General features: G+C 46.2%; 1 protein-coding gene across 2 annotated transcripts; it reads right to left on the reverse strand.

Annotated features, from left to right (window-relative positions):
- Positions 1 to 4,267: 4,267 nt before the first annotated feature.
- Positions 4,268 to 27,676, reverse strand: Sparc (secreted protein acidic and cysteine rich). 2 transcript variants are annotated; one of them, XM_047555510.1, is made up of 10 exons: positions 27,536 to 27,676; positions 16,975 to 17,044; positions 15,512 to 15,571; positions 14,092 to 14,179; positions 12,517 to 12,638; positions 10,689 to 10,809; positions 8,850 to 8,983; positions 8,068 to 8,216; positions 5,870 to 6,018; positions 4,268 to 5,430 (listed from the first exon to the last, which is right to left on the reverse strand). In XM_047555510.1, the coding sequence occupies exons 2-10, from the start codon at positions 17,029 to 17,031 to the stop codon at positions 5,402 to 5,404; spliced, it is 909 nt and encodes a 302-aa protein (XP_047411466.1). In that variant the 5' UTR covers positions 17,032 to 17,044; positions 27,536 to 27,676; the 3' UTR covers positions 4,268 to 5,401. The 2 variants fall into 2 exon arrangements, with proteins under 2 accessions (XP_047411466.1, XP_047411465.1); XM_047555509.1 differs by having other exon boundaries at positions 15,512 to 15,574; positions 27,536 to 27,674.
- Between the last annotated feature and the right edge of the window lie 43,860 nt (positions 27,677 to 71,536).

The raw sequence follows: 71,536 nt of genomic DNA on the forward strand, positions 1-71,536 counted from the left end.
TGCCAGTCAAAATCCATTCCATGCAAGAAGTTTCCCATTCTTTCCTATAGCTAATCCAGGTGTCCCCATTGTCACAATCCCCTGCGGAACTTTTTTTAGAAAGGCAGATGCCCAGGTCCCTCCCTAATATCATAAATTAGACTGGATCAAGGATGTTAGGCAACTCTATTGTTAAAAGCTTGCAGGTGAAGACAATTGCAGAGGCACATGCCTGTAAATCTAGTGACTGGGGAAGCTGAGGCAGGAGAATTGCAAGTTCGAAGCCCTAAGCAACTCAGCAAGACTCTGTCTGAAAATAAAAAAAAATAGAGATGGGGGAAAAGAAAATAGAGCTGGAATGTAGCTCAGTGGTGAAGTGTCCCTGGATTAAAAAAAAAAATCTTGCAGTGAATTTCCCATGGATGAAGAAGTTGGGGCAGAAGAGGAACTCACTTCACTCCTGTCTGAAACAATCTTGATGATTATCAAAGTCAGAATTCAGATGTTCTTCTACCCCTCTCTCCTAGAATGATATCAACAAATAGTTCCTTTGCCCCCACTAGGTGCCAGGCAGAGGTGCTAGCAAAATACTAGGGAGGAGGGATGGAGAAGCCCTGACCCATGTCTGAGTTACAGTCTGAGCTCTTACACTGCCATATCTAGCAAGGAAAAAGACAGGACTCCCAGTTAAATTTGCATTTCAGATATCCAACCAATAATTTTTTAGAAGAAATATGTCTTAAGTATTGCATGGGGCATATTTATACTTTAAAAATGATTATTTGTTTCTTACCTGAAATTCAGATTTAACTGGGAATCTTGTCTTTTCTCTGGCAACCCTACCTTCCGCTTCTCTGAACCCGTTTCCCCACGTAGAAAGTGAGGGAACTGGACTAGGTAGGCCCCTATGGCTTGGTGGTGGAGATGCAGGAGTTCTATATCCCTGGGAGCCTTTCTCTCCATTCCCACCAGGGGGCGCCAAACCCTCCTCAGTCCCTCATGGGCTGGTGACTCCCCTTGGTCCTGCTGGCTCTCCTGGATCATCTGGAAACCAGGTTGGAAGGCCTGGGAGGTTCGGCTGTGCTCATTCCCTAGGACAACCATTCAGAAGGGGAGGAGTGGAGATCTGACAGTTTCTGAAGACTGCACCATCTCATCCAGATTTGTCTACCATTATTTTAAAAAGGAGACTGAATGACCCCTTAGAGGGTGAGACACTTGTCCAGGCTCCCACAGCTATCCTGGAAACTAGATTCCTAATTCCCCATCTGGTACCCTATTGCTACTCTTATTTTTCCATTTCCAGCTGGACACGTTTAACCCTTGCAGTCCTGGAGCCGAAACCAAGACATCAACAAGCTCAGTACAGCCTGGCAGAACTGAGATACTCCTGAGGAGTGGGACCTTGAAGGAGGAAACATGACTGATGGAGGACCAGGGATCAAGGACCCATCTAGGTAGTGGGGAAGGAACAGGCCTCTCACACTTGCTGGGAATGGTCGGTGGTGGTGATGATTGACTGGCTTAATAGGCGCAGCCACCTGTGAGGCAGGGACTATTGTAATCAGAATTTTCACAGATGAAGAAATAAGGGCAGAGTGCTGAGTTACCAGACTAAATGAGGTTCAGTCCAGTTCTGCAGCTGGGGAAAGGCAGAGCAGCTTCAATTCTCTGACTCTGTTGACCCAGGTGCCTCCTCTTGCTTTAAGGCCCAGCCTTGTCCTCCTTAACCAACGGTGTCAGGGTCCTGCATGGTCTCCAAAGGAGACCTTCACCTTCCCTTGAAAAGGAAAGGAGGGTTTGGGGAAGTGAGGAGTGGCCACCATATAGGTGCAAATGACTTTAAGACTTATAATTAAATTCTCCTTTGGACTGTTGGATTATCAAGGGAAAAGGCTCTTAAGTTTTCTTCCTTTTGCAAGAATCAGAATGGGGTACCCGCATACCTGCACATTATTTTTTCATTGCATTTGCTACTTTTGTTGTTTTTATCTTTAAGCGTATTTCTATTTATAGCAAATGAAATGAAACTGATCTTCCATTTAAGGTAACAGTGCAATTTCTTTTGAATGTTAAGGGGTTTCTTATATTTGTCCTTTAAGTGCTTTGCTTTAAAGGGAGGGAAGGACTGACAGATGGAGGATAGGTCGTTAAGGATCCTGGATCCGAGAGTCTCACCCTCCCACTGGCAGCAGGGTGTGTAGCCCTGCCCTGTCCTCCCAGGTCCCTGGCCTAAGTCATGCTTCAGGTCTCTGCCCTGGCTTTCCATGAAATTGCTGAGGAGCTCCCACAGGGAGACATCCAGACACAGGGGAGAACGCTCTGAGTTCCCCTTCCCCCATCACCACTCTCCTTTTTATTCCCTTTCTCATGGTCAAGTCACCCAACCTCCCTGAACCTCAGTAAGTTGTTGGCAGAGCTGTTGGGTCGTTGCTGTGCCTCCCATGAATGATCAGCCTTGGGCCAACCTAGCAAAGCACAAGACAGCCTCCATCATCCACAGGACCAGTGTCACGCCTCCACCCTGCCTGCAGGAGCACCCATCCACGCCGTTTTCCAAGAGAGCTCCTGCTTGGTTTCCTTTCCAGTAGGCACGTGCTGTGATGTTAACTCAAGTATTATCTGCCGAGCAAGGAGGAAAACTCCGGGGAAGCAGGGCTGGTGCCCGCCTTCCCCCTGAGACCATAGGATGATAGCGCCTCACACGATGCACAGGCCTGGTCTGGAAAATGCGAGCGGATGCACGAGCCAGCACTGAAATTTACTCTCATCATCTCTCCGCCCAGACCTTAGAGATTATGAGACTCTCCGCGCTCGCATTCCTCACGAGAACAGAGCCAAACCAGACAATATCTCCCTTCTCTCCCTCCCGTGATGCAGACGAGAACGCCAAAATAGGGTGGCTCTATGTTTTTAGGAGCTTTAATTACTTTAATAAACTTTAAATAATTTGAAATAAGGTAGGGGGAACAACTTCTAAGTTTGACACCTGAAGACCCAACTACATGGTCCATCGCAGTTGAGCATGTCTTTGGTGCCTGTGTCTCCGTCTCTATGGAGAAACTTGGAACTGAAATATCACACTAGTAAGCAGTGTGATGAACACGCAAGCTGTGGAAAGTGTTCTGTGGACTTCTGATGAGCTAGAACAGCGCTGTCCAATGGAACCTTCCACGATGATGCAAGTGTTCTAGATCTTCCTTTTTGTATTGGGTAGCCACCAGTCAGGCATGGCTGTCAAGCACTGAAAATGTGGCTAGTGGACTAAGAAACTGAATTTTTATGTTTATTTTCAGTACTGGGGATGGATCCTAGAGTCTCGTACATGCCAGACAGGCACTCTACCTCTGAGCCACGTCCCAGGCCCCAGAGAAACTGAATTTTAAATTTAAATCTACTCATACATGACTAGTGCAACACTTGAATAATTGTAGAAAAGTAACAGTAGATACATCTACTATAACTAAGGTAATAACTAGTTCTAATGAATGACATTACAGATAATAGAATCATACCAGAGTAATGCTAGACTACTGCTAGGATGCTGTTCTCCTGTGAGACACGCTCATGCTCAGACTCTTCCTTCACTGTACCCATGACGTCTTGAAATTTGTATTTAGTTGGCACAATTATTTTGTGTATCCTTCCAGGGACCATAAACTCCAAAAGAACAAAGGTTTTGTCTGCGACAACACAACTGTGTTCCTGCTGTCTGGCATGGAACCTAGTAAAGAATGGACACATGGTAAATATTTGCTGAATGAATGAACAAATATATGATTAATGTAAGGAGATAATTGCTCAGCCTGGTGTTGACAATGAATTGCAATAATAAAAAAGAGTCAAACTAGATGTCATTCAACTGAAGAGTTAGTTAAATTAGTGCTCACACAGGTGCAGTGGCACACACCTGTAATCCCAGCAGCTCAGGAGGCTGAGGCAGGAGGATCTCAAGTTCAAAGCCAGTCTCAGCAACTTAGTGAGACTCTAAGCAACTTAGCAAGACCCTGTCTCAAAGATAAAAAATAAAACAGACTGGAGATGTGGCTTAGTTGTTAAGCATCCTTGGGTTCAATCCCCAGTACCCCAAAAATACATAAATAAATAAGTGCTTACAAGAACCATACATTTCCTGTGTATAAATAAGAGTGTGTGCAAGTGTGCATCCAAAAACATGGTGGTATGTTTGCTTTCGTGTGGTTTTGTGTAAATACGTGTGCCCACGTGTTGGTGTGTCAGGGTAATAAAGTGCATAAGAGGAAGACACATTGCAAAATCACCCAGGAAGGCAGTTTCTAAGTCATTACTTTTTATTTCGAAAGATTTGTCAAACTCTTCACATCACAGTGAGAGCTTGCCCAATTAATAAGAAGCAGCTTTCTCATGAAATGCTTGGAGGTGAACGAGTTCTCAGCCTGTGAGATCTTACCATCCCATTGACTTTGAAGTTTCTCTTGATTAATAGAAAATGCAAAGGGGAAAGAAAAAGGAAGAACGTGCTAGCAACTTATGATAGTCATCTAACTGTGGAAAAAAAAATACAACCAATTCACCCACTCCTCTACTTCTGCTTTACAACTTTCTATGTCTCACTCTTGATTTTGTCTTTCCTGCCTGAAATGGCCTCCCATTCCCTGGAGCCCCCTGAAAAAAAAAAAAAAAACCCAGAATCTCCGAAAGAAGTTAGGAGGGAAGAAGTCCTTTGAGGATGTGCTGATCCACTCCCTCAAAGCAACGATGGCCCAGGGCTCCCAAAAGTTCAAACAAGTAGCCTGATGTGCAAAGAAACTAGACCACGGGGCGAAGGAGAAAATGGGCTTCTCTGAGAGTTCGCGTATTTTTAGAACGTGGCCCCAGAATCTTTCAGTCACAGCCCCAGGCAAAAAAAGACTTGCTATCTATGGTTCTGGCTTATGGGTCCACAGGGACCGCTCCCTCCACCCTTCCCAGAAATGGCCTTGCCAACATCATGTGTCTGTTACTTCCCTTCCCCCACTTCCAGGCCACCTGGGGAAGACCCCCTGCAGCCAACTCAATACCCTGAAATAAAATTAACATAAAGTCTGACTCGGTGAGTATTAGTTTCAAGCAGAAAAAAATAGAAAATTGGAAAATGCAATGTGTGTCTAAGGTAGACTTGAGCAGGTCAGTTTCCACCACGGCCGGCAAGACCACGGCCATGTTGCAAATGGCAAGAGAAGATGGGGCCGCGAATGGGCGAGCCCGTTGAGTGACAAGCAAGAATGTCATGACTTGGGTTACCACTTCCGTTTTTAGCACCGTTAATGTATTCATTTAGATCTATGTTAGCACCTTATCCCCAGGCAGAACAACAAACCATCCAAACATTTTAAACATTGGGGGAAACAGGACCGGGAAGATCAAAGAGAGAGAATCCGGTTCTGCAGAAGGAGGCATGGATTTAGATGACAAGATCCTTGTCGATATCCTCTGCAAAGCAAGAAAAGAGAGTTTACAATGAGGCCCTGTGTGGATGAGATGCGCTCCCTGGGGGACGTTGGATTCCCACCCATCCCAGAAACATGGAGGCCGGGCCAAGGCCAAAGTTCCCAGGATGTTGGTAACGGAAGAAACTTGCCCCCTGTCTCTGCCTGTCCCAGTCTCTTACACACTCTGCCAAGTTACACTTCCTGTTTCCTCTCCATAGCCTGCCAGTTCCCAGAATAATGCTTGGCTCACGCTTGAGGTAGGGAAAAGGAAAGAGAAAGAGACCTTCAGATGGACAGAGAAGGATCCAGAAGATGCCTGAGAGAGCAAGGCCCACCCAGGTGGGGAGAGCACAGAGGTGAAATAGGCACAGAGAGTAGAGGCAGCAGAGAATGGGCACACAGGCAGAGAGGTGGGGGACGACAGGTGGGGGGACACTCACGCTCCTTGATGCCGAAGCAGCCGGCCCATTCGTCCAGGGCGATGTACTTGTCATTGTCCAGGTCACAGGTCTCGAAAAAGCGGGTGGTGCAGTGCTCCATGGGGATGAGGGGCGCACGCAGGGGGGCCAGCTCCGTGTGGGACAGGTACCTGCAGGAGAGGGGCGGGGGAGGACTGAGCGCTGGCAAGCCCCAGCACAGGAGGTATCTGCCCTACAGCACGGGGAGAGAGACCCGTTCGGGCTGGATCCCAGGTCTGACCCCTGCTCTGCCATGGTTCTGTGGTGGTCCTCAGAGCCCAGCACTCCCCACTCCTTGATGGACAGGGAGAAGCCGACCATAATTTCTAAGGGCCCTTCCATTTCTGAGGTTTCCTGGGCTCCGTAATAGAGGTGTCTTGGTGCACTTAACTAATTGGCCAAGAGTTGGGGCACAGAAACAAACAAAAAAAATCAAAATATCCAGCACTTCTACTACTGACAGATCAGAAACTGGTATGAAACAGCACGGTAGCTTTTCTGTGAACACACATTTATACAGCTGCAAATGCCTAGGAAAGGGTCTAAAGAGAGCCACATCAAACCAGTGACGGTGCTGACTTCTAGGGCTGGGATGGGCAGTGAGGGTCCATGGAAACTCTGACTTGGTAAAGTTTATTTTGCATAGCATGCAAAGCCTTCTGGGAAGGCTCTTCTGATTTGTCTCCCACCATCTTCCATCCCTATTCTTCCTGCTAGCTGTGGACTCCAGAACACGTGTGATTTTTTTTCTTTTTGTAACAGAGCCCTTAATAGTTTGTCCCAAGTCACTCTTCCCCTCAAGGGACTCCAGGCAACTTTGTGACTCCAAATATATTTTTCCTTCTAACCAGACCTCGCAGCCCATGCAGCTCATGGAAGGACTCACAGGATGTTTGAACTGGAAGAAACACTTTCCGATCCCACCCTGCTTCACTGCACTGGTGGGGAATCTGAAGTTAAGGGAGGGGTAGGGACATAGGCAAATCCACCCACAGCTCGAGGACAAGAGGAGGAGAAGGTGGCTCCCCCAGCCCAGGCTACAGCGCAACCCCAGATGCATGCTTCCTGCAGCCCCATCTGGAAACCTCTCTCCAGTTCTAGTTGCTGTCCTGGGATCCAATGGCTCAGCCTGAGTTCCAGATGGTCCCCTATGACTTTCCCCCTCTCCACCACAGTGAGTGACTCAGTTGGATCCCTGCCATGTCAAGAGCCTGGGAGAGAAGTAGCTGGGAGCTTCCCAGAGCCAGGAGAACCCAGCCACCCAGGATGGACCACAGGGTGAGCATGATCCCCACACACGGGCCAGACAAAGGGCTAGCAATGAGCCTCCCAGAGATGAGTGTCCCAGGGTGCAGCGTTGCTGTCCCAGGGTGCAGCGTTGCTCCCCCAGGCATCCAAACAGAGCCCACCTGTTCCCAGTGTATGACACCTGCTTCTCACAATCAAAGAAAAGGGTGAAAGGACTCCAGGAAGGAGGGGGAGGGTTGTTTCTTTGGGCTGAGCCGGTTGCTTGCTCTCATTGCCACAGGAGAAGACTGGAGGATGGTATCAGGAGTGAGAACAGAGACTGATCTCAGCACCTAAATTCCCTGCCTGGGACAGTACTGGGTGCAGAACAGACAATGTGTACCTGGTAACCGTCCAGCTGCCCGCCTATTCTGCTGCATAAGTCATTTGGACAAGGGGCAGGTGACCTCAAGCCACAGACGAGCAATGTAGTTGGAACAGACTGAATTTTATAGGAACTTCCAGGCTCTGTTGAGACTAGGTCTCAGGATGGGGTTGCATCTCTGCTCCCAGGTGTTCTGTCAAAGGGTGGGGAACGTGCACCCCTTGGAGTCTGGTACTCCTTCCTAAAGCACTCTCCCTCAGTCGGTGGGTACCCAAGTCCCAACACTCTCAGAGTTAAGGAGGTATTTTCAGTTCCTGCCCACTTGCACCTCTGGCCAAGAGTGTCTTGTAGCTTTCTTCTTCCCAAATCTGAATCCTTTCTCCAAATGGCTCTTTCTTCTGCTCCAACCCCCCAGACAAATGGTGAGGCCTAAGGCTGGGAACTGTGGAGTTCGCTGAGAGGCTTTCTGGCCACGTCTGGTGAACCCACCAGCCTTGACCCATGACTCCATCTTCTCCAGGGCCAAGCCAGAGCCAGCCCCTGTGGTCCTGAGGGCCTGGGGTCTTACCCATCAATGGGGTGCTGGTCCAGCTGGCCGAACTGCCAGTGCACAGGGAAGATGTACATGTTGTAGTTCTTCTCGAAGTCCCGGGCCAGCAGCTCCACGGGGTGGTCACCAGCCTCCAGACGCTTCTCGTTCTCATGGATCTTCTTCACCTGCCGGGGCAGAGATACAGGGTGACAAAGGGTCCACCCACCAGGGCTGTTCCTACCTCTGACAGGAGGCCAGAGCAGACAGGCACCAGCCAAGACCAAAGGTCGAAGTAACAAGAAGGAAGTGGCATCGGCAGGAACCAGCACCTCACTCACAGAAGGTCAGGCCTGGGACGCTCTGAAAGTGTCTTCATAGAGCCATCCACAGAAGAAGGTGTAAGCACAGAAGGTGTAAGCACACCTGGAGAATGTGCTTACGTGCAGCTTCCCGTGCCTTGCTTCATAGAGAAACCGATTCGCTAGGCTAAGGGGGAGCTAAGCAGTTTGCATTTCATCAACATCTTGGGGTGCTCGGTAGGCACATTAAAGATCCACAAACTCAGAAGGAAGGACTAGCCTAGTCGTCTCTTTTGTTTAATGCTGGGCTAAACAAAATGAGTGGATATCTTACTACAGGGCTTCTCTGACGTCTGTGAGCCTCCAAAGGCAGCACGGAGAACAACATACCCTGGTGCCCAGGGACCATGTGCTCTCCAGAGCAGGATGCAGGCTTGAGAGAGCGCCTAGTTCTAGGGACAGGACTGGATCTCAGCCAACTCAGAGCCCGCAGGGCCAGGCAGGAAAGAGTCTACTTACTCGCAGCTTCTGCTTCTCGGTCAGAAGGTTGTTGTCTTCGTCCCTCTCATACAGGGTGACCAGGACATTCTTGAGCCAGTCACGCATGCGCAGGGGGAATTCAGTCAGCTCAGAGTCCAGGCAGGGGGGGATGTCTAGGGTCCAGAACACATGGTGGTCAGCCCAGACCTGGACTCTCCCTGTCTGAAGCCAACATGCTGCCCAGGCCACCCCACAGCCCGTGCCTGATTCCAACAGCCACTTCACTCTGTGACTTGACCCTATGCTCAACTCTGAGCAGCTTCTTCCCAGAAGACCGTGTGGGGAGAATGCTCTGAAAATGGGGACGTGCAAAGTCATGTCTGCTGCCTCCTTGACCTTGAACTTCTGGGGTCAGGGTCACCCCGGTGGCTGCTGTACCTTCCTGGGTGAGACCTTGGGTGTGAGACTTGCAGAGGCTGAGTCTGCACTATGTCAAATGCCAGGAGATGATTGAAGACAGGAGGCTGGGGAATAAGCTTGGCGGGAATTGGGGGAAGAGGAATCAGGGAATGCGTAGCTACCAGAACTTTCTCAGAGATAATGACTCCATCCTGGCCTTTGGAACTTAGAATCTCAGAGGTCAGACCTGGAGATTTCATCCAAGTCTACCCTCTTGTTGGACTTTTTGGAGGTCAGTGTGGAGAAGGGACTTAAGGCCACATTTATCAGAGTCTCCCACAGCATCTAGGACAGTGTGGCTGTGTCTCTTTCTCCCTCCCTTTTGGACTAATGGAGAGCTCTTGATGGGTTGGATGGCTATCAGCTGGACAGTGGAGGACATGTGTGCCAGAATCACTAAGGGTAGGAGTGAGAACAGCAAGAGCCACAGGGTAAAGGCTCCACACCTCACTGCCCAAGAATTTCCCAACATTTCCTCCCATTTTATACCTTCCCATTTCACACCCTGGGCCTGTAATTAGCAGCACAGAGCTGACCACAAGGAGAACCTTCTTCCCTGCCTGTCCTCTGCCTTTCTGGGTCTGGCACTTCTCCTAGTGCCACCTGTACCAGAAGGCACTGGAGATGCGATGGGGATGTCATCTTGCAGGGAACAAGTACCAAGGTGTCTCAAATGATGGGCCAGATGGACTTGCAGCTGGGAACACTAACAAAGGGCCGAGGATTCCCTGGCATCCTGTCCCCCAAATGTCTCACTCCCTGGTTTCCAGAAGTGGGTGGTCATTATGTATCTTCCTATTTTTTTTTTTTTTTTTTTTTGCAGTACTGGGGATCGAACTTGGGGCCTTGTGCTTACAAGGCAAGCACTCTACCAGCTGAGCTATCTCCCCAGCCCTCATTATGTATCTTAAGAAGGCAGATAGGAATACAATGGAGAAAAGGGCCAACGATATGACAATATTGAGGACCAGAATTTAAAAGGAACTGACAGGTATGCTCCTAGGTTAAAACACTCGGATTCAAATATTTAAAAAATACTTTGTAGGCCCAGGTCAAACGTTATTTTTACTTTACGGTGTTGAAGCAGGATAGGTTCGATTTAGCCTTCTACAAGAGCTTCCTCGGCATTAGAGAAAAGAATCGCAGTTGTCCTGGGTGCTTGCGGGAGGCTCCAGATATCCTCCCTGATCTTGTGCTTTCACAATGTCTTCTTTCCTTCCTGGGATATGTCCTGAATTCAGAGCTGAGAGGACCCAACCCACAGACCATTATCTCATTTTATAAATGGGAACCCTGGGGCTCAGAGTGGGAAGAGATTTGCTCAAGACCACACAGCATGGGGGTGGTACAGCCAGCATCTGCCAGTGCCAGAGTTCTCTCCCTAAGATGGGAGGCCGAAGGCCCCAAGGAAAGACTCACATTTGCAAGGCCCAATGTAGTCCAGGTGGAGCTTGTGGCCCTTCTTGGTGCCCTCCAGGGTGCACTTTGTGGCAAAGAAGTGGCAGGAAGAGTCGAAGGTCTTGTTGTCATTGCTGCACACCTGTTGGTCAAGCACAGAGCCCCTTCCTCATTCCCAAGGCCCTTTGCTAGCCCACAGTGGCTGGTTTCAGAGATGGGGACACTGAGGACCAAGCAGGGAATGTGATTAGCCCAAGATCACACAGGGAGTTGGTGGTGGGGCTGGGACAAGAGCCTACTCTTTAGGCTCCCAGGCCAAAGTTCAGCCCATGCTGAGAGCCACTGATGGCTTCAGAGCAAAGGCACAGCTGAGCAGGACTAAGACCCGGGAGGACACTTGAATGACCATATAAAGATGGGGACAGGAAAAAGACAAGAGCGAACATGAGAGAACTGAGATTACCGTCCTTAGGAAGAACTGCTTGTGAGGTTGGCCTTTGGCTAGTGTCAGAGAACCTAGCTGGTGAACAGGTCCCTGCACAGTTACAAGTCTTTCCCTAACTGATAGGGCGGCTCATTCTACCTAGTCTGCTTGGACACACACTTCGCTTTATGTTGAACATCTGCTCTCCTCTGGGAGTCTGGAATTTTGGTACATGCTAGGCAGAGGATGCCTAGATGATCATCCCCCATTCAAACTTTGGGTGCTGAGTCTCTGGTGGGTTTCTTTGGGCAGAAACATCCCAAATGTGTCTGCATTTTTGTAACTGGGATAAGAATGAGCTCTGTGTGACCCCTCCAGGGAGGAAGGGAATACACAAGCCTCCGCGTGGATCATTTAATCTGTCTGGGTCTTTTCCCCTTAGGTTCCAGCTGTATCCTTAACACGTCACTATCATAGATCATAGCTGTGGGTACAACTGCGTGTGAGTTACTCGAGTCTCCATGGTGAACCTCTGATCATAAGGGTGACCAAGCAGAGATGCTGAGGGCTCAGCCAGATGAGAGTCAGAAAGTCAATGTGTCAGAAGGAGGGGCACCTTATGGTACAAAGGGGGGATTGCTGGGCTTTGGTGATCCGTGGGATGTGGAGATGGAAATTGGGAGGAGAGAAGAATTACCAATGATGCTCAAACATGGAGCCCAAGGCTATGAGTCTTGAAGAAGAAGCTAGGGAATAATGCTGGTACCACATTTGCTGCCCTGAGCTAGGTTACCACTAGTACAATGGTTGACAAGAGTGGTTTTCAAAATATATTGATTTGGATGAATGGATGGATAGATACTGGAGACTGAATGGTTGGTTTGAGAGATCATAAGTACAAAAATAATAAATAGCACTTATGGGGTATTTATTCTGGGCATTGTCTTACAAAGCCACACAATAGCCCTAAGAGTCAAGGACTATTCCTATCCCCTCTTTAGACATGAGAAAACTGAGATTTGTGAAAGACTCAGCAACTTGGCTGAAATCTTATAGCTAACAAGTGATGGAGATGAGGCTTGAAGTCAGCCTTTAATCTGGCTCCAGAAGCAACATTTTTAGACATGATGCTCCGCTAAGCTACACAGGACTTATTCTCATATATTGAGTCAGGCATAGGGCTTGGAATTCTGGAGTCCTAAGAGTGTGTGTGCCAGCCCAGCACAGAGCTAGGAACACGATGGTGCTAATGAAATTGTCACTGGTAGTTGGAGAGTCTCTCCTCTGACTCAGCTCCACTTTTCTGCTGTGAGTGGAACTAACGAAGGGACTCCTGAGACTGGAGTTGCCCCGTAGAACCACCAAGCCCATGGTTTTCCAGGCAGACCCTCCGAGTGCTGAGGGACCTAGTCCCTTGGCCCTTACCTTCTCAAACTCGCCGATGGGGGCGGGGCAGCTGGTGGGGTCCTGGCACACGCACATGGGGGTGTTGTTCTCATCCAGCTCGCACACCTTGCCATGTTTGCAGTGGTGGTTCTGGCAGGGGTCTGGTAGGCAAAAGGGCATAGAGTTAGCACCACTGGTTATCATGTTCTCCCAAGGTTGTTCCGGGCGAAGCTCTGGGCAGACAGTCCTTGCTGTGGTTCCCATTCTGGGTTTTGAGTGTCCCCAAGTTCTCCCTACTCTTCGACTGAGTCTGGCAATCAGCATTTAGGGGAGCAGATGGCTCAGTTTGAGAATGAGAGGCTCAATCCAAGGTCAGGACCAGGTACTTTTAGGGGCCTGGAGGCTCAATTTGGGTCTCAGAAACACTGGATGCCAGATGCCTCCCCTGACACTGAAGCAACCAAGAACTGTGGTCTCAATTTTCAGCTGAACCATCACAGAGAGGCATTTCTGGAATGTAGAACAGATTTTCCCGAATGGCTTAGCAAGTCAGCTATAGTCATGGCGCCAGGGAGCTGCGAGTCCCACAAAACAGACTTAAGGGTCTATTAAGGAAAAGGGAGAAGGGGCTGAGACAATAGAGCCAGCTGTGTCTGTAAACACCGGATGAGGTAGGCGTGGAGAGGGAAGGAACATGACTCAGGAGACACCCTTCTGCTCCAACAAAAACTCTGTGCCCAGCTCCGTTCAAACACCCGTTATTTATCCCCTCAGGATAAGAGCTTCATCTAGCCATTTGCTCACGACACTTAATTGTGGATATTATAATCATCCCTTATTGGATATCCACTCTGTAGGCACAGGCTCTAACACTCTGGTTCATTCCGCTCCCAATGGGTCTAGTGACTTTATCATTCCCATAACAGAGATGAGCAAAGTGAGGTTCAGAGGAGCTGGCAACTGTCCTACAGAAGTCTAGATTCAAACCTTGGATGGATCATTTCCAGAGTCCATGTTCTTGACCCCTGGGGTACAGATACCCCAGCCTGAGCACTGGAGCCTGAGGGCCATTGGTCCTTTCTCTCCCTAGGGCACTAACTCCAATGACTAACTTCAATGTATGACTTACGTCTGTTTTCATTTCCTCAGGGCCTTATTTTCTTGGGCCGAGTGACAATCAGTTAAGGTAATAAAGTATGACAGCTCTCAATCTCTATCTTCAGATATGGTCCTATGCTGGGGTGTAGGCTGAGACAGAGGCCACAGGCCATCTGGGGAACCAGACGTGACTCGTGACCCCAGTGGGAATGTGAAATCCAACTTTGGAATCAGGGCAAAGAGCTGTAAGGGGAGAAGTCCATTCCCAGCTGGGAACTTCCCTTCCTGCCATTCAGAGCACAGATGGTCTGGCTATAAATAGATCTTTCCCAGATTGAAGGGGACTTTGCTCCAGAGAGTATCCCCAACCTCTAAGACCAAGTTGTCTCCACTCAGCCTTCTCCCTGGTCCACTGAGGGCCCCACCCTGCATTTTCTTGAGTAGGCTGTCCTCAGGCCCCAGGCCCAAGCAGCCAAGGGAGGACTGGACGTGCAGAGTCACAGGAGAGGGACCTACTTTCAGCCACCACCTCCTCTGCAGTTTCCTCAGCACCATCCTCGAATTCGCCTACTTCCACCTGGACAGGGTTGGATCCCACGGTTACCTGGGATGGAAGAAAGAGAATCAGTCAAAAGGTCCCCACCCTCACCCCAGACCTGGAAGCGAGGGGTGAAGATGGAGGGGGCCTGCCTGAAGCTTCAGATACCCACAAGGGGATAGTGATAGATGAACTGGAAGGGTGGGCCGGGCCCAGGCCACCACATATATGCCAGGGTTGGGAATTTAGATTCAATCTTTTTTTTTTTTTTTTTTAATGTTTTTATTAGTTGTTGATGGACCTTTATTTTATTTACTTACTTATATGTGGTGCTGAGAATGGAACTCAGTGCCTTAGACATGCTAGGCAAGCACTGTTCCACTGAGCCACAACCCCAGTCCTAGATTTAATCTTATGTTTATTATTAGCTTATTAATTTATTAAACATTTCTTATTAATCTTATATTAAATGTTCTGTAGTGCTCTGGAATTCTGTTGCCATGCCCAAGGGTATTAGGGATGCCAAGCCCTCTTGCCCTGCCAGCCACACCTGTGCAGATCCCCATTCCTCTGTTTTGTGCAAGGGGAGATGGCGGGTGATCATGGCGGAAAAACTAAAAGTTAAAAATTTCCAAATCATGCCTCCCAACTGTAGGATTCTATTGAAAATTGGGGAAGCATTCAGGAGGGTGTCAGGATTTGGGAAAAGCTAGGGTGTGTGATGGGCTGACAGACCTGACTCCGTACAAATGTTATAGGCCAGACTCTAAGGGAAATGACTAAACAGACTCCATTTTGCTCTGAGACTCCATGTTATGTAGGAAATAAGTTTATCCCATGGGAACACCCCACCTATCTGCCCATCATCAGTTACTTGGTGTGACATGTTTAATAATATACAATGGCAACTCCTATGTAGGAAGAATTGCTCTCTTTTGATTCCTATTGCTCCTAAACAATGTACCATGTGAACAGTGATTGTGTGGATGTTAGTAACCATTCTTTAGTTTGTACCTAGGTAAGGGTCATTTTGACCCACTTCCCCCTCTGTCAATGATCTCATGATGTTAATGTATAATTTCGAATCATAGCAACACTTATGATTAATATGATTTTTGGTATAAGAACCCCTACAGCCCTGTTCTCCCAATAGCCATTTTTTGGGGCATTGTGTGAGACAATCAGCCTGCTGGCTTTTAATAAAGACTCTCAAATTTGGACTTCTCAGTGGTGATCAGTCTGTTCTTAAGTTGCGGCCCATAACAGGTGTACCTCTATGCTGTCTGTGTCCCCAGGAAGGGAACAGGTAGATGCTCTGTTCCAGCAAGGAGACCCACAGTACATGTCTGGGTGGCCCAGGGAAGGCATGGGCAGAGAGGGGCAATGGGTACCACATACCTCGGTCATCTCAGCCACAGTTTCCTCCACCACCTCTGCCTCATCGGGCAGGGCTTCCTGCTGCTGATAGAAAGAGAAAGTGGGGTTCAGAGGGGTCAGGACCCAGGCCAGCCACATAAGCTGGCAGATCTTGAAGAGTAGCGTGTGGAACTTTCCAAGGCTGCCTCAGGACTGTCATGGTAGTGAAAAGCACAGGAGAAACCATGGAACACCAGGGCGGCTCCCCTTTTATGTATTTTATATCCAGGTACCTAAGCCAGTCTACTATTTAGTTTGCAAAAGTATTTCTGCTGCTTGGAACTCCTATAAACTTTGAAAACCGCTGATTCTGGTCAACTCCCTTCATTTAACAGACAGGAAAAGTGACACCCAAAGGCGGTGAACACTTTGAGTTTTAACAGATATTTAATCTTCTCTAGAGTATGAAACTATTATTATTGGTATTATTAAGCAATTCCTTCTTGCTGTTTCAATTTAGTGTTGGAAGAGGTTTAAGATGAAATAACATTTCAAAGTGGCCACCCTCACTGGTTGGGCCACTTCTAAAATTAATGCCAAATCTTTTGTCAAAATCTACCAGCCTGATCAAGATGACCAGGGTCCTCTATCACTCCCACCATCTAGAGAAGGGGGGGGGCGGAAATCACAAGTTGAAAAGGCTTCTTTTGACCTGCCCCCACATCCCTTCTCCCTCTCCTGGTGACAGCTTCCAGGTTAGCTTTCATTAACTTCCCCTGTCCTTCTACAAAGGGTTCTTGGAGTAACTGTCAATCATGATGTCACATGTTGTCTCACTCTCCCCTGGCCAAGCAGGACCAGGACCCACCTGAGCCAAACTGGGTGTCCTTGATTTTTTTTTTTTTTTTTTTTTTTTAACTTTCTTGGCACATTCTCCTGAGGTATGAAAATTAATGGCAGCGATTCATCCAGAGCCTATCTGTTAGTTCTTACCTCCCATATCCTGGACCTGTTCTTTTCTGCTCCTTCCTAAGGTCTTTGATGCTTTAAACTACATTGTATCTCCCCTCGGCCCCATTTAATTGGATGGGAGTCTGTGGTTTGCAACCAATCTCGCTGATTCAGAAACACAACCATCCCTTTCAGAATGGATTCTCTCCTAACACCATCCGGGTCACCCCTCACACTTGGCTGCTAGATTTCCTCACATGACTAAGAGGCCACTTCCGTGGCAACCCTAATCCTCAGTCAGAAGCTCTAACTGCTAAAGAGTTCCATCTTCAAGTTCCATAGAACTCTCTCTTCTCTGGATCCTCCCCCTGCTGGTCCTCATTTCAATTTTTCTTCTGACCTTGTAAAAGTGAAATTAATTTTTACAAATGAGACAACTAACTGGAGATGGGGGAGTCCCTGTCCCCTCTGAATATCCAGGGCGGGCAGGTTCCGACACCCTCGCGCTGGCCATAGAAGCGAAGAGCAAAGAGATAGGATCCTCAGGTACTCACAGGAGCTGCCAAGGCCCTCCCGGCCAGGCAAAGGAGAAAGAAGATCCAGGCCCTCATGGTGCTGGGAACCCTGCAGGGAAGAGAGGGTGAGACCTCCGTGAGGCGAGGGTCCCGATGGAGTCCCTTCGAAGGTCCCGGAAGATGTGGGTTGATTTTAGATTTACGTGTTAAATGGTGGTGAAAGATGGGGGAGGAAGGTGGCTCCCTGCCATATTTTTTCAATTCTGATTTTATGAGGAGAAAGTCTAGGTTTAGGGCTAAGAGGCCCTTGACGTGTCTGACGCTCATCTCCTTCACGACAGAGAGCAGCCCTCTGGCTCAGAGCCTCCACAGGAAGCTAGAGACAGCTGGGATTGAATGTAGTCGTCTTGTTTTCCTTTTGTTCCTTTTTAACAGTTTCCTTCTATTTATGACAAAGGCACACAGTTTTCCTTTTATGGTAACGATAAATACAAATGCATTTATTGAAGTTTTTTTAAAAGCGCTTCAACCAAGGTGATGGACTAATTAATTCGTCAAGTTCGGTAATGCTAAAGCAAGGGCCCTTCAATCCCCCACGTTCTAAGATTATTTTCTTTGCAATGCTCCAGTTTCTCCTTGTCCCCCCTCTTCTCTTCCTCCTCCCCCTCCTCCTCCTCCTCTTCTGTCTCCTTCCTACCCCCTAGGCAGTGGGAGAAGTTAATAGACAGCCACCTCTTGCCAATTTGAGACAATGAGATCAACGACAAACAATAGTCCTTGAGTGTAACCCAAGGAAACTTGAGGATGACCACGTATTCCTCTTTCTACCCAAAAAGGACAGCACTTCTTTGGAGTCTCCAAGGAAACCATCCAAATGCTTCTCGTGTGCTGCAGAGTGGGTGTTAGTTAAGATCTAGGGAGTTCCCCTGCCTGGGTCTCTAGATGCCAAGCTCTGGACTCTAATACGACTGTGAGGAGATTTGGAGTAGAATCCTCTGATGATTCGATACCAAAATACTATCCCTAACAGAGGGTCTGTGATGGGGACATCTTACTTCTTGTGATAACTAAATGGGCTTTCATTTCCAATGTGCTTTAGAAAGTTCTTCCTTATTCTGATTCAAATATGCATCCCTCAAACATCTCCTGGTCTACCATTTCTCTCTTTCTGCAGTCATCCAGAACAAGCCTGCTCCCTTCGCCCCCAAATATCTTTTCAGTCAAGGGTAGCAATAGCCCGCTTTTCCCTCTCTTGTCCCCACAACTCCCACGGCGCACACCATCCCCAGTTCCTTCCTCCAAGACGGCTCAACAGACCAAGCTAGGCAGTGGGAGTTGCCTAGCATTGTGGAATTTCTTAGCTGGGAATTAAATACCAGGGGTTCTTGTTCTACCTCAATAGTGTCTTACTGGGTTGGTTAAGTCCTTTGTCCTCTCTAGACCTTGGTTTCTCTATCTGTCAACTAAGAGGATTAGATTAGGTGTACTTTGAGGTAGAGGACTGGGCTTAAAATGCTTGTGCAATATCAAAGGCAAGTCTGGGGGTGTAGCTCAGTGGTAGAGCACTTACCTTAGCATGAGCAAGACCTGGTTCAATCCCCAACACACACACACACACACACACACACACACACACACAAAATCACAGGTACAAACTGATCTTAACACATGTTCCCTCCTCTGGCATCACCCATCCTTCCTTGGATGACAGTATTTGGGTACCAGCAATGGACAGAGGAAAAACAGGCTTCATGAGGGTCCTTGACTTGGCTCAAAGAGACAGAAATTCTTGGCCCCTATTTTATAGGGTGTGCATGAAATAAAGTTAACAGAAATTCAAAGGAATTGATGTTCAAGCTTGGCATTGATTCACAATGGCCCCAACTCTCTGAGGAGTCCAGTCTTCCTTCTCTAGGAAGTTTCTGGAATGTTCCTTCCCTTCACACAGTTGCTCACTTGTCTCCCCAGGCTCAAGTGGAAAAAGTCTCCTGTATTGCTTTCCCATTTGGAAGACATAGGCTAAACAACTCCTGCATGTGGCTTTGGGCAAATGGAATAGGAGAGGAAACATCAATGAAGGACTTGTCTGAGATGGAAGTTTTAGGATCAAAGTGAGACTGGCAGTTCAAACAACAAAAATTCACTCTGTCTAGACTACAATGACGGAAAAGTCATGTTATTGGAGTCATAGTCCAGATAGGACTGGAAATGTAACAAGTTTCAAGTTAGAGAGCCAGAAAGATGTACAGTCTGTATCCCTCATCTGAGCAGGGACACAGACACAGTTGTGGCCCTCATCCATGACCAGGGAGAAGATTTGTTGATCAGTTCTCTGGCCACACATGCACCATCTGCCTTCCCGATCTCTGGCCTAAGTCTCACTGTGCTTTATGGCTTCTCAGCACTCTCACATGCACACTGGTCCCTTGGAGCCTGGTGGCGACACTGGACAGACAGGTGTGGAAGAGTCCTGAGTCCTGCTTTCCCAGGGAACCCGAGGTGAGAGGGAGGGAGCCCCTGCCCAGAGTCGCACAGCATCCAGGTGCTTGACAAACCTCACACCTCGTGGAGTGGGTGAGCCTACTAGGTGTGATGCTCCTCAACTGCAGTGAGGGTGGGGGAGAAATGCAGGTAGAGGTTGTTGAAAACCAAACACAGTATCTTAGAGGAGGAGTTATTTTCCACATTTCTTCCCAGTGCCCAGTGCTACATTCCCGGTCCTAGAATGCTTTTTCTCCAGATGAGGGGATGAGAGGAAAGGGAAGCAGCTGGACTGTTTTGGAAGCACGGCCATTCTTTCTGCTTACCCATGAGATACCTGTCTCACTGGCCAAAGAGGCTGGGGTATACCCTGCAAAGCTAGGGGGGCATAATAGTCACCCCAGGCAGGTCAGAAGCCGGTGTCAAGACCCAGCGTTCAGGACTTACAGCTGCCACCCTGTGCCAATCAAACCTAGGTCTAGTATGCCCAGTGACAACATAAACACCCTCCGTATAAACCAGGGTTAAATGAAAGCTCCCTTCTTGTCTCTAGGGTATGACGATCCAGCATCCCCTGGAGGGGACTCAGAGCACATCTTCCTGTCTAATAGTTCAGATGAGAAGACTGAGACCCAGAGAAAGGACAAGATACCCACTGAGCTGATGGCTCTGGGGCATGAGCAGCAGGGCTTGGGGAGGATCCAGGCAGCCTTCCACCATCAGCATGTTCTCCACCTCAGGGAGCTATTTCCCTCGGCGTCCACTGCCTCCTGAGTGGTCACCTAAATGGGCCCCTCTGGGACCTGGCCTACAGTGCCAGGAGGAGAAGTGCCCTGGTCAGAGGAGGCACAGGAGGTGTATTTCCCTTGGCTTGGTGGCCATCGAGCGCAGAGCCCCCGCCCCCACCCTGCCAGGGCTGCCTCCTGTTCCGTACATCAAGTCCCTTCTTTTGCCTTTATTTGCTCTGGAGTCAGCTGAAAACCCTCCTGGGCTGCCAGTAGGACCCGAAGCTCAGGGTCACTTCTGTCTTTAGAAAGACTCTGGGCATGGAAAAGTACAGCCAGCCCCCCAGCTCGCCTCCCCAGAAACGTGAATGGCCTTCTCTGGGGCTCTCCCTGGACTCTGAAAAGTCACCAAGTGTCAGATCTGGAGGAATCTCAGAATCGGAATTTTGGATTGTGTGACTCAGAATCATAGGTTCCTAGAAGAGAATCAGAGAACCTGAGTTGTAATCATCAAATCTACCTTTCTTTCCTTCCTTCCTCCCTTCCTTCCTTCCTTCCTTCCTTCTCTCTCTCTCCTCTCTCTCTCTCTCTCTCTCTCTCTCTCTCTCTCTCTCTCTTTTCTTCCTTTCTTTCTTTCTTTTTGTGGTACTGGGGATTAAACACAGCACACTCCACCACTGAATTACATCCCCAGTCCTTTTAATTTTTCATTTTGAGACAGGGTCTCGCTAACTTGCCTTGAACTTGGTATCCTCCTGTGTTGGTCTCCCAAGCATCTGGGATTATAGGTGTGCACCACTGCACCAACCTGTGACCCCTTCAATCTTAATTTGAGTGAAAAGAGTTTACAGAGGATTGTGATCCTGAAGAACTTTCTAAGATGATGAAAATATCCTATATCTGCCTTGCCTAGTGCGGCAGCTCCTGGCCATGTATGGTCATGGAGCATTTAAATGTTGCCAGAGCAAATGAAGAGCAGAACGTTCATTATAATTAATTTAAATCTAAATAGTCAACTGTGGCTAGTGACTACCATACTGGAACAGTGGCTTAATGGCAGTCTGGCATAAAGGTAAGTTCGTGGGCACTGGAGCCAGAATGTACAGGTTCAAGTCCTGGCTCTGCCACCTAGCAACTGTGTGATCTTCAGAAACCAGCGTTGCCTCTCTGAGTCTCAACAAGTTCCTCTGTCTGTGGAATGGACAGAACAACATACCTACCTTGAAAGGCTCATGGATGATCTACACTAGAGGACACAAGGAAAGCAGTAAGCAATGTGGTGTGGAAGAGCATCTCAGAACCCAAGCATCCAAACTCTCCATCCCCCTCAACAGTTCTGTGCAAGAATCCCAGCTCTGGGCTAGGGATATAGCTCAGTCAGTAGAGTGCTTGTCTTGCAAGCACAAGGCCTGGGGTGCAATCCCCAGCACCACCAAAAGAATCCCAGCTCTTTGTCTGCTTGCCCAGAGGGGGAAAGGTGTGTTGGGTTGGAGTGGAACAAAAGAGGTATTGCCCAGACTGGCCTGGGAGTCTGGGGAAAACAGCCCAGCTATCAGAGGGTGCAGTGAGGATGGCCAGGCCCCAGGCTGTCCTCTTAGTGGGCTGCTGACGCAAGCCAAGCATCTCACTCCCACTGTCTGGCTTGGAAACAAGGGTTCCAAAATCACATGTTGCTTGTAAACAAGCCCAAAGGAAGGAAAACAAGTTTAGAGGCTAATAAAGGAAGCCATGTGCCAGGTGCCAGGACTCAGAGGCAGGGAGGGTCTGTTCGGCAGACCTTGGGCCCAGCCAAGTCAGAGACGTGGCACTGTGGCCAAGGTGGTACACTGGCATTCCTGTTTATGCCCTGGGACCAGACACAGTCACTCAGAAGTGGCCTTGTGAAGTAGAAGTCAGGGGTCCTGAGATCCAGCTTTGGGAGCAAATTAATTGCTCCCCGATCACTGAGCAAAATTGGGGAAGACTTCTCTGCTCTCCGGATCTAAGCGACCCTGTCCTGACTGTACAACAAAGAGGTTATTTTATATATTCACCTTTTTTTTTTTTTTTTCCCTTTTTTAGGTACTGAAAATTGATCCCAGGGGCACTTTGCCAATGAGCTACATGCCCAGCTTTTTTTTTATTTTGTGACAGGATCTTGCTAATTTGCTCAGAGTCTCACTAACTTGCTGAGGCTTGCCTGGAACCTGTGATCCTCCTGCCTCAGCCTCCCAAGTCCCTAGGATTACCAGTGTGCACCACCATGCCTGGCTTCAGAAGGCTGTTTTAAATCAATGATGTTCAAAATTATGTAAAGCAGAAAAAACTCTTTCAACCAAGCTTCCTGCAAAAGTTTAATATTTCAAACAGCTGAAAGTTTTTGCACTTGTTAAACATGTCAAGTATCTGTTCAATAAATAAGCTTGAAAAACGAGTTGGGGGCTGGAAGTTCTACTCACTCACATGTACCCCTGGAAGATCTCTAGGTTCCCTTAGAAACAGCTGGAAACCCTTGGGCAGGGCAGACTCAGATTTTCTTTCTTTTTGTTTTTTTGGCACCAGGGATTTGAACCCAGGAGTGCTTTACCATTGAGCCACGTCCCCAGTCCTTTGGTTTTTTTTTTTTTGTTGTTGTTGTTGTTGTTATTATGAGGCAATGGCTCAGCAAGTTGCTTAGGGACTTGCTAAATTGCTGAGGATGGCCTCAAACTTGTGATCCTCCTGGTTCAGCTTCCTGAGTCACTGAGATTACAGGTCTGTGTCATTGTGCCGCGTTCAGCTCAGATTTTATGAGCCAACTCAAACAAAGCTTTTTGGAGTATCACCTCTCCCCACTTGCCCCTAGACTCCATGTTTCCATGTCTAATATTTCTTGCTGGAAGGGAAGAGGCTAAGGGAATCCCTTAGGGTATTGTGGATGCTAAAAGCTATGGTTGGCTGGGAACGGTGGTGCGCACCTGTAACCCCAGAGACTCGGGAGTCTGAGGCAGGAGGATCACAAGTTAAAGGCCAGCCTCAGCAACATAGCAGGGCCCTGTCTCAAATAGAACTGGGAAGGTATCTCTGTGGCAAATCGCCCCTGGGTTCAATACCCAGAACCAAGAACAAATAAATACATAAATAATTTTTTTAAAAATAAAACCTATGATTGGAGAGGTTTGGGGACAACTCAGGTGGCTCCAGATTCTGAGACTGTAATCAGCATGACTGAAATTCCATAAAATCTCCTCAAATGCCACGTTTCACTGCAGCTGGCAGAGGCTCAGGGTGGAGCCACAGGCATCCTCCTTGGTGCCCTCTAGAGGGACACTGTTGCATCAGGGGTGACCACAAATGGAGGGGATAAGAAATAAGATCAAAGTCCAGGCTGTCACATCTAAAAAGGCCTACAAGATCCCAAAGATAGCAAACATGTGGCATATCTGCCTCCCACAACCCTCCTGTGCACGTGGCAGACATTACTAATCAATCATATGTCCTTCCTCAAAAGTCTTGAGTGGCATCATAATCCTGAGTATGGGTCTTCTGGCAGCCACAATGGATGGATTAGCATTGTCAGGCCACACGGAAGTTCCTCGCCATGGCTCTTGTTTTAGAGATAGAAAAATTGAGGCTTAAAAAGGAAAAATCACTCAGGGTCGTATAGCAAGCTGATGTCTATGCTCAGAAATATCTAGATTTTTTTTCTTTTAACCTGATAAATCTGAAATCCTTATGCTATGACTAGCACAAGGGGACTAGAGGGATCCCTGAATGAGAGGAGTTAATACAAGTTTCTGAAAGAACGCAGCTCTGGGGAGAGTTGATGTCACTGCTCATATTTTCTCCATAGACACCAAACTCTATCACTTGATGGACCTGGGTAGGTTCTGTTTGCCATCTAAGACATCTCCTGGCTAAAGAGAGGGCTGTTTTTCTACATGATTCTGTCAGGTAGGTACTTGCTGGCCCTAGCCTTGCACAGCCCAGCTGTCTCTGTGCTAGCCATTGAGGGCAGAAGTGAGGGCAGGAAGGATCCGGGTCGCATTGTAGGGAAAAGGAGCTTCGTTATTCCCAGGCTGGCTGGAAGTTCAGCCCAGACTCCCCTTCTCTCCTTCTAAGTTGGCGGTCAGGGAGGAGCCAGTAGGAAGCAAATGAACAACCACTTATTAGCCACATTTGTTGGTCCTTTGAGCCAAATGACAAAGCCACATGGGCTGAGACAGGCCATCACGGGCCAGCAAAAGGGAGAAAGAAAGTATTGTCAATCACTTATGCCTGCAGGATTTATGGTCTGTGGAGGAAGTACATGAGCCCAACTCCAAACCAACCAGAAGTGGGTGGGAGGCAAGGCAAACATCTGGATGGTTCAAAACACCTGGAAGTTTGGCTCAGATGCCAACCTGCCCTTTGACCTCAAGTGAGCTTTTTTTCCCATCAATCTCTCTGTCTCTAAAATGTAGGGGTAGTCAGGTGGTGCATGTGAATTACAGGTCTGTCCCTTTTCATGATCAGTATTCTCTGTGTGTGTGTGTGTGTATGTGTGTGTGTGTGTGTATTGATCAGGGAGAGGTGGGTGGGGGCGTGACGTATTGCCTGCTTACATAGGAGACATTTATTTCTAGCTGTGCCAGTGGGTGCCTGTTGGTGAGTTGGGGTTTATACTCTGCTTCCCAGTGGGTTTGTGGCTGTCCCCATTTATCTCTGCATACTTATCAACATACCTAAATAACCTCAAAAGCCAAATGTTCAACTGTTTACTTCACATCCTCAGTTCCACTCATTCCTTTCCACCATCTTTTCCTATTTATAGTTATTTTCAGCAAAGAAACCTGCTGTTCTGAAAAGCAAACCCCAGCTATGCTATTGGCTAAGGAATCTTTGCAGATGGAGAAAGATTTTAGCAAGGCCATGAGGCAGTCCCGACCCCCTGGCTCCTTCTCTCTAGTCTCCTTTGCACTGGGGAGAAAAGAAGGGCTGTAAAAATGTAGGCCAGCTGTTCCTTAACAGCTGGCACTGGGATTGGGTTCTCAGGCCTTCCGATCTGGAAGGGTGCCTGGAGACCATTGAACTTGGATCTCCCATGTAACAGATTGGGAAACTGAGGCCCAGGAAGGGATAGTGTCTTTCCCAACATCACACACTCTTGAGTTGGAACTATGTCTGTTCCCTCCCTGGGTCAATGTTCTTCCTGTAGTAGAGGGTCTATCAGTCTTAGGGAAAAGACAAGGTCCTCAAATCAAGGTCCTTTTTAAAAAGATGTGCCTGTCAGTTCTTTTAGTAAAGAGAAGTTCTATACAAAGCCCGAAACGATGGAGCCACCAGAGGAAGAAAGCTGGGAATCATTTTGCCAGCTCTTTGGATGCCATAAACCCAGAGTATGAAGTGCATTATAAAGTGCATTATCCCATTTCCTTCATGCAATACTCTCTTGAGGTGGTTGCTGTTATTGCTCTTTAACCCAGGAGAAAACTGAAGCTCAGAAAAGAGACCCATTAGTTCAAGGTCAGATGGCACCTTCTGGGTACAGCTTTAAAAAAAAAAAAAAAATCTTCCAACATCCAGTTCAGGGAGCTTATCACAGTCCTTGGCTTCCTGGGACACTCCGGAGGTCTGGACTGGGCCTAGAGCTTTGCAGTCATCTTGTACTGGGGGAGGAAGGAGGGTGGGGACTTTCAGAGTGAGCCTGACTCCTGAGTGTTCCCAGCGTCCCCTCCCAGCCAGCAGGCAGAGACCCTGAAAAAAAAGGTTGCCGTGGTAACTCGCATTCCTCGGAGAGTGAGTCACAGCAGAGAAGAGCCTTTTGGTGGGTGGGACTTGGAGAAAGTTTCCAAAGTTGATTCCTTCTCCAGGCAACCCCTCCCCCTCCCTCCCGTCTTTGCTCCTGGCTTTGTCGATGTGGCAGCTGATGGCTGCAAGTTAACTCTCTCTTTCCCCAACCACTCCCATTTTGGCATTTTTAATCCTCCTGCAAATATAAATCTGTTTCCTTTCCCTACCCCGTTGCCCCACATTGTGCTCTCTGGTCATTTGGGGAGTCAGGCACCCAGGGGAGAATACCTTCCGTCTGGAAACTGTAAATAATCACTCTTTTCCTCTCTGTGTCTCTCTCTGACTCTCTCTCTCCGGCACACACAATTTTAAGGGACTTGCAGAGAGGCCTTGAACCCTATTCCAAAGCCAGTTCGTGGACTTCCTTGGAAGTTTCAAAGAACTCCTAGTTCCCCAAAGACCAACCCTCTTCCTTTACAGATAACAAAGCTAAATGCAAAGGAGATGCTTACCTAGGACAGTCCACCAAACGTGTTCCTGAAGGCTGCCATCCTACCTTGGGTTTGTTTCTCACTAAACCGCCAGCACTGGGGTGTATGGGAACTTAGCCCTTGGGAACTACCCGTGAAGATGCTTTTCTCTAATGCCAAAGGCTGCCCTCTGAGGAAAGTGCATGCCTCCCTCTGTGCTTTTGAGGAGACTCATCTCAGCACCCTTTCCTTGGGTGTCTTTCAGGATAGAGGAAGTCCACTGGACACCTAGAGGAGCCAGTGAGGATGAAGAAAGTTGGGGAGACATATCTGAAGACACACTAACATCAGGCAGGTCGGACCTAGCCTGGTGTGGGGTGTGGGACCCTAGATGTTTTTCCTGCCTGCTTCCTCCCTCACAGTCTACCTCCTGCCACACCCTGCTCACTGTGCCTTGGCGGGTTGATTATCTGATGCCCCGGTTCCTCAGATCTAGATATAGTAAGGGCTACTGCTGGGGAGTTCCTGTGTCGACCATCCCAGGGAGCCCAGGAGGGACAATGGCCAGCCCAGGACTGGCAGTGCCAGGTGCCATTTCATGCTGCCTGGCGTGGGGGTGGTGGTGAAGAATTCAAGGGATGCCAGCCTTCCCAGAGGAGGTGCTGATTAAAGGCAAAGCCCCCACCCCCTTTGCCTTTCAGGGATCAACTTATCATTTGTGCAAAGTCCCTTTTGGAAAAGAGTCCCTAACCCAGAACAAAGTCTAGGAGGTTTCTTCCGGCATAGGGAGCAGGACAGACTCTGGTGGCCTGTTGTAGCTGTGACAGGATCAGATTCCCAGGAAAGGAGGAGGTTGCCCCATTCGCAAAGCGGGCAAAGAGGACAGGCAGGGAGCCTCCGAAAGCACAGAGACAGACGTGGAGAGAAGCACAGAGAAATCACTACCCTAGAGATACACTGAGGTTGTTTCCTGCAAACCTAAAAGCGAGACCAAGTTACACTGTGAATCCACCTTCGGAAAAAGCAACAGGCAGATGGGTCAGGGATCCTACCCTCAAGCTCAGCTGTGATGGAACCCCACAGAGATGCGCATCCCCCACACAGCTTCCTGTGCCTTGTTGGAGATGTGGACTGGAGAGATGCAGGTTGATGGAGCCATAGAAGGGAACGGCCAGGCCGGTGCACGCTACTTACCTCGGTGGTGGGCAGGCAGCAGGCAGAGCGCGCTCCGGCAGTCTGAAGGGTTGCGGGAATGTGGAGGGGTTTAGAGACAGGCAACAGGAAGCCACTCAGAGCTCTGGGCTGGGTCTATCTCCCCCTCCACCCGCGGTCCCTCCTCCTTCTCTGTCTCCTCCTTCCCCTGGCCTACCTCCCCCTTCTCCCAGGGCCAAAGCTATCTCTCTGTCTTTTCTTTCTTTCTTCCTCTCCATGCAGTGGACTGACCTGACCAGACACCCCAACCCGCCTGCCTCATGTGTTCTGGGGCTGCTGCCTAAACAGACTCAGGGAGTGCCAAGGCTGAAAGGGCCCACAGAAATCACCTAGAACAGTCTCTCCTTGTTCAGAGGGGACCCAGGCTTGGAGAGTGCGAGGGATTACCCAAGGGCCCCCAGGGGCAGAGCCAGGCCTCCCCAGTATTGGGCAACGCCAGGAGGGCAAAGCCATTCCAGGGGGTGTATTTGTGACAAAGGCAAGGCCGGCCCTTTTGTCTGTGCAGACAGAACAAGCTGCTGCTGCTGGCAACATCCTTGATGATTTGGGGTGTGGTCGAAAAAGAAAAACCACTCTAATTCCAGTTGCAGAGGCGGATGGGGAGACTTCCAGCCGGAGACCTGTGTTATGAGTGCAGAGCAAATAAGGTGACTAATAACCTGGATAAATCCAAGTAGCAGCAATAGCCACAGTGCACTGGGGACTTCGCAATCCTCACAGCAACCCTTTGACTTAGGGATTGTATTCTGTCATTTTGATAATAAGGAAATTTAGGAGGTTAAGTCGCTTGCCTAAAATCACCTGGCCAAAGGTGGTATAAGCAAGCAGGTTGTACATTTCACGGTTTTGTTTGTTTGTTGTTTGTTTTTCATTTTCAGTACTGGGCATTGGACCCAAGGGCACTTTACCACTGAGCTACATTCCCAGCCCTTTTTATTTTTTTTTATTTTGAGACAGGGTCTCACTAAATTGCAGAGGCTGGCCTCGAATTTGTGATCCTCCTGCTTTGGTCTCCCAAGTAGCTGAGACTATAGGCATGTGTCGCCATGCATGACCAATTTGGTTCACTCTTATGCTACTTGAGCTGCTGAGTGCAATAGATCCTAATTGAATATTTATTGCATGCCTAGGCCTGAGGGGTATAAGAATTAATACCTTGTCCTCAAAGAGCTTTGAATATGGCTGAAAGGACATGCCCTATACATATACCCACTTACACAAGTGACACACTCTGAGGCTTATCCCAGGAGCTCAGACTGGTGGAGGCTTCTTGGAAGAGGTGGACTTGAAGCATGGATTGGGTTTGAATAACATGGAAAGGGAGAAGGCAGAGAATGTTCCACATGCCATGGCCCCTTCCTCTTTTGTCCTCCTCTCTCCTGCCACTGTCCTCCTTGCCCACTCTGCTCCATCACACCAACTTCCTTTCAGTTCCTCTGCAACTCCAAAGTCATTCCTATTCCTACCCCAGGATCTTTGCACTTGCTCTTCCCTCTGCCAGAGACACATTTCCATCTAATCTTCCTGTGCCTGGATCTTTCTCATTCTTCATGTCACATTCTAATGTCACCCCTTCAGAAAGGCCCCCCTTGACCGTTGACTTCCCACCCACTAAAACTGTCCCTCTTCTTTCAGGCGCAGTTCATTCCCTTACACTGTCTTATTTCCTTCCCACACTATCAGAAACCATCTGCCTCTCCCACTAGACAGAAGCTCCACAAGAACAGGAGCTTCCCAGGTCTTGTTCACTGTGCTGTTCTACGCGTGTTGAGTAGTGCCCCGCACAAAGGGTTTTTGTCAATAAATGAATGAACTTCCAATCACCTATCTGAAGAAAGAGGGAGTTGTCTTTTCCTAGGTTTTCAACATGGAGCAGAGTCCTACGTGAGTCTTGAAGAGACCCTCAGACCTACTGCAATTATTATAAATATCAGGGAATCTATGAATTTTTCTACAGAGAACTTTCATGGCTTCCCTCAAGTTCCCAAAAGGATCAATCAGGAATCCAAAAAGGAACTTCTTCTCCCGAAGACCTTCCAAGCCTCTCCCTGAACCAACAGTCTAGAGCTTTGGGCAGTAGAATACAGGGTGCTGGAGGCCCCCCAGTTACCTATTTTGCCATTTAGACAGAGGTCTATTTTTATAAGATTGGTCTGTTACAGTTCTTAGGCATCATGGGGACTAAAATAAAGTAAACCTTTGTGTGTTACTTCATAAACGAAGATAATGGTTCTGATGAGGGTAAGTCTCAGGAACTATTCCTTGTCTTTGGCAGGAGTTCCCAGGTGACCTTTGGTTTAGGACTTGGGAACCCGGTTGGGGCTAAGCTGAAGCTTTGGGACAGAGATTCCATCTGGGAACCATTTAGAGGCCCCTGAAGGGACATCTTGAACCAGAATCCCTCAGAGAGGAAAACTTGGTAGGTTTTTGTTTTTGTTTTTTCCCCCAAGAATGAGAGTATGCTGGGGAATCCGGAACCTCAGGAGCAAGGATGGCTCTGACCTAGCCGGGGAACCACCAGGACTAAGGCTGGTCCACCCCAGACTTTATAGAAGGGATAGACTATATCCCACTAGCGGAGAGAGACCTAGGTGTGAGTCTCAAGTGACTTTGAACTTCTCCCTGCCCCTGTCTGAGCTACAGGTTTTCTTGTTCTATTATAGATGGATTTTTATTTAAAAATCTGATCTGCCTATTTATCATTTTCACCAACTCAGGAAACAGAAAACCTCACAGGTTCTGCAATCCTTTGCTTAGGCTCTGTTTCTGGGGGAACCTTAGTAGCAGTCATTGCTGCCTTTTTGGGTGCATGCTTAGCCCTTTTGGTTTCCTTGGCAATGCTGATACCTTGCTCTCATTGAGGCTTTCACACTTCTGGTTTCTGATTCTTCTTGGCCATTTTATCAGCAAGAGATGCACCAGTGGTGGAGCCCTGGAATTTGACTCCATGTTTCAGGGTACTTTTCTTTTGAATGTCTTTTCAGTGAACCTTTTTGTGCTTTCTTCTGTGGTGGAGAGTCCAGTTTATCTGTTCTTGGAAAGGAACACCAACTCACATTGCACATTAAGAAATTAGAAATGCTTCCCATCAGTCCTGGTGTAGCAACTTCCATGTCTGGGATAGATCCCACTGGGCTAAAACTGAACAGCTTGACCTTCACGGCGGCAACTGCTGGGGAAGAAGAAAGATGGCAAAGAGAACTGCACTGCATGTGTTCATTGATAAAATAGATCAGACAGCTAAACAGTAGCAATAAAAGCCATTGCTTATTAAATACCTGCATTACTTTGTGCCAAGCTCTTTGCATAGATTTTCTGATTAATCCCTATGAAATGGGAACTATTATTATCCTCATTTTATATATGGAGAAAATGAAGTTCAGATTAGTAGCTTGTCCACACATGTGGCAAATCAGGGATTCAAACCCAGTTTTAAGGAACAACAGAGCTCAAGTGTTTGACCACGACAGTCTACCTCCTCCTAAATTCTCTTCCAGCTCTGATATTCAAGGATTCCAGACCACACAGCCTTTTTCTCCCCACAACTTTCACATACTGTACTTAATCAAGAGATTTATTATTGTATATAAACTGTTTAAGAAGTTGATCTCAGCTAATTTGTTCTGATTTGAGGGAGTGGTTTTGGATTCCAGGCTCAAGACTGTTCGATTGCTGCTGTTGCTTTCTGATTTCACTCAAGATCAAGGTGAATGTTTTCACAGAAAAATATCTTTTTTGTTGTTGTTGTTGTTACCAGGGATACCAAACTCAGGGGCACTTAACTACTGAGCCACATCCCTAACCCTTTTTATTTTTTATTTTGAGGCAGAGTCTCACTAAGTTGCTTAGGGCCTCACTAAGTTGCTAAAGCTGGTTTTGAACTAGGGATCCTCCTGCCTCAGTCTCCCGAGTTGCTGAGATTACAGGGGTGCAACCTCCCACCCAGCTAAAATCTCATTCTTAATCTTGGTCATTTTTCCCAGCCTCTTTGTTTTGCATGAATTTACCTACCATGGAACCAGCTTCCTAAAATCACCAATGTAAATCCTCCTACTCAAATATCACATGATCTTCTAGCTCTGCTGGTTAACAATGACAACAAATCCAAGCCCAATCACAATGGATCCTAATGAACCATCTAATATTGAATCTTGAACACAGGGAATGTTTTTTGACACCTAAAACCCCTAGGAGCTTAAAAGGTCTCCTCTCCCTGGGCCCTGGGCCATGGCTGTGGGGTTGAGGGTGTCTCCAGGTCCCCCTGCCACCCCCACGCAGCCACTTGGCTGTCCGCTCCTTTGTCAAGTATGTTGCTAATCCATCACTAAATGGAATCTGCTTTTCATCTTGCAAAATGAAGATTCAGTACCTTGGGGTCCCTGCTGCCTGTCCAGTACCCAGTGCCGCCACTTTCATCTACCTTATCTGCTTCCCCTGCCCTTCCTTCCTCACTAGCACCCAGGCACAGGGTGCTCCGCTGGCCCACTGCCTTGGGACTGCCCAAAGCGCCTGGCATCCAGCTCCCTGCACCTTCCAGAACATCAGCCACCTCACTCATGCATTCAGTCAATCCTTGCTGTATCTTGCATTGGTCACTGGGGTTGGGGCCATAAGGAGAACAGTAGACTCTACTTTCATACTGGTTACATTGCTGTAGGTAGAGGAAGTTTCAGGTTGGAGAAAATAATAAACTGAGACAGAAATGGGGGAATGACTTTGGTTATACAGGGTCGTCAGGGCAGGCCTCTTGGAGGAGAGAAAATGAGAAAACCGTTGAATGATGAGTCCGTGAGAAGGACTGGGGAAAGGGTACTCCAGGAAGAGGAGCATAAGTTCCAAGGTCCTCCAGGTGGGAGAGATTGGGTTTTTCAGGTAACTGCAAGTGTGGCTGGAATGACCCATTGGAGGAGATTCCCTCATTCCTGTTCTTCACTTGTAGCTGGTCCAAATACTTCCCCATCACTGTGCGAGCGAATAGTAGAGCAGTCCTGGGAAGGAGTTAGGGTAGGGATTGGAATCTGCAGTGCAGATAGGGGAACTGAGGCCTCGATCACATGGGGGAGCCGGGGCTCAAAGCCACCTTCCCTGACTCCTGACTCAGAGTTAGATTCTCCAGCCTATCAAGAACCTGCTTGTCTTTCTGCTCAGTGACTCCAAAACCTCTCACCTCGACCACCTGAGGAACCATCTCCAGGAGTTGGAGATAGGTCGGAGAACAACCCATGCTCCCGTGTGGTGGCAGGGAGAGAGAGGTCTGGACTCTGGAAGTAGATCAAGGAGGCTCTGTTGATTATTTTATGGCAAGGAGGAAAGCAACCAAGCAGAAAGCCAAGAAACACTCCCTAAGGCCATGCATCAGAAACAGCACCAGGACCTCAGTGGTTCAGCTCTCCGGGCCATATCTCTTAAGTGGGTCTTTCAGACAAAAATCTCAATCAAGGTTACAAGTGAGAACTTGAGGGCTTGGCCCGGGACGGCGGGGGATGGGGTCCTATTGGAGTAATTAGGACTGAACTAAAAAGAGAGCCAATAATACGCATCAGCACTGAGCAGACACTGGGAAAACACTTCAAGTCTATCATTTCAATCTTCACCACAACATTTAGGTGGTTTATTTGTCTCTATCATTGCAATGATAAATAACCACAAACGTGGTGATGTTAAAACAACACACATTTATTATCTTACAGTCTCGAAGGTCAGAAGTGCTAAAATCCAGGTGCGTGTCCCTTCTGGAAGCTTCCTTGCCTTTTCCAGCACCCAGAGGCCTTCCAAATTCCTTAACTGGTGCCCTTCCTCCATCTTTTTTAAATTTTTTGCTACTGGGGGTAGAACCATTGAACTCCGGGGCACTTAACCAATGAATTACATCCCAGTCCTTTTTATTTTTGAGACAGGGTCTCACTAAGTTGCTGAGGGTCTCACTGAGTTGCTGAGGCTGGCCTTGAACTTGGGATCCTTCCTCCCCCGTCTGCGGGCACCACTCTACCCTCTGTTTCTGCCCTTACATCTTTTTCTGGCTTTGACTCTCTGTCTCCATCTTCTAAGGGCTCTTCTGGTTACACTGGACCCACCTGGATATTCTAGGATAATCTTCCCATTTCAAAACTCTTAATCTGCAAAGTCCCCTTGGCCAGGTGAAGTAGCAGAGTTACAGGTTCTGGGACATCCTAAAGGGAGACATTATTCTGTTACGTAGGTAGGTACAATGACCATTCCCATTTCAAAGATGAAGAAACAGGCTAGGTGTGGTGGCGCATGCCTGTCATCCCGGCAACTCAATAGACTGAGGCAAGAAGATTACAAGTTCAAGGCCAGCCAGCCTTGGCAATTTAGTAAAGCCCTGAGCAACTTAGTGAGACTCTGTCTCACTATTTTTGTTAAATAAAAATAAGAATGTCTGGGATGAAGCTCAGTGGTAAAGTAAAGTACCCATGGGGGTTTAATCCCCAAACAAACAAACAAACAAACAAAAAAAGATATAAAACAGAAGGTCAGAGAACTAGACTATCGCTCAATGTCCCACAGAGGCAAAGCCAGAAATTCACACAAGTGGCACAATTTCAGACCCACATTCTCCCTCTTTCTCTTTTTTTGAGGGAGGAAGGGGTATTGAGGCACTTTACCACTGAACTGTGCCCCCGGTCCTCCTTACTTTTTATTTTGAGGTAGGGTCTCCTTAAGTTGCTGAGGCTGACTTCAAACTTGAGATTCTTCTACCTTGGCTCCCCAAATTGTTGGGTTTACAGGTGTGTACCACTGTGCCTGGCTCTCCTGTTCTTTTAAAGCTTAGGGTTGATACAGTTCTTAGGCCCTATATCGTCCCACCCTGTCCTTGGATGGCTGGGGAAGGGGAGATTTACAGAGCTCAGTGTTACAGTGTGGACAGCCAGGCCTCTTCTCCCAAGTCCAGGCCCAGGCTGAGGACAGCTGGGGCCTGCTCCAAATCTCTGGAGGCAGGGCAGGGGATTATGTATCAAAACTCTCAAATGCACCCTTTGTGTGACTGGCTCAGAGTCAAGGCTGCCCAGCTAAGGAGGCTGGGCCTTGGAGATTGGCTCAGCTAGTTGCCTTGTTACTGTATCTTTCCCCAGGCAGGCCCTCCCATTGGCTGGAGGGCACAAAGATACCATTGTCATCTGACCCTCGGTCCCCTGGACAGAATGGCTGCTGACCAGGGCAAGGCCGAACACAGAGGAAAGTGGAATTTGACTTTAGCACCCCTCCCGTTCCTGGCATGCCCCCAAACCCCTGACGATGCTCTCCCTCTGAAGGCCTTTGATCCCCCAATTCTCCAGCAGACCATTTACTCAGTCTATCAGGTAAAGAGTTGGGCTTCGCTAAGCACATTTTGTGCTTGGGCAGGCAGAGGAACTTGCCCAAGGCCACACAGCTGGCCCATGGCTGAGCTAAAATGAAACACCCCAGTCTCAACACTCAGCCCAAGACTCCACCACACCAGCTCCCTCCACCCAGGGCCCCAGGGAGCGTTTGCTGAGCCACTTGCTTCTCGCAGACCAATGTGGTTGGCTACGTATGGTCAGACCTTCTTGCCCTGACACGCCCACCCAAGAAGCGTCCATTTGAGTTCCCGATCTGGGTTCTGCTCCTCAGTAGGACCTGTGACCTAAGGCCCTAGCTCTAATCTGTACTCAGGCAGCTCACCTTTTGTCTCTCAACCAGGGTTTCCTTACCTGTAAGAAAAGTGTGATTACAACTTCACCTCCTGGGTACGAAGTCAGGGTAAAATTCCAGTGGAGCTGGGTACCGTGGCACATGCCTGCAATCCCAGAAGCTTGGGAGGCTGAAGCAGGAGGATCATGAGTTCAAAGCCAGCCAGCCTCGACAATTTAGCAAGGCCCTAAGTAACTCAGCGAGACCCTGTCTCTATATAAAATATTTTAAAGAGGGGTTGAGGATGTGGCTTAGTGGTTAGCGCCCCTGGATTCAATCCGTGGTACAAAAAAAAAAGGTTCAAGTGGACATGGGTTTTAGAGACTCAAGCAATACAAAAGAATGGTTAAGAGGTCCAGCTTTGGAGTTAGATTTCTGGGCTTGGGTTCTGGGGCAAGTCATTTAGCTCCGGAAAATTTGAGGCATGTTATTTAAACTCCAGCCTCAGTTTCCTCAAGTATAAAGTACTGGCCCCCACACACATTATGAGGCTCTCATAATGATTAAATGAAACAATATATATAACATATTTAGTTCACTGTTGCATGCTCCAAACATTCCATAAATATTAGTGATCTTATGATTAGATCATCTAATTCAGCATGTGTGTTCTACAAAATAATAGTCCTGTAACATCCCTGGGTTCAAATGAATTTGGGAAATGAGACATTCACCACCTTCCTCATGGATATTTCTGAGGCACCTTAATACACTAAATTCTTGCCAGGCGTGGTAGTGCACACCTGTAATCCCAGTGATTTGGGAGACTGAGACAGGAGGATCACAAGTTCAAAGCCAGCCTCAGCAACTTAGCGAGGCCCTGTCTCTAAATAAAATGTTTTTTAAAAGGGCTGAAGATGTGGCTCAGTAGTTAAGTACCTCTGGGTTCAATCCCTGGTATTAATTAATTAATTAAAATAAAACACTAAAGTCGGGGGCTGGGGAGATAGCTCAGTCGGTAGAGTGCTTGCCTTATAAACACAAGGTTCGATCCCCAGCACCCCCCAAAAAAAAGAAACAAAAAAAAAAACACTAAAGTCTTTGAAAAGGTGCGCAGAAAAAAAAAAAAAAACCTTTTGAACTCTGTCTAACCTATCCCAGATCCTTCTTTTGAATGAATTTCTGAATTCATCCCACAGAACTTTTTGAGAAATATTTATTTGATCCGATGCCAAGAAACTGAAGTTCAGGAAGGTGCAGTGGCCTGTCCTGGGTCATCCTGCTCAAAAACCAATAAACAGCAGAGCTGAGGCCTGACTCAAGCTAACTAATCCTTTGACCTGTTGCACTTTCTATTAAACCACACTAAGAAAATGTCCTCCTCTGTTGATGTCGATAAGCACTGTCTAAATATTAAAGATTTGTATTGTTGGTTTCATAGTCCTTTAGGACTATGGATACAGGGTTCTGTATCCATGACTGATGGTGCAGGGATCCCTGGGCAGGGTTGGAGGAGCTCGGCAGTGGATTGGTTCTGTCTCCCCGTGCCTGGGTCTGTAATGTTGTATGAAGCTGCTGGTCCAGATCCAGGGAACACTCACACGCAGGCACCAATTTTCTTCCGAAACCCCACAGGCCTGGAAACCCTTTTCCGAAGGGAGGGTGAAAGCCCAACCGCCCAACCCTGACAGCGTGGCAGCTCTTACACGTTCCCTGACGTGGCCTGCAAACCAAACCTCTCTTGGGTTTCAGCATCTATGAGGCCAGGGACCGGAGGGCCCGCCAGCCCAGAGACGTGGCAGCCTGGGCTGTGTGACTCAGCCTACGGGGCAGCCTGGAGGCTGCACCCTTGTCTGTCTTCTCTCTTCTCAGGGTCTCAGGTGCGCGTGGGGATGGGAGATGCGGATTCGGCAGCTCAGTGCCCTGCTTCTCTACCATCCATCTCTTTTCTCTTCCTGGCCTCCTGCCCCATCTTCTCTCCCTACTCCTGGTTCTTATAACTCTCCTCAGATGGGAGCTTCTTGCAATGATTCTTCAAGATTCTTCATGTCAGTGGTTTTCAAGCTTTCTGTGTACCACGAGGAATTCCACTCTGGAACCTTAAGGGGGTAAAAACAAGGTCGGGGGGCAGGTCTCCAGGACCTGGTCCATCTCTGCTTCAATCCAAAAAGAACTACCTCCATCTGTTTGTCTGAAAATTTGCATGTCTAAAAATTATTTTACTACTTAAAAAAAAATTTGAACTCTACGAATTTATTTTGAACCCGGTGGCTTTCCAGGTGACTAACAAAGGCACCCTGGAAAGAAGGGGTGATCTGTCCAAAGACACAGGCTATCACAAACTGTACTGGACACTGTGGAGAGGGGAGGACTCCGAGAGCCAACCGGCAGCCACAGAAGACATCAGACCTACTTCAGGAAAGCCCAGAGTCTGGTCACTCTGGATAGGTCACCTGGGAGCAGGAAGATGGGGCTCCGTCTACTAGCTGGGTATCTCCCTGGAGGAGAACACCAGGGATACAGGAGGCCGATGCAGTATCTTTGGGCATGGGCAGGAAACAGGTGAAGAGTCCATCCACTACCACATACCAGGAGAAGGGGAACCTCCGCCAACTCAAAGTATAAACACCCACCTATAGGCTTGTGGATCCTTTTTCTCCCTTTTGAAAGGTTTTCTCCAAGCAAAACTCATCTGCTGCCAGCAGCTGTAATCCCTGCAACTCAAGAGGCTGAGACAGGATGATCCCAAATTCAAGGCCAGCTTCTACAACTTAGTGAGACCCTGTCTCAAAATAACAAAATAAAAGGACCGGAGATGTGGCTCAGTGGTAAAGAGCCCCTGGGTTCAATTCCCAGTACCAAAATAACAAACAACAACACTAACAACCACAAAAATTCATCTGCAGGAGAAATCTCCTGCAGGTTCATCATTTCGGTACCAGGGTCCATAGGGTCCAGAGTCACCATTCTTTAAGGGAACAGAATGTCCTCTCTCCTATTCTTTAGGGAGGGTCAGGGGAACAATATCCCTAGTTACATCCCCAGCCCTTTTTATTTTATTTTTTTTATTTTGAGACAGGGTCTTGCTAAGTTGCTTAGGATCTTGCTAAGTTGCTGAGGCTGGCCTTAAACTTGCAATCCTCCTGCCTCAGGCTTTTTGGGGGGAGGTGTACTGAGGATTGAACTCAGGGGTACCTGACCACTGAGCCACATCCCCAGCTCTATTTTGTACTCTATTTAGAGACAGGGTATCACTGAATTGCTTAGAGCCTCCTTTTACTGAGGCTGGCTTTGAACCTGTGATCCTCCTGCCTCAGCCTCCCTAGCTGCTGGGATTACAGGTGTGCTCCACCACGCCCAATCTCAGCCTTATTTTTAATTTTGAGACAGGATCTTACTAAGTTTCCAAGACTGGTCCCACTTGCAATCTTCCTGCCTCAGCTTCCCAAATTGCTGGGATTACAGATTTGCACCACCATGACTGACTGAAAAGCCAACATGCCTAACCTCCTATGTTAGAAAATGTTAGATCCCAGCCTCTTGCTTCCTTCTCAGTCTGAATCTATTCCTCTTCTCCCTCATCTCTCTTCTCTTCCTTTTTCTGTCCTTCCAAATCTTTTTTAAAAGTACTGGACAAGAAACTGAGACACAGATCTCTCGCCCCATCAGTAAATGATGTGGGCAAATCATCTCCCCTCTCTGGGTCTTGGTAAAATGAGAGTATAGGGTTAGGTCACAGTGTCCAAAGAGTGGGAGGCGAGAACCAAGAGGATGGGCTCAGATGCCCTCTCCCCTTCTACCCGGAGGATTGCTGTCATTTTGCCACCTAAATGGTAAGCAAGGGTTCTAAGGGATAATAAAACATTTGAAAAAGACTAGGCCATTCCCAGAAAGGCCTTCCAACCTTTAGAGTCCGCATTTCCCTCCTCTCTTCTCTACTACTTCTGTCCCCCCAACCCACACCCCTTGGGTTCCTCACTGAGATGCTCTAGTTTTGCAACAGAGACTTAGGATTCTTCACGTTGTCACCCAGAGTCTACCTCACTATCTTTCTAGGTGCCAGACTCTGCTCTTTCACTTGGAATATGGGAGAAGAATTCCTTCCTCCCTGAGATTCCAGAACGAGTCAGACCCAAGGGCTGTAACAAATCCCAGCCAGCCACCCCATCTGGACCAACACCGAGATCCCCAATTTCTTCCCCACCCCCAGTCAGCAGCTCCCTTCCCAGCCCCATCCCAAGTTGGATTATTCTCCTGATTCAGACATTTTTGTGGTGTGAAATCATCTCCGCCCTAGCCAGCTGAAGCTGGGAGCTTGCCTCAGTCCACAGCAGCTCCTGGCCCTCCCTTCTCCTGCCACGTCCCCACACCCTCAACTCCTCTCCTCCACACGCTCAGAATTTCCATTTGATTTCCTTCCAGTTCTGTGAAGAAATGCACACAGAGTGGCCAGCGCGAGTCAGATCTAGCTCCATCCTTCCCCATAGCTCCTGGTCAGCCCCCAGTGAAAGGTGATTAAGGTGAATGTATTGAACCAGGACAGAGAAAGAGCTGGAGTCAAAGGAAGAGGGGCAGAAGCTGAAAGAGGGAGGCAGAGTCAGACAGGTCGAGATGAGAGAGATAGGAGACAAAGGTGAGGAGATAACAGAAACAATGGGAACAAGACCTGCTGAAACTGCAGTGAGACCAAAGGGTGACAACGTGTCCTTTCAATGGTGGCTTGGAGTGTGGGCCCCAGACCCACCCCAGGATCACCTTCCCTAGGGGATTATCTTTGTTTGACTTTAGGATGGATTAAGATTGTGACTCTGAAGTTACATGTTAACTCCTAGATTTCTGTACAGCAACACAAAAGAACTCCACAGGGTACAGCACCGTGGCCTCGTGGAACATTAATCGGTGTGGTATGTGACCTTTCCCAGGATTCTTCCAGCACCTATCTGTACATAATCTCTCTCTGGACCAGATTCATCATCCTGCCTATTCATCGACATGGCTTATTCTCTTGTTTGCATAAAAGTCATGCTTTTAACCATCAAAACAATAAGTTTTGACAAGAGGCCAAATTAGAATGAGACAGATGAAGAAAGCAAGAGGCAGAGGCAGAAAGAGAAAGAACAACAGACATAAAGATGCTAAGAGAAGGGCTGAGGTCTTGGCTCAGTGGTAGAGCGCTCACCTAGCATGTGTGAGACACTGGGTTCGATTCTCAACACCACGTGTAAATGAATAAATGAAATAAAGGTCCATCAAGAACTACTAAAAAAAATCCTAAAAAAAAAAAAAAAAAAAAAAAAAAAAGACATAAAGATGCTATGAGAAGAGCCAGGCGTAGTGGCACATGCCTTTAATCCCAGGTGCTCAGAGGCTGAAATAGTACAATCACAAGTTCAAAGCCAGCCTCAGCAACTTAGGGAGGCCCTAAGCTACTTAGCAAGACTCTGTTTCAATTAAAAAATAAAAAAGGGTTGGGGAACGTGTCTCAGCGGTTTAGCCCCCCTGGGTTCAATCTCCGATACTAATAAACATAAAATAAAATAGGGAATCAGACAGAGAAAGGGAAAGTGAGACTGAGAAGAACAGAAGCCACCAGAGAAATAAGACATCAACAATGAAAGCAACAGTCTGGAGATGTGGCTCAGTAGTAGAGTGGGTGCTTAGCATGCACAAGCTAAGCTAGGTTCCATCTCCAGCACTGCACAAACAAAACAGAAAAGAAGAGCAAAAGCAGAGAAAGCCAGCTTCTGATGGATGGAATAGAGAGAAGCAAGCTGGAGCTAAACTATAGGAGATCATTTAAATTTTTTTTTTTTTTTTTTTTTTTTTTTTTTTTGGTACTGGGAATTGAACCCAGGATGATTTACCACTGAGCTACATCCCCTTTTTATTTTTATTTATTTATTTATTTTTTACTTTGAGAAAAGTCTCAGTAAGTTGCTGAGGATCTTGCTAAAATACCAAGGCTGGCCTCCAACTTGCAATCCTCCTTCTTCAGCCTCCCAAGTTGCTGGGATTACAGGCATGCACAACGGCTCCGGGCTGTTTTTAATTGTTAGTTCTCCAGGTACACTGGAAAGCTCTTGAGAGGAGGAACAAGAATGGTTACATCTGCACTCCTAACGGTTGCATCGCACTAAACTGGCCCTGGCACAAGGTGCTCATATTGGTTTATGTGGGAGACTGAGACAGAGTTGGAGGAAGCAGAGAAGAGGCAAACACAGATATAGAGAGAGGCAGACATGCAGCAGGAATACACAGAGCCAGGACAGGACCTCCCCCTCATTTTGCAACCAGAATCCCCAGACCTGAGGGTCAAGAAGAGGCCACCCAGAAGAAACAGGGGGACTGGAGATGACAGGTGCGACCTGAGGGATGTTGGTGGTTCCTACTCCAGTAGAATCAAGTCCAAACTCTCCTGGTCCTCAGAGCCCTGCGGCAGGGGGCCCGGCCTACCAGGCTCCCGCTCAAGCCACCCCACGTTGCTGAAGGCTCTCCCTAGCCAGCAAGCCGACGTTGTGCTCCCAACCTAGGGACCTGTCACTTACTATTCTTCTGCCTGGAATGCTCTAACCAGGTCTTCACAGCCAAGTTATTCCCTCTCCATGGAACTCAGCTCTGCTAACCTGGTCGGGAGGATGCATCACTAGCCTGCGACCTCCTGTCACTCTGACACCACCCTGGGACACTGCCTTCATCCCACTTGTCACAAAATAAAGCTATCTCGCGTGTTCGTCTATGGGCTTGCCCCCCATCACCTCTCTCCAGAGTGGAGGAGCCCGAGGGCAGGGACAAGCCTGGCTTGGTCACAGCTATAGCCCTTGTGCCTCATATAATGCCTGCCAACAGGGATGACTGCTCTCTAATCAGGAACTCACCAAATGATGTTATATTTCTTTGTTTTTTAAGTACTGATGATTGAACCCAGAGGTGGTCTACCACTGAACTGCATCCCCAGCCTTTTTTTTTTTTTTTTTTTGGTACTGGGAATTGGATTCAAGGATGCTCTACCACTGAGTCATATCCTTAGTTCTTTTTTTTTTTTTTTTTTTTTTTTTTTTTTTTGAGGTAGTGTCTTGCTAAATTGCCCAGGCTGACCTCAAACTTGCAATCCTCCTGCCTCAGCCTCCTGAGTTGCTGGGATTACTGAATATTGTATTATATTTGTTTTACCACAAAAAAAAAAAAAAAAAAAATCACCCTGGGCTGGGGATATAGTGCAGATGTAGAACACCTGCTTAGCATGCACAAGGCTCTGAGTTCCATCCCCAGCACTGCAATAAATAAATAAATATTAATAGGTGCCAACATTAAAAAGTTAGAGGCAAGTGCTTGAGTTACATCCCCAACCCCAGAACTTTTTACTTTTTATTTCAAGATAGAATCTTCCTAAGTTGCCCAGCCTGGCCTCAAATTTGTGATCCTCCTGTGTCAACCTCCTAAGTAACTGCGATTATAAATGCAAACCAGCACACCTAGCATTAACTTGGTTTTTAACCTACTGGTAAACTCATATGCTGCTATCTTTTCTAAGAACTATATATTGGATTTTTTTTTTCTGTACTTGGGATTGAACCCAGAGATGCTTCGCCTTTTTTTATTTTTAATTTTTTAAATTTTGAGACAGGATCTTGCTAAATTGCTGAGGCTGGCCTAAGACTTGTATCCTTCTTCCTCAATCTCCTGAGTCACCACGATTACAGGTGTATGTCATTGCACCCAATTTATATATTGGATTTTTTAAATTTGTTTTTTCCCTGGGGTTGGGGGTGTAGCTCAGTGGTTAGAGCACTTGTTTAGGAAGTGTGAGACCCTGGGTTCCAACCCCAACACTGCAAAACACAAAACAAAAACAGAAATTGCTTCTTCTGCTTATTCATATTAAAAATGACTGTTTACATTAAAGGCCCCACGGCAGGCCAGACACATGCTGTGACCATAAGGCAAGAATCAGGCATGCGACGTGCCCTTGGGCAGCACACGCACACAAAGATAAAGACACTATGGAAAGTGCCCCACCCAAACCTCAAAACATTATGCTGGTGAACAGAGCAGTCAGGGAAGACCTCATATTCTATGACAGCCCTGGCTGTGGTTTGACTATATCCCACCCCCCAATCCATGTTCAGAAGCCTAATCCCCAAATTCAAGAGTTGGCATTTGGAGGTGGGGCCTTGGGGACGTGATCAGACCATGAGAGCTCTGTGCCCTTGAGATGATTAATTCATCCAGGATTAATGCATTAACAGATTGTTAAAGGAGTGGTTTTGTTAGAAAAGCAAGCTCTCTGTGACATGCTTGTTCTGCCTCACCTGGGGATGACTTCTGGCACATTCTGATGCCCCAGAAGTCTCCACCACATGCGAACCAAATCTTGGTGCCATTCTCTTCGTCTTCCTTCCCAACTTCTAGAGTCATGAATCAAATAAACCTCTAATTTTTCTTTTCCTTTTTGCAGTGCTAGGATCAAAACCCAGTGCCTAGCATATGCTAGACAAGTATGCTCTACTCAGAGTCCAACCTCTGTTCTTTATAAATCACCTGGCCTTAAGTATTTTGTTATAGCAATAGAAAATGGAATAAGACATAGATTTGAAATATTCAGAAGAGGAGGCAAACTTATGGAGACATAAAATAGATTAATGTTTATCTAGGGCTGGTAGGAAGATGCAGGGAGGAAATGGGGAATTACGAATAATGGGTATGTGTTTCTTTTTGGAGTGATAAACCTATTCTACTCTAAGACAGAGTCTCACTATGTTGCCCATATTGAACTCAAGTTATTCTCCTGCCTCAGTCTCCTGAGCAGCTGAGACTACAGGCATGCATCACTGTGCCTGGTGGACAAACATCCGAAAATCCACCATGATGATAGTTGTACCACTCTGAATGTACTAAACCACTGAACCGTATACTTTAATTGCATGGGGTATTAGTTTTCTGGGGCTGCCATAACAAAATTCCACTGTCTGGAAGTTTTGAATAATAGAAATTTATTTTCTCACAGTTCCAGAGACTTGGAAGTCTGAGATTAAGATGTGGCAAGGTAGGTTCCTTCTGAGGCCTTTTCCTGGGCTTATAGGTGACCACCTTCTTCCCATGTCTCCTCATGTCTCCCTTCTGCACGTGTCTGTGTGTAAATTTCCTCTTACAAGCACAGCAGTCCTCCCGGGAACTTTCTGGATCCTATGCAGAAATAGGAAATGCCAATGCTTTTATAAAGAGACATACAAAAAAATGTTTACACTATATGCTCTTAGGAAGGCAGCTTTCAGAAACATATTTATGGTATTATAGTATAAATATATACTATGTTTGAAAATGTCAATTGTAAAAATGCGAGGGGCCGAGAGGCTGGATGTATATATGTTACGGTTAACAGTGATTATTATCTCTAGGCAGATAAGATCATAGATTTTAAAAAGTTAAAAAAAAAAATCAAATAAGGACACAAGTCATATTGGATTAGGGCTCACTCTAATAACCTCATTTTACTTAATTACCTCTTTAAAGCCTATCTCCAAAAGATCACATTATGAGGGACTAGAGTTTAGGACTTCTATGTGAATTTTTGGAGGGACACAATTCAGCCTAAAACATATGATGTATAGAGTACAGTCCAATATAGCTGTTGATTTTTTTTTTTTTTTTTAACAAGAGGCTGGGTGAGGTGGCACGTGCTTGTAATCCCAGCTACTCAGGAGGCTGAGGATGGAGGATCACAATTGTGTTAGAAGCCAGCCTCAGCGACTTAGCGAGACTCCATCTCAAAATAAAATAGATTTAAAAAGGGTTAAGGGGTAGGGCAACCCTAGGCTCAATCAACAGCGTGTGGGAAAGAGAGAGAGGGAAAGACGGGGAGGGGAAGGAAGGAGGGAGGTGATGGGAGGGAGGAAGAGGGACAAAGGGAAAGGAAAGGAAGGCAGGCAGGCAGTACCTCCAGACTCGGGGATCCAGGAAGAACGTGCTGTTCTTGAGATCCAAGGAATGGGAGGGAGGGAAGAAATGTGGAGACATATTTGTAAGCAGACTCTAGGGCAGTATGACCCGCTTATACCCGGGTCTGATTGTGTCAGTGTCCTGCCAGAATACTCCTTCTGGCCAGGATACCGTTCACCTCTTTAAAACAGCTTATCCTGGCCCCCACCTGCCCCTTCAGCCTCGCTCCTCAACACCCCCCTGGTACTCACCCAACAGTTCCAATGATCAACCCACTTGCAATTGCTCTATTGACCCCGTGAAGCAGGAGGCTGAGGCAGGAGGATTTCAAGTTCAAGTTCAGCTCGGCAACTTAGCGAAGCCCTAAGCAACTTAGTGAGACCCTCTCAAAATAAAAAATAAAAAGGGCTGGGGATGTGACTTGGTGGTTAAGCGTCCTGGGGTTCAATCTCCAGAACACCCCTCACCCTGCCACAAAAGGACACTTGTGTCATTTGAGTGGATGGGATGATATCTAGAGATGAAAATCAAGGGTAAGGAGGAGGGATGCCTCCAATTAGGAGTATCGTATTTCTCCCACCCCCAGTCGCATAGCTTCCTGTCCTCCTAGTCCTCCGAAAGAAATCTAAGCTTCTCTGGGTTGTCTTAGCCCCTTAGGTGACTTATGAGGGCCAGGTGTGACTTGAACTGAATCCAGGCCTAGAAACTTCTGTCCCTTGAGGTCCTTCTCCAGTTTCCAGCCCAGAGTCTTGGCCCAACAGACAGGCAGTATCCAGCTTTTCGCAGCTGCCTGAGATGCCACGGAGGAAGAAAGTGGGCCCTGTGCTCACTGGGAGGGCAGCCAGGGCAGTGGGTCTGGGGTGGGGGTACAGCTCTGCCAAACACCCAGGACAGGAGGGATGATTTCAGATACTCTCAGACCCCTTCACCTCAGACCTGGCACAGTGGCATATGTCTGCAATCCCGATGACTTGGGAGACTGAGACAGGAGGATCCCAAGTTTGAGGCCAGCCTCAACAACTTATTGAGGCCCTAAGCAACTTAGGGAGACCCTGTCTTGAAATTAAAAATTTAAAAAGGATGTGGATTTAGCTCAAGAGTAGAGCATCCCTGGATTCAACACCCAGTACCAAAACAAAAACCAGAAGAATGAAACACCCCTTCACCCAGTGACCTCCAAGGGTTTCTCTAGAGATTTATAATTAAAAATAACATTTCTATGGGGGCTGAGAATATAGCTCAGTGGGTAGAGTGCTTGCCTTGCAAGCACAAGGCCCTGGGTTCAATCCCCAGCACCGCAAAAAAAAAAAAAAAAAAAAAAAAAAAAAAAAAAAAAAAATTCCTAAAATTGCCCAGAGACTCTGGAGTGTCCTGGGAGAGGAAGCCAGGGAGGGCTCGGAGGAAGGGGATCTAAACCATAGACACAGTAGTGCTGGGCAGTGTGACTGACTGTCACCCCCTAACAGCTTCACCTTTTTTTGCCAGGTCCTCTTCATACCTACAGAATTATTTGCTTTAAACTGGGCACTATGGTGCAGGTCTGCAATCCCAGTTACTGCAGAGGCTGAGGCAGAAAGATGGGAAGTCTGAGGCCAGCCTGGGCAATGTGGGGAAACTCTGTCTCAAGATAAAAAGGGTTGGGGGTAGCTCAGTGGTAGAGCACCCCTGGGTTCAATCCCCAGTGCTAGAAAAAAAATTATTTGCTTTATTTCTACTAATTTTTTAAAACCTATACATTTAACTTCAGGGAAAACTTATGTCACTTAAAAGTGAAAAAATAAAAACGTATCCTCTGTCATGCTGGAGGTGTCCAGTGTGCCCCCACATATCCTCTCTCCACCTCTCCTTGCAGACGCTGGCCTCATGGCCAGCATCCTCAGCAGGCATGCCCTCTGTTTCCCTTTGGAGATGGCCAGTAGGGAACATCAGAAGGAAACTAGGTAAAGAGAGAAGAGTGAAGTTAGAGTATTTATTCCCAACTTCTTCCCTGGGGGAGAAGACAGCAGGCTGACTCAGTTCCTCCACCGGAGGGCCCAGCTGCTCCAGAGCAGTCCTCTCTGATCCTAGTAACAACTCCTCTTACCTCAGTCTCCTTGCAGAGGATTAGCCCTGGGACAGCCCACCAGGACTGTGGTTTACCTCCGCAGGACCCACATCTTTATAAATAGTCCCTTGATTAAATTCTCAGATTTCTCATTTTGTGGGTTTCCTGCTAGAAACCTCATGGGTATGCTTGTCATAAACAGAAAGTAGTTGACACAATAGTAATAAAATCATGCTGCTGAATTCTGATTGAATATAGAAAGGAATGAAGACTGTCTATATAATGCTATAGAATAATCTCCAGGACACGTTAAGTGAAAAACAACTAAAGGGCTGGGGATATAGCTCAGTTGGTAGAGTGCTTGCCTTGCAAGCACAAGGGCCTGGGTTCTAACCCCAGGATCGCAAAATAAAATAAAATAAATAAAAACCAAGGTGCAGAACAATGTTTGGAGTAAAAGAGAGGAAAAACTAAAAAATAGGTCAGCATTCCCCCCTGTCCATGAGGCATACATTCCAAGACCCCCCAATCAGTGGGTGCTTGATACCACAGATAGTACTAAATCCTATGTATACTGTTTTATCCTATACACATATACTTATGACATTGTTTAATTTATAAATTAGACACAGTAAAAGATTAACAGCAAAAATCAAGGAAGAAACAGCACAACTATAGGAACACAGTACAGTAAAATTTCCAGCATTACTATTCTTCCCAGCTTGTCTTGGTTTCTTCCTCTGTAAAATGGGACAAATCTGACTAAAAGATTACTAGGAGCCAGATGCCGTGGCACTTGCTTGTAATCCCAGTGGCTTGGGAGGCCAAGACAGGAGGACCGTGAGTTCAAAGCCAGCCTCAGCCACTTAGTGAGGTCCTAAGCAACTCAGTGAGACCCTGTCTCTAAATAACATACAAAAAATGGACTGGGGATGTTGCTCAGTGATTAAGAGCCCCTGGGTTCAATCCCCAGTACCAAAACAAAAACAAAAACAAAAACAACTCTAAGTTAATGTTTGTTTAACTAATGCAGTGATTCAACAGTCACAATGAAACATCCACTATTTATTATGCTGGGGACTGGGATGCAGCCAGACATAGTCCTCCAGGTTCATAAAGCTCATAATCTAGCTGTCATTCATCATTTTCAAGTGAAGGCTGAAAAACAAACCCTGGCCTAATGGTACCTTTTGGAAGGAAGGTAGAGCTGTTTCTCCCTGGCCTCCTCCCTATTCAAATGTCTGGGCCCTTCCTCCACAGACCATCTGCATTTTAGAACACCTGGGGAGCACCTACTGCCTCCCTGTGACCAGGAAATGCAATTCTCTGACTTTGGGGCAGAATCAATGTACCCCCACAAGGGCATGGTCCTGCAGAGGAAAGCCCAGGTGCTGTTACTGAAGGATCAGGGGACACCGAGGGACCAAAGTCACCAGCCCCACAACAATTTTTTTTTTTTTTTTTTGGTACGAGGGATTGAACCCAGGGGCCCTTAACCACGGAGCCACAGCCCTTTTTACATTTTATATTGAAACAGGGTCTCAGGCTCTCGCTAATTTGCTTAGGGCCTCGCTAAATTGCTCAGGCTGCTTTGGACTTGAGATCTACTTGCTGTGAAGGAAGAAATAGATGAGGATGGTAGGAATACGAGATTAAGAGAATAATTCCATAAAAATGAGCCCACTGTTCTGACCCCCCACGCGCTTTGTTTGCCAAAAAGCAATCTGCCTGGCCTGAGGGGACAGAATACATCTCAGTTCTCAACAAACTGAGGCGAAAGGTGAAGGCCTGTTAATCAGTGTAGGTAATGAATGATGGGGGTCAAGAAGATTAGGGCTGGGTATCAAAGAGAAGGCAATGGGTCCTCACAGCTAACCTCCCAGGAGCACTTCCCAGCAGAAGGAGCTGCTGACAGTTACCCCTGCACGGCTCCTTCCTGCCCTTAGGCACATACATGGAGAGGAAAGAGAAGGGCGGGGTTCTGGGGCCTATACAAGCGTAAGACACCCCCACTCCCATGGACACCCAGCTCTGGGCCCCTTCTCTTCAGGGAAGACTTCTGTTCCCGTTTCTTTCTGACATAAAACTTGCCTCAGTGTTTCTCGGGTGTTTAATTTTCAACACCAGAGGAACAGGGACCCATTCCTGGTCTCCAAGACCAGTATCACTGCCTCAGCCTCCAGAGCCACTGGCCAGCCCCACTACCTTTTTAACTCCCCGCAAGTACTAGAATAAACAAAGCAAACTTTCTCATTTCCAGTTATGTCTTTTAAATAATTTTTAAAATCTGATTATAGCTAGGTGTGGTGGTACATGCCTGTAATCTCAGCAGCACGGAAGGCTGAGGCAGGAAGATCTCAACATCAAAACCAGTCTCAGCAATTTAGTGAGGCCCTAAGCAACTTAGCAGATCCTGTCTTAAAATAAAATATTAAAAAAAAAAAAAAAAAGGCCAGGGGACGGTGGCACATGCCTGTAATCCCAGAAGCTTGGGAGGCTGAGGCAGGAGGATGACGAGTTCAAAGTCAGCCTCAGTGAAAGTGAGGCGCTAAGCAACTCAATGAGACCCTGTCTCTAAAGAAAACACAAAATAGGGCTGGGGATGTGGCTCAGTGGTCAAATGCCCCTGAGTTCAATCCCCAGTACCAAAAAAAAAAAAAAAAAAGGGGGGGGGGAGGGCTGGATGTGGGAATGGGGATGTGGCTCAGTGGCTAAGCGACCCTGGGTTCCATTCCCACTACCAAAACAAAAACAAAAAACCTGATTTTACTTTATAACTCATCCTATTATCAGGTATTAGTCCAAAGAATAAATTGTTTTAACCTCTATTTCAGTTGTCTGCATAAAATGGGGATAGTGGTACCTATCCTTACAGAGGAGTAAGAAAATTCAGGAGAGAGAATGCATGTAAAATATTCAGCACCGTGCCTGACAGAAAAAAAACCACTCAAACAGCAGTTATCATTTCTTATCCACTCATTCCAGTTTACCAGATCCAGAAAGCAACTCCCTGGCTTTCCTAGCTGTCCCCGAGTGGCCCTGCTAATTCCTAGTCTGTAGTTTTTATCTTCCCCACGGTTAGAGTGAAAATCTGGCTCTGGTCATTAGCTAATGGTCCATGGATCATTCTCTGGGTTGATTGACCCTAGTACCTTTGCCAACCAAATTCTTGTTTCTGAGTTCTTTGGAATACAGATGGCCTCAAGACACACACGCCAGATGTGAGGACACCCGTTGTTCTCTCCAAGACTTTGCCAAACTCCCTTGACTGACAGCCAGCCTTACTTCTATTAATACTAGCCCCAGGCTTCATATGCCTTGGTTAAGCCTGCCCTAATTCTCTGAGTCTCCTCTCCAGAACACATAGTTTCATCCTAGTTGTGGAGAGGCACTCCCTAGAACCTCCCTCCCTATTCTAAACCCTTTACCAGTCAGCATTCAGTGGTTCTCCCTCTCCACTGTGGCCCAGGCCAAAATTCTCAGCTCACCTCTAAGACTTTGCAGCATCTGACCTCAACTTCCAGCATGATCTTCTACACAATCAGCACTTTATTCATACTTCAGTGGTTATTCTTTATAAGAACACTTATATACACCTTGATTTTCCCCACGTTAATAAATATATACTTATTGGGGTTTTGTTTATTTGTTTTGGTTCTGGGGATTGAACCCAGAGACACTTAACGACTGAACCACATTTCCAGCCCTTTTCTTTTTTTTCTTTCTTTCTGTTTTTTTTTTTTTTTTTTTTTTTTTTTTGAGGAGGCGGAAGACAGGGTCTCGCTAAATTGCTTAGGACCTCCCTAAGTTGCTGAGGCTGACTTCATATTTGCAATTCTCCTGCCTCACCCTCCAAGTTGCTGGGATTACAGGCATGCACCACTGCAGCTGACATGATTGATTTTTAGGAAGTTTCTTTCCCTCTCTTTAAAGTCCAGTAGACATTACAGGTGCTTCCAGGGATCAGGTAGATATTAAGATTTGATGAAAGAGCCCCATTTAATCCAAGAGGATGCATTAAAGATCTTGGCGAACTGTGAAGTAATTGTCTTCATCCGGAATTTTTCATTCAAATGCTCAAGACTTAATAACTAAGTGACAGCCATCTAGGTCTGAGACCTGCAGAAGGTGATAGCCTTCAAACTCTTAGATAATGCAACCCAATTCCAAATGAAATTAAAACAGAATTTCATTATAAAAATAAATAAAAGGGGGCAAGGGGGATAGAAGGAGATTGGTTAACAGATACGAAAACACAGTTCTATAGCACAGTAGGGCGACGGTGATTCAAAATAACCTATTATGAAGAAACAATTCAAATAATTGACAAAACAAAAAGTTGGTTCTTTGAAAAAATAAACAAAATAGATAAACCCTTAGCCACACTAACAAAGAGAAGGAGAGAGAAAACTCAAATTACTAAAATTCGTGATGAAAAAGGAAATATCACGACAGACACCACTGAAATACATAACATAATGAGAAACTACTTTGAAAATCTATACTCCAACAAAATAGAAAATACCAAAATAACCTATTATGTATTTTATGAAGAAGTAGAGAGAGGAGCTTGAAGCTTCCAAACCTAAGGAAATGATAAGTAGGGAAAAACCTAAATAAACCCTCTAGCTTTGCTTTTTTAGTGGACTTTAAAAATCATGAAGTTTAAGGCTGAGGCAGGAGGATCTCAAGTTCAAAGTCAGCCTCAGCAAGAGTGAGGTGCTAAGCAACTCAGTGAGACCCTATCTCTAAATAAAATACAAAATAGGGCTGGGGATGTGGTCAGTGATAGAGTGTCCTTGAGTTCAATGCCTGGTAGCTCCCCCAAAAAAGAAATCATGAAGTGTAGAGGTCACTCAGCTGAAAAATATGTTATTAATCTCCCAAGAGCTTTTCTGTAGATGGCACCTGTGAAGTGTGGGTTAGGATGATAACAGTCGCCTAGGTTACTCTTCAAGGACTTTAAGACTGCTTTTATCAAAAGCACTGACTCTTCACTTGGGCCTGAAGATATCTGATGAGTTATGTTTGGACATCAGGAGGCTGAAAACTCCACCTCAGATCATGCTATTGGAGCCACTTTCTAATGGCCGTGAAGTTTGATCACACGTGTCCACACCACAGATGACCTGGCCTACAGTCATCCATCCCCGCAGCTCAAATCACCTGCCTCTTTATCCTATAAATATCCCCAAGCCCTCTGCTCAGAGAGGTGGATTTAAGATGCAGCTCTCCCTGGTCACGCTCATCCACCCTGGGAATGAACCCTTTCTCTTCTGCAAAAGTTCCTGTCCATGATTGGCAAAATGGACCGGGTCCCGGGACAGAAGATAGAGCTGCTAATCACCCTGACTTGATCAGTACGAGCTGTATGCAGGTATTGAAATATCACATTGTACCCTAAAATTAAGTATAACTAAAAAATCAAAATTAAAAAAGAGAAAAAATGAGGCAGTCTTTTATCATATAAATTTATTTTATAAGTTTTGAGATATTATTTCATCTTAAAATTTTTAATTGTACAAATATGTATTTCTATATGTATAAAATGTGTTTTGTGGATTTGGGAGTATAACTCAGTGGAAGAGCACGTACTTAGTATGTGCAAGGCGCTGGGTTGGCACTACAAAAAAGTACACACACACACACACACACACACACACATACCATTTTCTACAGGTTTTAAACCAAGTTATGGAGAAGAATAAGTATAGATGATCACAAAAACTTGAAACTGAAACTAGGGCTTGGAGGACAATTATAGTCTTGAAGCAGTCTTAGCAGTCAATTCATTGCATGTTACTGAGAAAATACCAACTTACAGGTATTTCAAGAGTTGTAAATAGTCACTATTTATACTCAGCTTACCTCCAAATGCAGAATGTTTTGCAATTAGATAGAATAAAGGAAAAGCTTTATTACAAGGTTGGCACAAAAAAGAGTTAACCTGATAGTACAAAGGCAACAGACTAATTGACCACTCATATGTTATATTATATTCTCTCTCAGAAATAAAATCCTACGTTTTAATAGGGTGTGCAACAGACAATTTTAAAAATGCATTTTCCAGTCTCCTTTGCAGTTCAGTGTTGCCTTTTACTAAGGGCTGGACCGAAGAATATAAGCCATAGTGTTGTATGCAATTTCTGGGAAACACCCTGCTGACAGAACACAGTTAAGGTAGCTGGAGTTCGAGCAGTCATTTTGGACCGTGAGGTTTAAACCCTATGTTGAAGGTGACAGCAACAAAATAGAATGAATCTGTCTCTTATGACAGACCCACAATCCCAGCTTTTGATTACTTGGACTCAAACTTTGTTTATGTAGAGCAATACAAATTTCTATATTGTTCAAGACATTGCTACCTTGTCCTCTTTTTCTTTCTTTTTTTTTTTTTTTTTTTTGTGGTCGGCAGGGAGTTGTATTGGGGATTGAACTCAGGGACACTCTATCACTGAGCTAGATTCCCAGTGCCTTTCTCCCTTGATATTTTCTTGAGACAGGGTCTCATTAAATTGTCCAGGCTGGCCTCTACCTTGCCATCCTCCTACCTCAGCCTCCAGAGTCCACACCCTAGGCTACTTTGTTTTCTATCACTTTCAGCTGACTGACTCAGGAAAAGCTCTGTGCTGAGCCTGGCAACATACCTGTAATCCCAGTGACTCAGGAGGCTGAGACAGGAGGGAATTGCAAGTCTGAAGCCAACCTCAGCAACTTAGGGGGCCCTAAGCAACTTAGTGAGACCCTGTCTCAAAATGAAAAGGGCGCTCACCAGTAAAGCACCCCTGGTTTCGATCCCCAATACAAAAAAAAAAAGCTAAATTGATGATGGTTTGGAGTATGATAAAATTTGGTACCTGACAGTTAATTTTTAACAGGAGAAAAGGTGTGTGAATTTATTAATTGCATGCACCTGGGAACCACGTACACCATGGCACTGAAATGAGTGTCAGATGGTTGGAATTTAAATGTCATTGAGCTACTGGAAAAATGGGGGTGTGGCATTCTGGAGGGAAGTGGTCCCATCTGTGGGAGGTTGAGGGGAGGAAAAGCATGGTGGGCAAAGGCTGTCATTTTATGCAGGTAAAGTCCAGTAGCAGCCCTCAGAACATGTGAGTGGCAGGCTGTGCCGGAGTGTCTCTCGGGGGTGTCGCTGAATTTCTTCTCCTTCGATATGAGTTTTCTCCAGTTGATGAGATCCAGGGAAGGAGTTCATGACAATCACATTTCTTCTCTTCTATCATCTAAGGGAACTTCAGAGAAATTCTTAAAGGGAAAGAGGAGCAAAAGACAAGGGAAGATCTAGGTTCTCCTTAGTTTGAAGCACTCAGCCTGCCAAAGTGCCATATTTTGGGGTATCGTTTTCTGAGCCCCAGCACTGTACAAGAAAATACTTCTAGAAATGTGCGTGGAAGTTTGGGGGGTTTTTTGTTTGTTTTTGTTTTTTGTTTTGTTTTGTTTTTGGTAATGGGGATTGAGCCCAAGTTTGCTTTACCACTGAGCTACTGCCCAAGCCCTTTTTATTTTTAATTTTAACACAGGAGCTTGTTAAGTAGCTGAGGCTGTCCTCCAACTTGTGGTCCTCCTGCCTTGACCTCCTGAGTTGTTGGGACTATAGACATGCACCACCATGCCCAACCATAGAAATCTTCTTGAGTCTTATCATTATACATCAAGAGAAATTTAACAAAGTTGAGCACAGAAAGACAGGAAGCAGATGATCCCCAGGTCACACACACGATCTAGAGACGTTTTAAGGAGGGTTTCATTTCTAGAGGGAGTCTTATTACACCAAGACTTACAAAAAGGATATATGAAAAGTATATATGTATCCTTGAGCTATCTAGTAAATGAGCAGATATTAGGCAAGCAAATTTATACAGTTATAAAGTGGTATACTCCCACATCCCTGGCTTTTTCAGGGTTTCAAATGTTGCCCTGACTTCTCAAAAGGTCTAGCTTTTTATCAAGAAGACACCTGTTCATCTGCCACTTCTGAGCCCCAGGATGTGCTGTTGTTGCTGTTTTATAGCTGACGTTAATTAGCATTGGTGACTAGGTGCAAAAAAAAAAAAAAAAAAATCACAGAAAATTTTCCTTGTTGCTAGGCATGGTGGCATACACCTGTAATCCTAGTAGCTTGAGAGGCTGAGGCAGGAGGATTGTGAGTTCAAAGCCAACCTCAGCAACTTATTGAGGCCCTAGGCAACTCAGCAAGACCCTGTCTCTAATAAAATATTAAAAAAGGGTTGGGGATATGGTTTAGTGGATAAGTGTCCCGGGGTTCAAACCCCAGTGCCAAAAAAAAGATAGTTTAATCTGAGCAAATATGAGTGGTCATGGCCCCAGAATACAGTTTTAACTCACCCTGAATGATGTGCCCTGAAGTAGAAGACATTATGTGAATTTTTTTATAGCCAAACAACAAAGACAGTCACAAATCAATATAGTCAACAAATACATTGGTGGGGGCATTGGGTAGGTGGGCTACATAGAAGTAGGCAAATCTCTTCTATAGGTTTCAGATATCGTGTGGCTTTCTTTTTGTTTTTTTTCCTTCGGTACTGGGAATTAAACCCAGGGGCACTCAACCACTGAGTCTCATCCACAGCCCATTTTTTAATATTTTATTCAGAGACAAGGTCTTGCTAAGTTGCTGAGGCTGGCTTTGAACTCATGATCCTACTGCCTTAACCTCCCAAGCCACTGGGATTACAGGCGTATGCCACAGCATCTGGTTCTTGTGGCATTCTTAGCTTTAGGTTTGGTGGAGGCTAATGCTCTGCTAAGCTTAAAAATAAATTCTGAAGGGTTTACCTAACAATCAGGAGAATATTAGGTCAGATACAAAAGTTAAAAGTAAATCACTATTATTCTAAAGGGCCTAGATAGCCCAAAATAATTTTAAATCTAGACGTCCGATATTCCCTCTTTCTACAATCACTATCTTATACTCAGCCAAGAACAAAGAGTCTGCTGAATCTTGAATATAGATAGATGTGGCTTCTCTGGAGACCTTCAGTTTCACATTTACATTTTAGAAATCTTCCTGGTCAGTGGGGAAAACAATGGCTCAGAGGTTTTGTCCATGAGTCCATAGCTCTGGGCCCTAGATGAGTCAGCACACCATGGCAGAAGGGCGTGGCAGAGGAACGCTGCTCAGAACGTGGAAACAGAGCAAGGGGTGGTGTGTAGCAGTTGTAAGTGTATCTGAAGGGTTGTGGAAAATAATATTCCTGCAACATAGCACCCCCCGCCCAAGAAAGATGGACAGAGGTGTGTCTGGAGAGGAGGGAGGGGAAACTAGCCAAGGAAAATGGGTCCTGGGGGAAAGGGGCGAATACTGAACACTGGGCCCTAAACAATGACATTCCGCCATGGCTAACTAGTCCTGAACGGAAGCACAGCAAATACCAATGGGCAAGATTTGAGTGCTCATCCTTCGGGATCTGGACTCTTATCTCCCCCGACAACAATGAGTTTCAACCTTTTTACAACTCCCCTCCTAAATTAAAGTTTTAACCTGTTCAACTAGCCTCTGACAGTCAAAACTGCATGTCCATGGCTTCCAATGATTACATCGTTGTACCCTATACAACTAAAATCCCCTCTGTCACTGACGGCCATTGTCCCATCCAGAAAGTGAACCAGATGGCACCCGAGTCCGCAAAAGAATAAAGGCTTCTCTGAATACACTGAGGTCTGCTTCCCGTCCTTTTGTGCTTACAGTATCTATTGCTCCTACTTAAGATATTCCAGTAAACCTAATATTTAAAATAGCAGTTCTCAAACTTTTGGTCCAAGGATGCTTTTATTTTCTTAAAAATTATGAACTTCAGTGAATGTTTTACAATATTAGAAATTAAAACTAAGTCCTTTTAAAAAACACAGGAAGATACAAGTATACATCCCACTAATTTGTCAGAGCAATGATATCATTATGTGTCATACAAACAAACATCAAGAAATCTCTGGAAAACTCCCCTGCACATTTAGGAGAGAATGAGCATGAAAAAGGCAGATAACATCTTAGAATGCTTGGGGAAATAGGTCAGAACTTGTAGACTCTGCTAAATAAAATTTTTGGAAGGCAACTGATTTGGACTGAGCCCCTGTACTAAGTCCAGCAGACCAGATGGGACTGAACCAGAATGGAGACAATCATGCTAGGTGCCACATGACCAAACTGAACTTGGAAACAAGCCAGTTTGCCAAACACAGGAAATTCATAGTAACCAATAAGAAGGCCTGTTTATCTGAGTCAGCCTAAAAAGGGAGGCCCCTCTGTTTTGACCTTATAAGGAAAGAAACCTTGAAAAGACCAATCTGCTTTTGGTGTCTTGTTTCTTCTTTATTCAGTCTTTTTCTGCCTACAAAGCCAACCTGCTCTGCTCAGCTCCTGCAACACCTTTTCTAAGTCTTTAGATGAGACATTCCCCATTTGTGAATCACTAATAAAAACCAACTTGATATTTAAACCAAATTTGTTGTGATTTTGTCTTTGAATGATTCTTAAGCACCCCTAGTACCTCCAGACTATGCTTGGGAACACTGACCTAAAACATGAAATTTTAATCAAATATTTAGGGAAAGCCTGACATACCTTCAGTGATGTAAAATTCTCTGAACATGATGATCCCTACGATCCCTGCAGTAGTTATTTATGATTCAGTTGGTTTGGTGTGGGGACACCAGCATCCATTTATGATTTGGAGACACCAACATCCATTTCCAGTCTTTGAGAGCCAGGCCTTAATTTTGCTCTTAGAGGGCAAAACCCCTCTCCTGCATACTTAGTCCAGTTTAGAAAGAGCATGTGCCTAAGCTAAGTCATCCCTCCTCTGCACAGTCACCCTTTTAGGGCTGACATGAGACATAATATCAAGTTGCAATAGGGCATCTGGCTCTTTCCTCCTGTGCCTGACTAGGAGAGGGTGCAAGATCCAGAGTAGCAGGAAACTTCCTAACAAATATCACAAGGGAAGGCCATGTGAACATGGAGCCAACAGAGGAACAGAAACAGAGAGACAGTGAAAGGCAGAGACAGAGACTGAGATTGATCATCCTGGGTCACTGGTCTGAGTCCTTAAACCAGCCTGGGGCAGGCACTGCTAGTTGTGTGCTCAATATTCTTTCTCACCAGGCGGGATGGCACATGCCTGTCATCCCGGTGACTCAGGAGGCTGAGGCAGGAGGATCGAAAGTTCAAAGCCAGTCTCAGCAACTTAGCAAGACCCTAAGCAACCTATGGAGACTCTGTGTTAAAATAAAAAATAAAGTGACTCTGCATCATGTTCAGTCAGAGGAAGGAGAAATGGTGCTCCATTTGTGTACAATGCGTCAAAATGCATTCTACTGTCACATATAACTAGATGGACCTTTTTTTTTTTTTAATCTAAAAAAGTGAAAAATAAAAAGGGATGGGGATGTAGCTTAGTAGTAAAGCACCCTTGGGCTCAATCCCTGGTACCAAAAAAAAAAAAAAAAAAATCCTTTCTCCTCTTCTGCCTAACTGACAAATCTCACTTCTCCTCAGAGAACTCTATGTCCAGGCCCAATTACTCAGCCTCCTAGACTCTACTGTAAAGCATAGAGGCCAAGTGAGGCGGTTCTCACCCACGACTTGTAAGCCGCAATCAGGCATGCAGCTCTGGAGACGCTGGTGAAAGCAGGGATCCTGCCCTGCATCCCTCTTTCCTCCTGGGATGGCAGGCATGAGAGGTGGAGCTGCAGGAGATTGAAAGCCACAAGGAAAGAAACTGCAGAAGGAACGGCAGCCCCGGCACCGGCCACAGGCAGCTAGATTGCCTGCAAAGTGAGATAAAAGCTGCTGGAATCAAGTTTCTGCAACACACACACACACACACACACACACACACACACACACACACTCAGAGCAATCCCTGCATGGTGTGCAGCTACCCTCCTGGACTTTTCCTTTCCATGAGCCAATAAATCCCTTTGGCTGATGCCAGTTGGGGCTGCGTTTTCCATCACTTTCAATAGAATAAATCTGGTCTCTGACTGTCTGAGACAAGGTGAACCACAACTGTCCTTTAAGAAAAAGGTGATATTCCTCAAGAACATCAAAGCGGGAGGTGGGTTGAGGAAGAAAATCATGGGACGCAGGGCAAAGGGGAGCCTCGGGGGTGGCAGAAAGTTTGCTCTGGCTTCAGAAAGGAGCTGAAGCAGTGTCTGGGCTGCCGTCTGGGTCACAAAAATAATTTCGATGACTGTATGACGAAGCTATGTCGGGGAGGCTGCTCCAGCGTCCAGCAAAGTGGAGTTGGCCCTTGCTCTTCAGAGGCCTGTGAAGCACTGCATTCTTTGAGGGCCTGGGCCTCCTTAGGAGTTTGGCTCCTTCCTGGAGAGACCGGAGGCAGGGAGGGTGGGGGAATAGGAATTAATGTGAGCATGAGCCAACTTGGAGTCAGTAAGACATAGAGATATATCTCGATTCTGCACCAAATTGCCGGGGACTTTGAGCAATGTATCGCTCAAACTTAATTTCTTCAAACATGAAGTGATGATGATCATAGTATTTTTCTCTCTTTTTCTTTTTTTGATACCAACGATTTAGCCAGGGGTGCTTTACCACTGAGCCACAACCCCAACCCTTTTTTTTTTTTTTTTTGGTGGGGAAGGGAGGGTACAGCGTCTCTCTAAGTTGCTTAAGGACTTGCTAAGTTGCAGAGACTGGCCTTGAACTTGTGATGCTCCAGTCTCGGCCTCCTGAGTTGCTGGGATTACAGGCCTGGGCCACTGCACCAGGCTGATAGTAGTGAAAATAGTGTTCTTGTGGGGTTGTTGCAAGGATTAGATGAACTATTAAAATTTACTAGAGTGACACACGCTTGTAATCCCAGCTACCTGGGAGCTTGAGACAGGCAGATGGCAAGTTCAAGGCCAGCCTGGGTAACATAGTGAGACCTTATATTTTAAAAAAGGTATAAAATAGGCTGGGGATGTAGCTCAGTGGTAGAGGGTCCCTGGGTTCAATCCCCAGGACTGCAAAAATCAGTCACTCAATAAAAAAAATTATTAGGAAAGAATTATATAAGATGTCACCATTGGAGCAAACTGGGTAAGGACCTTTGGGTTCTACTATCTTTTCAACTTCTTGTGAATCTATAGTTATGTTGAGATTAAAGTTTAAAAAAATTAATAAGAAAGAAAGGAGAGAAAAAAATCCACAAGTCCAGGGGGTGAGGTTTTATAGACTTTCCTAGCAGTTGAATAATAGGAATGAGAAGATGAGAGAGAATTTGATGGCAAAGGAAATGGAATTTTCTATGAATTATTAACTAGATCCCTTTTAATGCTCTTAGAGATGCAAAAGTATAAAGTATAGAGGTTTTAAATCATTTGTGATTCTCAGACTGTGTTCTTCGAGTGGCTCTGCTGTGGGATTTTCTAGGGTTATGCTCTTCATACAGGCAGGAGGTCACCTATATCCCTTCCATTGTTCCAACCTCCCTACCCTCTGGACAGGCTGCCTCCCAGATTCCTCTCAGAGCACTTGTCACAATAAAGACAAAATCAACACCCTCTGTCACTAGATCTTCTCAGATGTCACGCGCCTGGCATAGTGGCACATGTCTGTAATCCCAGCAGCTCAGAGGGCTGAGGCAGGAGGATTTTAAGTTCAAAGCCAGCCTTAGCAACTTAGGGAGGCCCTAAGCAACTCAGTGAGACCCTGTCTCTAAATAAAATATAAAAAGAGCTGGGGATGTGGCTCAGTGATTATGTGCCCTTGAGTTCAATTCCAGGTACCAAAAAAAAAAAAAGATGTAACTCTCTGCTCAGACCCATTACCTCATCCTAGCTGCTTTCCACCTCTGAGTGCTTTAAAAGTCAAAGGACGAGGAGAAACTTGAAGAGTGGGGTGTAATCAAGCACTAGTGTCACCACGATGGCTCTCACAGTGCTGCTCACTCTGAGACCTTCTTGCTCTCTCTTAGGTCAAATAAGTGGTTTCCCCAGCTCCTTTGCCATGGAAAAAAGACGAAGGTCCTGCTTTTGCAGCACTATCCTAGATACAACATAAAAGCAGCCAGAAAGGGAGACCCACAGCTAGGTGCTTTAGGGTCTGCACCTTTGAAGTTTTGAGGCTGTGCTTGATCAGTTTACAGTGTTGAAAGATTGCTGCACACAGGTGGGGTGAGACAGATGTTCCTGGCAAATACCACTCTTCCCATCTACCTTGCCTGGGGAATGGGCTTTGGCACTAGTGGAAAGTTTTGTATCTACACCCTGGGGCACCTTCCATGTGCCAAGGTGCTGAATTAGATACCAAAAGGTTAATAGAGGAACACAGGATTGTTGCCAAGGGTGGTCTAAAGGGATGTGACATCCAAGTAGTGTGATGTAGTGCTTCTGCTCTAAGTCTGTCCTCCCCACATAGTGGGTGGCAGAAGTCCCTAACACAGGCTAGAGGACAGGACATGCAGCACATTGGCTGCTTACAAGTTCTATCCGCTTTGAGTAACTGTGTGGCCTTGGGCAAATTACCTCTCTGGAAACTTGCTGGGTTGCAAACTAGGGAAAAAAAAAAAAAAAAAAAAAAAAAGCACCTATCTCTCAAGATTGTCGTGAGGATTAAATTAAATAATTTATGTGATGTGCTTAGCCCAGAGCCTGGCACGTATTCAGTGTATGTTAAATTAAAGCTGCGGTAATTCGTGTAATGGAAAACATCAGAACAAGTCAGTACCAGGCCCAGCCCTACCTTAAGTTGCTGGTCACTTCAAGAACATTTCTCAGCCTCTCTGGATCCAGGCTTTCTCCTCTGAAAACTGAGAGTGGTGAACCAAGGGTAACCAAGGGTGGACACTTCAACACTCTCTGAAACTCTTGAGGGAAAGCCTGAGCCTCCCCCTGTGAAGAAGCAGTCACAGCTTTGGAACACTGAGTGTTCACTGCCTCTGCAAGACTCCTCCTCTGGGGAACTCCCAGCCCAAGGGGGAAGACTGAGGAAGGGCAGGGAGCCTTTCAACAGAGTTGGCTGAAGCTGGGCTGACTCAAACAATGAGCACAGTCCTGAGTCCTGAAGGTAACAAGCAGGCCCTGCCAGTCTCCTGAGAGAAAACCCTCTATAAGCTCATGGATGGGAACGAACTTCCACAGAATTCTAGAATGTTCTGGAAATGTTCTTCGGGAGTTTCTAGTTCAGAATTTTAAGCCCAGTTCTGGGTGTACTTATGCAGTTTCACAAACTATTAATATTTCTCTCATTTTCTATACTTGAAGCTATATTTAAAATTATAACTGAAAAACAATAAAGACTCCTAAATTGGTCACCCATCGACTTTTTTGTTGGGGTGGGGACTGCTGGGGATTGAACCTAGGAGCTCATGCATATTAGCCAAGTGCTCTACCATTAAAGTACATACCCAGTCCTTTTAATATTCTTTATTGAGACATGATCTTGCTAAATTGCCTTGACTAGACTTGAACTAGCAATTCTCCTGCCTCAGCCTCCCAAATAGCTAGGGTTATGTGTGTACCACTGCACCCAGCTCACTCAACAAATTTTAAGACATCAGAGAACAAAATGAATTAATATGTTGTTATTGTGGCAGATTCTGCTGAATGTTCTCCAAAGGTAACTCTCCCTTTTTCTTTGGTTGTTGAAACTACTCTTGGGGATCCCATGACCACCTAGATTAAGGACTATTTTCCCAGATTTCCTTACAGCTAGGTAAGGGCATATAATTAGGTTTTGATTCATGGGATGTAAGTAATAGTTGCTAGTGTGACTTCTGGGAGTTTCCTTAATGCGAGGGGGTATATAACCTCTTATCCAAACATGGATGTGGTGGTGGAACCCAACCAGCCATGATGGACTTGGACTTGGAGGTCTCATATTGAGGGTGGTGGACAAAGAGAGAATGAATGAAATTTGGGTTTTTGATCATGGAGGTGCCTTACTCACTTTCTTACACTGAGTGCCCTGGATTACTCATCTCCAGACTTCATTTACACAAAAGAGACAAATTTCTCTCATTTCTGCTGCTTCTATTTCCGGTTTTCTGCTTTTCTAAACCAAATCTGTGTGGCTGTGAAATTTGTGTTTTCAGTGATTGATTTTACGATGCAGCAAGTATGTAATATTTTATAACATGCTGAATAACCAAGGAAAATACCACTTGTAACCACCACTCAGGTCAAGAAATAGAATTTTGCAGACACCCCAGAAACCTCCTGTGTGTCCTTCCTCAATCAAACCACCTCCTTCCTCCTGAAGCAATCTCTGTCCTGACTTGGAGAATAAACACTTCCATGTTATCAGGACATAACATTCCCTTAAAACATTTAGGTCAGAGACTATTTTTATCTGCTTTATATGAGATGTTGCTTAAGCCTTTGTTTCACAGAAGGTTTCCTGTGATCAAAAAGGCTTCCTCTGATCAAAATTTAAATAGTCTGACCCCTTCACTTTACAGAGGAAGAAGAGGGAGCTAGGAGAAGGGAAAGGACTATCTTTCTTTCTTCCTCCCTTTCCTTTTCCTTTTCTTTGCTTTCATCTGAACTTTCTTATTTTAGTTGACAAAAGTTGTGTACATTTTTATGCAATGCAACACAATGTTTCAATATATGTATACATGGGAAAGGATTTTCTAAGATCAATTAACAAAACAGTGGCAAAGTAGACTAGAACTGAGGTTCTCTCTGACTCCTTAGGCTTTATGTATCCAATTCATTTCAGGGGAAGGGACCAAGATACAAATCACCCACATTTCCAGTGACTCTAGGATGGGAAAAAACTTGCAAATGCAGTCTCTAGGAAGGGGCATTCCATCTCCAACCAACATCAAACCTGGCTCTCTGCACAGGGGAGCGAGGCTGCCAAGGCCCCTGGCAATAGTTCTTCCCGGATGACTTTGCACTTTAACCCAATGGATCAGCAAAGGTGGAGTCGTCACAGGGCCTTGCTATGGGAATGCCAATCAGATGAAGCGATCTTCTCGGCATCTTCAGAAACCAACACTGACACATCTCCTCCATGTTGCCATGGGCACCAACCTGACACCCGGCAACCCTCAGAGATCCCTGTGGTTAAGGATGATGCTGAGTCTCTGGAGACAGAAGTGTGTCGCACAGATGGGCCTGAGCTCTCTTGCCACGTTTGCTCCATTGTCCTGATTGCATTCTAACTTGCATGAACGACAATTATTTTACATCATCAAGGATGCCCACCATGCTTTCCTGTAGGGCCTGGCAGTGTCTAAGAACTCTCAATGGCCACATTCCATCATCCCTTCTGTCCTAGACTCTTGGATATTTCAGGACAGGTCTGTTGGCTCCTGCCCTATTCTATGCATTAGAATTAGCAAAGATGTTCTGTTGGGGAGGCAAGCGTTCTGAGGACTAATAGTTTGGGCAACGAAGCACAGTTTTGTTTTGTTGTTCTGTTTTGTTTTAATTCCCAAGTACAATGTTAGCATATTGAAGTCTGAGAATTCCCTTAGTGAACAATTTTGCTTGGTTTGGATGAACCAAGCTTTTCTGACTTTGGAACTTTTGGAACTTTGTCTTTTACTAACAGCATTCCGCACAGGACAGTTTGGCCTGTGATACTGCAGTCTCTTTGAAGGATAAAGGCTGCATTAATACACATAGGATACCCAGCATGGCTGGAAAATCACCTTTCTGGCCCAGGTAGCCGGCCTCTCTGGAAAAGTACTGAAGTAGCCCAAACTTTATAAAAATCCTTTCTTCATAAACCCAGAGAGCAACCGTGGAGCTGACCTAAACCTGCCCAGTCTGGGGTGGGTTCCCCCGGGGAGAGAGCGGGCGGCCCCACAGCCTGGCACCAGACCTATTGTACCAAGAGCCCGGCCAGCCGGCAACCACCCAGTGTGTGTCTGGACTTGTTTTTCGGTCCTTTCCTGCTTCTTTCACAGCACGGCTGAATGGCCCCAGTCTCTCAGTCCAGCTCCTAGCCAGCATTGGACCCCTCCAAGTCTGGCCAACTCCTCTCCCACCCGCCTTGATAAACAACCCCCTCCAAGGTGGGAACCACAGCACCGGGCTGTTTTTCTCCCTCGTGCACCCCAGGAAGCCTCTCCCCTCTGCCTGGGCTTCCTTCCCAGGGCTCTGACTGCCAATCCGCTTTAAACCCATCCTCGGCCCCTGTCAGTCACCTGAAGGCAAAGGGACTCACAGGAGACCCAAGATGAAAGAGTCTTTAATCCTGTGGCTTTCTGAGTTTTGTTTTTAGCAGGAAAACCTTATTTTCCAAACAACTTATTACGCAGAACCCGTCAGTTTATAGAACAGATAAATAAGGACATTTATGGCAGTTCTGTTTGTTAGAGGAAAACACTGGAAAGAAACTAAATGTCTGTCAATAGGGACCAGGTTAAATAAATTTATGGTGAAATCATACAATGGAATACTATTTGGCCATCTAAAAGCATAAGGCATATCCCAACAATAACAGCAAAAGTTCTAAGAAAAATCCTTATTTTGTATGGAAGTACTTGGTCCACAGTTCCATTTTAGGGCCAAGACCAGAATCACTACTGTTTTGTTAAAATTTACCACCTCCTCTTCAAATTTGTCTAATGTTTACTTGGTATTTAAACATGGTGACCAAACATCCTGACTTGCCCAGAACTGAAGGTTTTCCTGGGATAAAGAACTTTAAATGCTAAAACGGAGGAAATCCCAGGTAAAGAGATGAGTTGGTTGCCCTATACGTAACAGAAATCAATATATTATGTTTTCGAAGAATAGGTAGAGGATTATTAAGTTTAGCCCATGTTAATAAACCAGTATGTTCACAAATGAAATGGAGACAGTATTTGTACTATAAATAAAAAATAAAAGCATATGAGCTATTAGGAAACAAGAAACCATCTCAAGGGATAGTGAAAAGCAGGGGGAAGGGCAAGTATGCGCTTCTCTCTCCATCTCCCCACCCCCACTTTCCCTAAAGGTCAGAGCATATAATATCCATATAATAAAATGAAGTTCATGCCTTCTTTTTTAAAAATTATTTTATTTTACTTGTTCTAATTAGTTGTACATGACAGTAGAATGCATTTGTACATTTCGATAGATCATACATAAATAGAGTGTTATCTCTCATTTTTCTGATTACACATATTGCAGGATCGCATGGGTCATGCAGTCACACATGTATGAGCTAATAATGTCTGTTTCATTCTACTGTCATTCCTATCCCCATGCCTCTTCCCCTCCCTTCACTTCCCTCTACCTACTATAAAATAACTCTCTTCTTCCCTACCCCGCCTCCACTAATTATGAATTAGCTTCCGCATATCAGAGAAAACAATTGGCCTTTGTTTTTTTGGGTTTGGCTTATTTTGCTTAGCACGATATTCTCTAACTCCATCCATTTACCAGCAAATGCCAGAATTTCATTCCTCTTTAAAGCTGAGTAATTGTGCCTTCTTATCTATTCGTGTATGCCATCATAAGAAAATGGCTAGGCTGATTTTCATCAAATTTTAAGGCTGTGTTTGGTTTTTTTTTTTTTTTTTAACAATTTTGCATGTATAACTTTTTTTTTTTTCAGTACTAGAATTTGAACCCAAGGGTGCATTACCATTGAGCATTGAGCACTGAGCTTTACCATTGAGCACTGAGCTTTACCCCTGAGCATTTTGAGACAGGGTCTCTCTAAGTTGCCTAGGCTGGCCCTGAACTTGGGATCCTCCTCGCCTGGCCTCCTGAATTGCTGGGATTGATTATAGGCATGCGCCACTGCACCCAGCTTGCATTTATAACTTTTTTCAATTTAAAAATAATGTATGCCTGATAAAACAGGATGAGTTTGGCCCTGTTTCCCTTTTCCATCTCATGTTCCACTGCCACATTCTTGGACTCACCAGCCTCCAAAACCATAAGCCAAATAAACCTTATTGTTTATAAACCGAAAATAATAAAAATAATGGGTGAAGTAGTAATCAGTAATGCTGCTAAAAACATTTTCTATTTTGTCTTAAAATTTATTTGTCTCAATAAAAAAGGGCTAGGGATGTAGCACAGTGATAGAGCGCCCCTGGGGTTCAATGCCCAATAACTGCCCCCCCCAAAAAAAGACCCCACAATAAATAGGACCTTGAGAGGACAACTGGCTTTAGGCCTTTGGTACCTTGAGTGTTCTGGGCAAACGAAGGCAAGAGCGTGGTAGGTGCGTGAAAAACACCAGGGAAACAAAGGCTTGTGTATCAGTTAGCATTAGGTTCGGTTGTATGTGCACACCAGCAAGCCCAAAGTAACTAGATGTAACGACGACAACAACAAAGGTCATTCCGTTCTCACATAGAGACGAAGTCTGGAGGTACACAGTCTAGGTGCAAAGATAGGACCCACCGTCTTCAGGGACCCAGACACTCTCCCCAACCCATGGCTTCCGTCTTCAAGGCCACGTCATGGCTGCTGAAGTTCCACCATTATATCTTTACTTCAGGCAGCAGGGAGAAGATAAAGGTGGAAAGAGATTTCTAACTGCATTAGCTCACTTCAAAGAGCCATTCCAGAATTTCCTCACATCTCATTATTCAGAATTTATTCATAAGCCACACTTAGGAGCAAAGGAACCTGGGAAATGTAGTCTTTGTTTTAGGTTGTAAGGTGTTCGGCTATCAACTGGATTCTATTACTAAGGGAAAAAGCATGAAAGACTTTTGAGGTGGCGGCAGTGGCCATGGTTTCTCAGTCCAGTGAGGGCGGTGGTGATATTCTATTTTGTACATACGCTATTTTGTATATACTGTATGTGACGACTTCAGCGGGCAATGACGATTGCCAAGGTGCTCAGGAAATACATGGATTTCAGCGACACAGGCAACATGACCACAGAAACGAGGTACAGTGCTTCATCTTGAGCCCAGAGCCTTGCACGTGTGAGGCAAGAGGTGTACCACCCAGCTATGCCCCTCATCCCTACCCTGACTTTTGGAATTCCTAGCATTTCATTATCTATATGTATTCCAGATGTTCTCATTTACTCTTTGCTCATTAAAATAAATAAAAGATAGCTGGACATCGTGGCACATGCCTGTAATCCCAGCAGCTTGAGAGGCTGAGGCAGAAGGATTGCGAGTTCAAAGCCAGCCTCGGCAACTTTAGAAAGGCCCTAAGCAACTCAGAGAGACCCTGTCTCTAAATAAAATATAAAAAGGACTGGGGATGTGGCTCAGCGGTTAAGTGTTCCTGGGTTCAATCCCTGGTACAATGAATAAATAAATAACTTTTGAAGAGGCAATTAGCAGTCGTTGTCAATAATTATTTGGATGAATGTGAATTGATCCTTTATACCTGAGAATCTCCAGCCTGCAGGTATTTAGTGAGCATGAGAGACCAGCATGGACTCGTGGAAAGAGCACCACCTGCTGCCCCCACTTCCTACGTGAACTCAGGTAAGTACCTTCCTGTCTCTGTTGCTTTGTTACATAAGCACAGTGAGGGTCCTCCAATGGTTCCACTGGTAGAACACTGACACCCACAGTATGTTTTAATACATTCTGGAAACAATCTAAATATTTCTTATCCATCCGACCTCAGCTGCAGGTTGTGGGTATCACTGGAACTCAGCAACTTCATCGAGTGCCTACAGGTTGGAAGGACTGGAGGAAGACACTGAGGCTGGACGCCCCAGAGTGACCCTCAGAGCCACGGGAGGGAACTGGCCCCAGAGGAAGCAGCCACCTTGCTACCATCAGGACTAAATGCAGCCTGGTACCTGGACTGGAAAGAGGACAGCAAGGAAAATCTGGTGCTGTCAGTTGAGTCCTGCTAGCTCTAACAGTCTAGAATTCCCAAGGCCCTTGACATCTCTGGAGCGGGAGGCAGAGGCCTAAGGTGTGTTGGAGAGGACCAGGCCTGAGGGGAATGTAAGACTCCAGGTTGCTCTTCTGACCTCAGCCTCCAACATCTCCACTGGCCCTCCTTGCCATCTCACTGGCCTTTCTGGCCTCTCTAATTACTAGGAACATACAGGGAACCACAGCTTCTGTTTTGGTAAAAATGAGCCATGTACCCACAAACCGCTGCCTTGATGAGGGCTGTTTCCAAATTGGGCCCTGATTGAGGAGAGAGCAGGAGCCAGGACTGTCGTGGGGTGTAGCCCGGCTCAGCAGACTCAGTCCTTCTCCAGCGTGGTGGGATTCAGGGATATGTTCTCAACAGTGTGAACTTGGAGCCAGCCTCGACTGAGAACCTCCCCGATGGGGTGCTGTAAGCCATTACCTGGATGATAGATGCCCCCAGGAGCCACATTCCCGGGATGGGGACGGGAGTAACCCATCCACGACCCCTCCTCTTGACAAACATGGCCTCTCACAGTTTGGTCCCGCTCTCTCCCTGCTGCTTCAGAGCATGTGAGCTGGTTTAGGATCAGTGGGGGCCAGGACCACTAGGCCTCTTCCGTGTTTTCTCTGCTTCCTCCATCAAAAAGACGTCAGAAAAGGGGCTAGTGACCAGGCACTCCTGTCCATCAAGCTCTCTACTGTGGAGTATTCCTTGTTGGGTAGGGCAGAGATGGGTAGCAGGAGGGGTAAGAGACTCCTTCCTGGAAGGACCACCATGAGGAAGGTTAGACTGACGTCAGGACCAACCAGCACCATGTTCGAGAATGGCCAGGGAGACAAGGGTAGGCTCAACATGAGTACTTCCTCCGGCAGAGCTGTCCAGGGCAGGGCAAGCTGCTCACAGGGCTGCTTCTCAGGTCAGTGTGTAGGCCAGGGCTTGGGGACCACCCTTCACAGGTACAGGCAAGGTGGCCATTAGATCTTCCGGTTCCTAAGATCCTGCAGTGATAATAACCATAGCCACGCTGGGTGCCTTCGATGTGCCGATGTCATCTGAAACAGTGGTGTTGGGGCTGAGGCATAGCTCAGCGGAAGAACACCCGCTTAGCATCACCAAGCCTTGGTAACCAAAACAGGTATTGTTTTTATTCCCATTCTACAGATGAGAAAATTGAGACTCTGGACAGTTAAGCAATGTGCCTGAATTCACAGCTGATAAACAGATGGTCACTTCTTATCTAGGACATACCCTGATTCTAGGCCCCTGGAGATCTATGGTTCTAAAAGGATTAAGGTCGGAGAAGCCAGGATAAGGCCAGAGTCAGGGGTCTCTTGTCCCCAGAGGCTCTGAGAGTTAATTCCAGGGCTCCGGTCAGTGGTCATGAGATGCACCCAGGAACAGGAAGAATCATTCTCTCTCAGGAAGCAGATTAGGAAACTTGTCTTTGTCCACTTAAACTCTGTGGCCACAACTCCAAAGACATGGAAATCTAAAAGCAGCTCTGATGGACACTCCCAAGAAATTACAGACTTGGGCTTTTTAAGAGACTGGCAATAATTAAAGGAGAACGCCACGGAGAGGGTGGTGACCCAAACAAACTGCCGCTCACCTCCCACACGGCACAATCCTCCAGGTTCTGTTTGTACTTTTTATAGTCTCCCAGCACTGAAAGGATCTAGATCTGAAGTTTTGCAACCTTGAGTTTTCAAACTCCAAATGGTATAATTGTGAGCTTTCTGTTGATACAAAAGCTTTATTTGTGGAATTGCTGTTATGAAGAATTAGGCAAATAGTGATTTTTTTTCCCCCCGGTTTGAACCAAAGGCTTTGCACATGCTAGGCAAGCACCCTACCACTAAGTCACACCTTCAGTCCTTTTTTCAAAATTTTATTTTGAGACAGCATTGCTAAATTGCTGAGGCTGGCCTCAAATTTGTGATCCTTCTGCCTCAGCCTCCCAAGTCACTGAGATTACAGGCGGGTACCATCATGTACAGCTATGATGGTTTTATGTTTCTCAGGATCGTCACAGTAGGTACTAGTGTGATCCCCTTTGTACAAATGAGGAAACTGAGATTCACAAAAGAAACAGTAACTTTCCTAAGGTCACAGCAATCAAGAGGCAGGGGAGGAATCTGAATTCCAGAATGTGGCTGCAGGGAAGCCCAGTGCATAAAACTGAGTTGGGCTGCCTTGGTCTGGGTTTGGATATGTTGGGTTAGAAGAATCCAGCCTCTCAAGATTCTCCCTTGTGCATTGTGGGACCCGTGGGGAAATTTGCTAGCAAGACAGAGTGGTTTACAAAACTGGAAGCAACTCAAAGATTCATCCACAGGGATGAGTAACACCTTGTGGTGTATTCAGACAATGGAATACTTACCACTCAGTGATGAAGAGAAATGAACTACCGATATTCATAACAATGTGGATGAATCCCAAATTTTAATTATGCTAAACTGGGCGCAGTGTTGCACACCTGTAATCCTACCTAGTCAGGAGGCTGAGGCAGGAGGATCACAAGTTTGAGGCCAGTCTCAGCAACTCAGTAAGGCCCTAAGCAACTTAGTGAGACTCGGTTGCAAAATTTTTTAAAATAAAAAAAA

Source organism: Sciurus carolinensis, chromosome 6 (genome assembly GCF_902686445.1).
Source record: "Sciurus carolinensis chromosome 6, mSciCar1.2, whole genome shotgun sequence".
NCBI lineage: Eukaryota > Metazoa > Chordata > Mammalia > Rodentia > Sciuridae > Sciurus > Sciurus carolinensis.

Excerpts from the sequence above, each read along its gene's own strand:
- Sparc (XM_047555509.1), bottom strand. The coding sequence starts at position 17,031 with ATGAGGGCCTGGATCTTCTTTCTCCTTTGCCTGGCCGGGAGGGCCTTG. Across the intron at positions 10,810-12,516 it reads CCATCGGCGAGTTTGAGAAG|GTGTGCAGCAATGACAACAA; the intron begins GTAAGGGCCAAG and ends CTTGACCAACAG. Across the intron at positions 8,984-10,688 it reads CTACATTGGGCCTTGCAAAT|ACATCCCCCCCTGCCTGGAC; the intron begins GTGAGTCTTTCC and ends TCTGGACCCTAG.